The 72,089-nt window shown below is 41.6% G+C and overlaps 1 long non-coding RNA gene across 1 annotated transcript; it reads right to left on the bottom strand.

Moving 5' to 3' along the window:
• Nucleotides 1–15,021: 15,021 nt before the first annotated feature.
• On the bottom strand, nt 15,022–53,379 carry LOC149122114 (uncharacterized). The gene is made up of 4 exons (XR_016221136.1): nt 52,959–53,379; nt 25,571–25,654; nt 21,784–21,870; nt 15,022–15,341 (listed from the first exon to the last, which is right to left on the bottom strand). It is a non-coding gene; the product is annotated as an uncharacterized LOC149122114 (long non-coding RNA).
• Nucleotides 53,380–72,089: the final 18,710 nt, after the last annotated feature.

The raw sequence follows: 72,089 nt of genomic DNA, 5'->3' as shown, positions 1-72,089 counted from the left end.
CACAACAGGAAACTCAACCAACCCCAGAAAACGTCCCCCTCCAGACTGAAAACCCTCATGTCAACATCTTCACCATGATCACAAAGCTAAGACAATAAGCGACCCAAGTTCCTGTGGAGACGCATTTGGCGCAGCGCTGATTTACAGACGCAGATCTGCGGTGAGCTCCGACTCCTCAGCAGAGCCAGGGCCTCGCTTCCACCTCTCACTTAACACTGACTAAGGAGCAGGTCAGCAGGATACTCGCAGTTTTTAAAGGAAACTGCAGGCCAATACTTCATGTTGTGTGCAAGCAATTTAGATATTTTTCTCTTAGATACATTATGCTTCATAATAATATTGATGAGCCTATCTTCTGCTGAGATTAAGGCTCAACAAAGGTACAGAGAAGTTAAACTGACATGCTTAACATGTCTGTAAGTTCTTCAGGGAGGAAAAAAGAGCAGGAAAGACGTCAGAATAAATCAATGACTGGAGTCAACAGATGGTTATGTAATGGACAATAAAGACATTTCCCTCAGCCTAGGGAGTTAAAAACAAATTTGAAATTTAAACTCATTAAGAGTCCATATCAACTTCTAAATCAACCGAAAATCTACTAATTCATTAGACTGTTTTACTTTGGGGAAATCAAGAATGATAGTATCCTATATGCAATATGGGGTCACCTTTCTTTCTCCATTGAAATGGAAGACCACCCATGTGCCCACTCTTAGCTGCAGCCATTGTGGCCCCCTCCATGGACAAGGAAGTATTAGCTGCTATGTCCGAGGGAGGACTCATCTGCACTATGTGAGGGACCCGCTGCACTGCGGGGCCTCTCCTGTGTAAGCGCTGCTGCGCAAGGCTGAGAGCCTACTGCGGCGCTGAGCACTTTTTACCAAATCTAACAATGATTTCTATCTACCGAACAGCACAGTCACTGGATGACTGGTGCTCTGACAGGTAAGGGAAGACTGCATCCAATGGCAGCACACACTTCCTTTGAAATTCCCACTCAAGCACTTGCTGCTGTTCCTCTCTCACAAAGGGACAGCCAAGTCCACCATCTTAAAGACACGCGTCACAAAGGAATCCCTAGAAATTTGAATGAGTCACTTTCTTGGCTTCATTCTTTCCAGTACATTTTTGGCCCCCGGAGCAAAACAAAAATTGGTCATATACGGTGATCTGTCTGAAAACAATTCATGCTGATTAAAGCAGCTGCAGAGGTACACCCTAAATGTGGCATGATGTGAAGGACAGGAAGACACGTTCACTACACTGTCTGACAAGCGGCCTGCAGGATGGTTAAGTTCATGCACATGGTTGCCTGGAGGTCCCACAGCTGCCTTCTGCAGCACAATGGAATAAATAAGCATAGTGCCTTTGAAACACCATTTAATAAAACACAATTCCTATCTTGAATTCTGTTCTCCTTCCCAAATCTACTCTTCAAGAAATTCTCAATTAAATGTACACCAACCAAAATGGGAAACCTAGGAAACCCAGAAGAACTAAACCATTATGAAGTCTAGCTTTCTCAAATGCATAATTTTTAAATTTATAATTATTCTTAAAATATTTTCACTTGTTTTGCTACAGAAAATAAGTTTTAAATCCCTATGTATGGGATATTTACACCCCATCCAAGTTTTGGGCAAATATTTCAAGTCCATTATTCCAGTCTTCAGATATTGGCAGAAAGTCAATAAACATAAACATTATAATAAAGACTTAATTCATGATACATGCTGTGGAACCTTTAAAAAGCTACATGAATCCATAAGCCTATGGAGTTCAACACTGAATCAAATTCCTGCACTAACATATGTTACAATTTCAAGACATAGCTCACTCTCCAAAATTTACCCAGTAGCAATGTGAACACACACAAAGGGGCGGTGGTGAAGAATTCCTGTGTGTGAGAAATTAAAATTCCAGCAGAGAAACATGCTTTATATTCTCGGTTTATGTGATGCTCCAGAAAGAGGCCAATACACTTGGCACACACTAGCCTACCTTTACCATTCTCATGGAGAAGTCGGAGGACAAATACTCCAAGGCTTATCTGCTCTGTGTCATCGCCAGCACAGCTGACACGTGCACAGCATGCACCACACTCAAGAGCGAAGATCCATGTAGTAAAATGAACATGAGCAGCTCTGAATGACAACCAAGAGTCAAACAAATGTGAACTTGCCTCTAGCAGGGACAAAAGCACAGAAAGAAACCTAAGACAGAAGAGTTCTTGGGGCCAGTGTGCCTCACAAGTACTCCTATGAAGTTCACTGTGTGGGTCCATTCCACAAATACCAGGAAAAATACATGATTTCGCCAGTGCTGTGGCTCACTAGGCTAATCCTCCACCTTGCGGCGCCGGCACACCGGGTTCTAGTCCCGGTCAGGGCACCGGATTCTGTCCCGGTTGCCACTCTTCCAGGCCAGCTCTCTGCTGTGGCCAGGGAGTGCAGTGGAGGATGGCCCAGGTACTTGGGCCCTGCACCCCAAGGGAGACCAGGAGAAGTATCTGGCTCCTGCCATCGGATCAGCGCTGTGCGCCTGCTGCAGCACGCCGGCCATGGCGGCCATTGGAAGGTGAACCAACGGCAAAGGAAGATCTTTCTCTCTGTCTCTCTCTCACTGTCCACTCTGCCTGTCAAAAAAAAAAAAAATACATGATTTCCATTACTGATGGACATCCAGTCAAAAAAAAAAAAAAAAAAGAATTTTGGGGCCAGCACTGTAGCATGCTAGGCTAAGCCTCTGCCTGCAGTGCCAGCATCCCATATGGTGCTGGTTCATGTCCCGGCTGCTTGCCTTCCAATCCAGCTCTCTGCTAGAGGCCTGGGAAAGCAGTGGAAGATGTCCCAAGTGGTTGGGCCCCCTGCGCCCACATGGGAAACCTAGAAGAAGTTCCTGACTCCTGGCTTTGGATCAGCTCAGCTCCAGCTGTTGCAGCCATTTGGGGGAGTGAAGCAGCAGATGGAAGACCTCTCTCTCTCTTTCTGCCTACTCTACTTTTCAAATAAATGTTTTTTTAAAGACAATCACAACTGAAAATTATGCAAAGATATGTTTAAAATAAACAAATCATCTAGTTGTTCTTTTTAAGCTAAATGTCCAAGACTTCTAAAGTCCCTGGGCATTTTATGATAAATCAATGAATAAAAGAAGAGGGTACTAAAATCATCACATAATTGATTCAACAGATGCTCCTTGGGGTTCCCAGAAAAAGATCACACCAAAGTGATCACAAACCTTAGGAGGATTAGTGGGAAAATAGGGCAGGACCATATCAAGGAAACCAAAATCTACCAGAGGGAAAAAGTAATCAGGGAGAAGAGTGGCAGCAAATAGCTGATTGAGTGGGTATTTGTTTTCCCTTTTCACCTTCAAAGAGAGTAAGAAATTCTTGTCTCAAGTTAAAAGTCTAAAAATACCAGTGACAGAGACGAGCACTGTGGTGCAGAGGATTAAGCTGCCACTTGATGCCAGCATCCTGTATCAGAGCATCCGCTGGAGCCTGATCCAGCTCCCTGAGAATGTGCCTGGGAAGGCAATGGATGGCAGTTCAAGTGCTTGGGCTTCTGCCTCCGAGCTGGGAGACCCAGATGGACTTTCTGCCTCCTGGCTTTGGTATGGCCCAGACCTGGCTGTTGCAGTCATTTGGGGAGTGAACCAGTGGATGAAGATCTCTCTCTCTCTCTCTTTCTCTCTCTCCCCCCAACCTCTTAGTCTTGCCTTTTAAATAAGTAATCTTTAAAAATAAATATATCAGCAAAATTTTAAAATTGTGGTTTTCCCTAATGTCTATCTCTATCAAGGAAAAAAAAGGTATAAATGTGCTAGCAGCTTAAGGCATAAAAAGGTATGATTTTCCAATGCAGATAGTAAAGAATTGATTATTAACCAAACCACCAGAAAGGCTCACTGTGACCTGCACTGAATGTCCCATCTGCACTCTTCTGAGTGCTCACGTTACTCAGCTGACCACTGCTCATCTGAGAAATAACTGGAAACACAGCAGAGTCAGAAAGACACACTGATCATATAAGTGTAAGAAGCCTTCATTTCAAATATTAAAGAGTGAGAGAAATGACCAAGAATAATAAAGTGTTGAGTATTTTAACAGAGAGGAGTTCAACTGAATAGTCAGGCAAATAAAAGCTTAAACTTTGTCTTAATTACATTAAATAAATCAGTGGCTTTTATTTACTAAATAAATAATGTCACTTTGTACTTTTATCTTTTTAATGGTGTAATTTTCCTATCCCCAAATAAATATTTTGGTTTGTTATTTGAGAACTTGGTTTAGAAAATCAATTCCTGTACCACGAAGCAAAACATCTCTTTTAAGAATAAAAAGTGACTGTAATGCAAGAACCAAGGAAATCACTTGCTGTGCATACGTGGAAGACTATGTGGAAGTGGTTAGCCACTGAGGACTGGAGTGCCGCTACCTGCCGGCAAGCTGGACAAGCTGCTTCTTAAGCTCTTGATATCAAGCAGAACAGATGTGTGTTTTAATGGCTGTTACATTATAATTTCCCCAAACTCCAAGCACTCATCTGTGTTAATTTAAAGGCAAAGATGCTAACAATTCATCATGTCGACATCTACTACTGCTTCAAAGGCCATAAAAAAGAAAAAGAAGTCCTTACACATCTTTAGAATGAATACTAAATATAAAGAGGAAAAGATCTCAAATTCCCAAGACCAATAAGGCTAATAGAAAGGAATATCAAAGATTACTTTAGCAGGGTGAGGTGGAGTTTGCCAAGTAGATGAAGACCTTCTGGGTAGCAGGCCAGCACATGCTAGGCACAGAGGCTAATGATAATAATAGTAATAATAAACAGCTTATTCTAGTCACTTCAAATTGTCAGACTGAATTTGGAGAACCCAGTGTTGGTAGGAAAACAGGGCCAGCTCATTGAGGGATTGATGGCCATTAACTGATGGCTGACACTGGTGAATTTTACATTACCAGAGAAACTGTAACATACAATGTGTTTTAGAATGAACACCCTGGGGTAGTCAGTGAGGAATGTGCCCAGAGAGGATGAGCTTCTGAAGCAGCACAGCCAGGTAGCAGCTACTGCTAACAGCCCAAGAGATAAACTTTAAGGTTCTAAAATTAGGATACTGGGTACAGAAAACAGGAGAGGACTGAAAGGTTTGAAGGTAGGGCAGACAAGATGAAGTACTGTCCTACATTCATTCAAAATGAAACAAATGCCTCTGGAGAAGTTGCCCAGCAGCCCACAAGACCAGAAGGCAAAAGAAAGCCCCCCTAACACACACACACACACACGCACACACACACACTGGAGGGTTTCAGTGAACTCCCTGCAGTCACCAATGAACAGAGCTCTTGGTGCGCTACCCTCGCAGCCTGTGCAGGGGCTGGTGACTGAGACTTCAGATTCCATCCCCAGACTTAAAGAGCCAGGTACCTCTGGCTGGACTCGACAACCTCAAGTCTTACTTTAGTTGAACACACAACTTCAACACACCTGAGAACTCTCAGAGTACATGGTTACGTGTCAAGGTCAAATGGGCAGATGTGCAAAGGCCTGGTAGTCATCTATAATAAGAATCTTAAATGTCTATTTGGGGCTGCTTACAGAGACAACCAGAGCCCATGAACTTCTCACAGGCACGTTCCAGGTTTTATTCATTTTTGTCTTGCCTGGTATCCTGCACATAGTGGGTATTAAATATTTGCTAGATAAATGAATGAATATTTGTTGCATATTTAAGAATTTCTTGTTTAGCCATAAAATTATCAAAGTGATGCTTTCCTATTAGATCAGTGATAAAGTATTAATCATTAAATAGTAACCAGTCTAAAAACAACACTGATGAACAATCTGATAACAGGGCGGAGGCGATTTTATCTGGTAAGTTTGCAGTTAACCTGATTATTCATGTATTTTAAAATTTGGTAAATTATTTATTCAAGAGGCAGAGTCAGAAACAAACAGAAAGAGCTCCTATGAACTGGTTCACTCTCCAAATGCCCACAATGATGGGATGGGAAGGAAGGGGAGGGTTAAGAGTCTGGAATTCAGTCTTCAAAGAAGGAGGTGCCTTTCTCTGAAGGGAGGAGAGAACCTCCACTTTGACTATGACCTTGTCTAAACAAGATAAGAATTGGAGAACTCAGAGGGCTTCCATAGCCTTGGAAACTCATGACTGGAGCATAGGGAGATTACTGATGCCATAGACAGGAGTGTCAATTGGTAAAGTCAACAACAGGAGTCACTGTGCACCTACTCCTCATGTAGGATCTCTGTCCTTAATGTGCTGTGCATTGAGATTTAATGCTATAACGAGTACTCAAACAATATATTTCACTTTGTGTTTCTATGGGGGTGCAAACTATTGAAATCTTTACTTAATGCATACTAAACTGATCCTCTGTAAAAAAAAAAAAAAAAAGAAAAAAAGAAAGAAACTATCAACTCCCAACTTGACTCTCACTGGGATTAAACATGACAATAGGTCTGATCTGATTTCATCATCATTTAAAAAAATCATCTATTATTTTTCACTTTATGTTTCTGTGTGGGAGCAAACTGTTGAAATCCTTACTTAATGTATACTAAGCTGATCTTCTGTATATTAAGATAATTGAAAATGAATCTTGATGTGAATGGAAGGGGAGAGGGAGTGGGAAAGGGGAGGGTTGTGGGTGGGAGGGACGGTATGGGGGGGAAGCCATTGTAATCCATAATTCGTACTTTGGAAATTTATATTCATTAAATAAAAGTTAAAAAAAAAAGAGTCTGAATTCAATCCAGGTCTGCCATATGGATGGTAGGAACCCAACTACTTGAACTACTACCACCACTGTCTTCCCAGGGTCTGTGTTAGCAGGAAATGACCAGAAGCTGGGTCTGGATCTATGTATATCAAGCCTAGGTAGTTTGATATGAGATACAGGCATCATAACCAGTGTTTTAAATGCCAGGCCAAATGCCTACCCTGATTATCTGTGTTTAAAAGGACAGAAGGAAGGACAAATCTATGCAAATCTACACTGGGCTCAGTATACCATCCTTTGGCTGTCGGTAGACCACTCTGCTTCCACTGGCAGGCTCTGACTGCCAAGTCTTATTTTCTTTCTCAGTATGTCTCTCCACCTCTTAAATGGCTGCCAACAAATGTTATAGGGAATAACTCTTTTCCACCATTTTTCACTATCTTCCATCGCAAACTGAATTTTTTGTGTCCACAAGCTGTTCAGAGGAAATGCTCAAATACACCCCACAAATCTCTGAGGAAGATTCTACAGTATATGACTGAGACAGTGTCAAGAAAGACATTTAAGGGCCAGTGCTGTGGAGTAGTAGGTTAAGCTTCCACCTGTGGCGTTGGCATCCCATATGGGTGCTGGTTTGTCCCAGCTGTTCCACTTCTGATCCCGCTCCCTGCTGATGGCCTGGGAAAGTAGCAGAAGGATGCCTAAGTGCTTGGGCTCCTGCACCATGTGGGAGACCCGCAAGAAGCTCCTGGCTCCTGGCTTTGGATGTGGCCACTGGGGAGTGAACCAGCAGATGGAAGACCTCTCTCTCTGTCATTCTCTCTTTCTCTGTAACTCAGCCTCTCAAATTTTTCAGTATAGTATAAGAAATGTGACAACCAAGACTGAGATAATAATTTTCAACTTTCTCCATGGCTTAAGCTAGAGTTTCAAAATTCAACATTTTACACAAACTATACTTCAGGACTTTCACTGTAACATGTTTTAATCCCATAAATTACTAAATATTGGCAATAAAGAATGACATTGCATCTCCACATTCCCCTCATTGTGAGCATATTTAAGGTATGTTGGGTTTCTGCTAACAAAGAATACTGCTAAAAAATAATATTTTTTAAAGAGTAACTTTTTTAATGGGAAAAGAAAATCATTGTAAATATAGTAAGTCATTTTGAAAATGATGTCATTAAAATTAATCCCACTGATCCCAAAAGCCCAAGGAACAGAAGAAAAAATCAGAGAATATGCCCAATATTTAATAATTACCATTTAAATAATTAAATATATAACAATTTATTTAACTCAATACAACTCAGCAAAACTACGTTTCCAGTAAATCCTGGATTAAACATCTGAATTCTACCTTAAAATTAGCTTTAGGGGCCAGCACTCTAAGGCAGCTGGTAAAGCTACCATCTATGACACTAGCATTCCACATGGGCACTGGTTTGAGTCCTGGCTGCTCCACTTCTGATCCAGCTCTCTGTGAATGAACCTGGGAAAGCAACAGAGGATCTGCACTCATGTGGGAGACCCAAAAGAAGCTCCTGTCTCCTGGATTTGGCCTGGCTCAGTCCCAATCATTACAGCCATTTGGAGAGTGAACCATACATGGAAAATTTATGTCTCTTTCTCTGTAACCCTACTTTTCAAATGAATAAGATAAATGTTTTTAAAAACTAGCTTTAGGAGCTAACACTGTGGCATAGCAGGTAAAGCCACTGACTGCAATGTCAGCATCCCATATGGGCACCAGTTTGAGTCCCGGCTACTCCACTTCTGATCCAGCTCTCGGCTATGGCCTGGGAAAGCAGTGGAAGATGGTTCAAGTCTTTGGGCCCTTGCACCTGCATGGAAGACCTGGAAGAAGCTCCTGGCTCCTGGCTCTTGGCTTCAGGTTGGCTCAGCTCCAGCTGTTGTGGCCAACTGGGGAGTGAACCAGTGGAATGGAAGACTTTCACTTTCTCTCTCTCTCTCTTTCTGCCTCTGGCTTTCTGTAACTCCACCTTTCAAATAAATAAATCTTAAAAACAACAACAACAACAACAACTAGCTTTAACACTAACTTCCACTCTCCCTAAACACACATCTGTGTTCCAGCCACTATCAGATAATTACTATTGCCCATCTGTATATTCCTACTTGTTCTTTATTGGTCCTGCTCTTTTACATGGAAAGTCATCGCGTTTCAATCCGCAAATATCTCATCCTGGAAGCTTTTCAGGATGCTTTTGCAGAAGGGGATCTGGGACTAGCTGTCAGAAGTCCTAAATTTAAAATGCTAGCTGAGCTACTAATTACAGAAATTTTAATATGCCATTTACTTTCCCTGGATATTATTGCCTCAAAGCATTTAGCGAGGTGGTTCCTATAGTAACAGATAACAGGGAAAGCTGAAGTCTGAGTTTGTTATGGGTGGCAGGCTGGATAAATTATCTTTATTTCACCCATGATCAAATATTTCACCCACGATTGTTGCTGTGGATTTGTTTCTGGGAGGAGGAGCATGGTGGGGGCAAGAGGTGCGGAGTCACCACACAGACCCTGGGAATTGGGTGAAAGCAGGCCTGAGGCAAGCAGCCTGCAGACTCGTTTATTTCAGATGCTACAGTAGCTTATATAGCCAAGGCAGCCAATCTGGTCAAGGGGTGGTCTATGCCCTAACCAATCACACCCTGTTGCCGGCCAGTTTCCAAAGCCATCCAATCACAGTCTGTTGCCAGGCAGTTTCTGTTGTCAGTGGCCATCTTGTCATGGCCTTCTCATTCCACCACATTTCCCCCTTTTTGTTTATTTTTGAGCAATGGGAGGTATGATTCTTGGCCATACCATTATTGACTCCATTTCCATGTGGACTCCATAAGCAGCTGTGCCTGTCTTAGGTTGTCCCCCAGGGGATCTTACCTGTCATTGACCAGCACTCAAAATAGGAGACCACAGGAGTACTTGCTCAGATGAGGGTAGGAATGAGGAACAATGGTAATCAGGATGGCATGACTGCACACAGGCTGTGGGCCGTTTGAGTGGCTGACCAGAACTAGTGGGTATAAAACAGTAATGGATGTGGCTATGGGCAGTTTCTCAGGGTAGCATGATAGGGCAGGTGCATCCACTAACAAGGCGGACTCTGTCTTGTTCAGCTGGTTCTGGTTGGCTGTCAGTTGCAGGCTTGATGTTTTTGGCTGGTACCCAAATGGGCTGTCCTGCATTCTCTGGAAAGACACAAGCATATTGGAACCAGTCCCATGTCTTAGAACCTTGACCACAAGAGGTTTTTCTTGTAGTGATTTGCAGTGTCTTTTTTTTTTTCCATGTGGGGAGCAGCTCGGACTAGACTAAGTTACTGGAATTAAGACTTATTCTATGCATCTGCTCTCCTCTGTGGGGAGCAGCCCGGACTAGACTAAGTTACTGGAATTAAGACTTATTCTATGCATCTGCTCTCCTCTGTGGGGAGCAGCCCGGACTGGACTAAGTTACTGGAATTAAGACTTATTCTATGCATCTGCTCTCCCACAATATGGCGCTGGGAGAGAAGTAAACAGCTTCCGCACAGCTGCCTCCAGTTCAGCTAATAAACTGTAGGACTTGCTCCTGATTGGAGGAGAGCAGCGTACTCGGCGTGTGGGCAGCCGAGTTAGGATTGGCGGAGGAGGACTATAAAGGAGGAGAGAGACGGCATGCACCGGGAACATCTATGGGGAACATCTAAGGGAACCCGTGCAGCCCCCGAGAGAACCGGCCGGCGGTGTGCCGCTCCCCTGCGGAAGTGGGGAATGCGGCCAGGGGGAACTGCCCTTCCATGGAGGTGGAAGGGATAGTAGCCAACCCGGGAAGAACCAGCAGCAAACCCGGGGAAGGCCGAGCAGACGAAAGAACAGCGCAGGGTCCTGTGTCGTTCCTCCACGAAGAGGGGGAGCGACATAATGGTGCCGTGACTCGGATATGAAGCCTAGGCAGGGTTTAGTGTCGTTCCTCCACGAAGAGGGGGAGCGACATTCCACAGGCAGAGTGGATAGTGAGAGAGAGAGACAGAGAGAAAGGTCTTCCTTTGCTGTTGGTTCACCCTCCAATGGCCGCCATGGCTGGCACGCTGCGGCTGTCGCACTGCACTGATCCGAAAGCAGGAGCCAGGTGCTGGTCTCCCATGGGGTGCAGGGCCCAAGCACTTGGGCCATCCTCCACTGCCTTCCCGGGCCACAGCAGAGAGCTGGCCTGGAAGAGGGGCAACCAGAAAGAATCTGGCGCCCCGACTCGGACTAGAACCCAGTGTGCCAGCACCGCTAGGTGGAGGATTAGCCTATTGAGCCGCAGCACCAGCCTGCAGTGTCTTGATAGGCATCCGAACTGGTGCTTTTCTTCTCCTTTGCTCCTCTGATCAAGTCAGCACACACCTTCTCCAGGGACTTGATGTTGCGGCTGGTCAGGGTGATCCTAATTTGGTGAATGGCCACATCTGGTTCCACAGGCGTCTTCCATGCACGCTGTTTTTCACCATTAGCAGGGTGCTGGAACAGAAGTGGAGCAGTCGGATCTCAAACCAGCACCCATATCAGATGCTGTGCTTCAGGCCAGGGTGTTAACCCACTGCGCCATAGCGCTGGCCCCGAACACTCCTTCTACCAATTTTGTCCTCCTGGACCTATCAGATGTTAGCAGAATGCTAGTTCATGAGCCTGCTGTGTGTTCTTCCTCTGTTCTCACTCTGTCTGCTTCTTCCCTTCTTCTTTTAATTTATGGGTGGTGGGCTGGAGAAATTATCTTTATTTCACCCATGATCAAATATTTCACCCACGATGATTATATTTCATAGGTATTAGGGTTGTTTTAAACCAGTCACTTTTGGCTAGGGAAGAGGTAGACTAATACCCAGTTTCCAGAATAATGAGGCTGAAGGAATCACAGAGGGTTATAAAGACTTCCACGGAGAATGGCAAAATGGAACTTCTCAGCCACATACTTGGCAATACAGCCAAAGGTGCAAACTATTGTGTGGGGAAAAAGAGAAACACAGAAAGCCCAAATCTCCATCTGGGAACAGGAGTGGGGAACATCTGACCCATGGGCCACATAAAGCAAGCAGAATCACTTGGTCTAGCCCTGCCAAGGCAGCTGTAGGCAGAACTTGAAATTCACAAATCTGTAGCAGCCTGAGTTTAAGTTGATCATATTGTATGGCCCACAAACGATGCTATCAATATCCAAATAGGCCTTGGCAGAAAAACGTTTCCCACTCCTGGTACAGAAACAAGAGTCACAATCTTTTACTTTGCAACTATCTCCAAGCAGATCCATTTCCACATCTGATATTACATCATCTCTGTGGGCATCTTTTGCTTTCTACGTATTCAAACACTGCCTTCACCTTCTCATCCAGCTCCTTGTTTCAACTAGACTTCCACACCCTTTGAAGCTTCTGCAAGTTGCAGCACTTCGAATCAATGCATTACCACTTCATTTTAAATGTACTTGTGAATGGAACTCTGGTTTGTCTGCATAGTTCCCTCCCCAGTTCTACTTCAAGAGCCTAAAAATTGGGGATGAGACAGGATCACTGAACTTCTGTTGAATAATTTCTTACATTCCTACCTTGTACCGAGCATACAAATAAATACTTAATAGATAAAAATAAACAAAATAACTCATAGATTTTGAAAGCTAGTAGCTGAGTTTTATAAACTTGTTTGCTGATTGCATAAAACATTATATTTCCCTTTTCATGTATGATGCTAGGATGCATTGCTAAATACAAGTGGGGAAAAAGGCTGGCTTAGTAGGCATTTTCTTAACAAGAAATAGACGTCTATTACCTGGCTCCATATAATAAAATGAGATGACTGACTAGACAATGATTCTCTGGCTTAAGCATATCTCAAACTAAGTTCTGAAGAACTCAGATTAAATGACAGTCAGGTTATTCATTAGTCCTAAATCATTTTTATAGAACATTTTTGAAAAACACCAAGAAAGTATGGAATGCGAGACTCTCTACATTTTAGGAGAAATCATTCCCTATTTCTTTTTTAATATATATATATATTGGTGTATATTTTTATTTTTACTTTGCAATCTTTTGTATATATATATATATATGTGTATATATATATATATATACATACACACACACACACTTATATATATATATATACACACACATTGGATAGGCAGAATTAGACAGTGAGGGAGAGAGACAGAGAAAGGTCTTCCTTTTTCCCTTGGTTCACCCCCCAAGTGGCCGCTATGGCTAGCATGTTGTGAGTGGCGTACTGTGCCAATCTGAAGCCAGGAGCCAGGTGCTCCTCCTGGTCTCCCATGCGGGTGCAGGGCCCAAGGATCTGGGCCATCCTCTGCTGCACTCCTGGGCCACAGCAGAGAGCTGGACTGTAGGAGGGGCAACTGAGACAAAATCTGGCGCCCCAACAGAACCTGGGGTGCCAGCACCGCAGGTGGAGGATTAGCCTAGTGAGCCATGGCACCAGCCAACTATTTCTAAACCACAATCTTTACTGCCTATATCTTCCCATTCATTATTTCCTGATACCGTCAACATTCATTTGACTAAATATTAAAACATACTTTGAAAGTTTCAGCAAAAAAAGAACTTTGCTGACATAATATATTTTTTTAACTTTTATTTAATGAATATAAATTTCCAAAGTACAGTTTATGTATTACAATGGCTTCCCCCCCATAATGTCCCTCCCACCCACAACCCTCCCCTTTCCCACTCCCTCTCCCCTTCCATTCACATCAAGATTCATTTTCAATTCTCTTTATATACAGAAGATCAGTTTAGCATACATTAAGTAAAGATTTCAACAGTTTGCTCCCACACAGAAACATAAAGTGAAAAATACTGTTTGAGTACTAGTTATAGCATTAAATCTCAATGTACAGCACACTAAGGACAAAGATCCTACATGAGGAGTAAGTGCACAGTGAGTCCTGTTGTTGACCTAACAAATTGACACTCTTGTTTATGGCATCAGTAATCACCCTAGGCTCTTGTCATGAGCTGCCAAGGCTATGGAAGCCCCCTGAGTTCACGGACTCTGATCATTTTTAGACAAGGCCATGGTCAAAGTGGAAGTCCTCTCCTCCCTTCAGAGGAAGGTACCTCCTTCTTTGATGACCCATTCTTTCCACTGGGATCTCACTCGTGGAGATCTTTCATTTAGGTTTTTTTTTTTTTTTTTTTTTTGACAGAGTGTCTTGGCTTTCCATGCCTGAAATACTCTCATGGGCTTTTCAGCCAGATTCACATGCCTAAAGGGCTGATTCTGAGGCCAGAGTGCTGTTTAGGACATCTGCCATTCTATGGGTCTGCTGTGTATCTCACTTCCCATGTTGGATCGTTCTCTCCCTTTTTTATTCTATCAGCTAGTATTTGCAGACACTAGTCTTGTACATTGTACATCTGTGATCCCTTTGGTTCTTAGTCCTATCATTATGATCCATTGTGAACAGAAATTGATCACTGGGACTAGTGAGATGGCATTGGTACATGCCACCTTGATGGGATTGAATTGGAATCCCCTGGTATGTTTCTAACTCTACCGTTTGAGATAAGTCAGCTTGAGCATGTCCCGAATTGCACATCTCTTCCCTCTCTTATTCCCACTCTTATATTTAACAGCGATCACTTTTCAGTTAAGTTTCAGCACTTAAGAAGAATTGTGTATTGATTACAGTATTCAACCAAAAGTATTAAGTAGAACAAACAAACAAAAAATACTAAGAGGGATAACATATTAAATTGCTCATCAACAGTCAGGGTGAGGGCTGATCAAGTCACCGTTTCTCATAGTGTTCATTTCACTTTAACAGGTTTCCTTTTTGGTGCTCAGTTAGTTGTCACCTATCAGGGAGAACAAGTGGTATTTGTCCCTTTGGTATTGGCTTATTTCACTCAGCATAATGTTTTCCAAATTCCTAACAGGGATCACTTTTCAGTTAAAATTTAAACACCTAAGAACAATTGTGTGTTAATTACAGAGTTCAACCAATGGTACTAGAACAAAAAAAAAATACTAAAATGGATAAAGTATTACATTGTACATCAGCCGTCAGGACAAGAGCTGATCAAGTCACTGTTTCTCATAGTGTCCATTTCACTTCAACAAGTTTAACATAATATATTTTTAAAATGTGGCATGTTGTTGAGGTGCAACAGCTGCATATGGGACTTCTGTTAATTGTAGGGCTTCTACAAATATTACTCTCATAGATACACGCAATGACAGGAGAGAAGACATTCAAATAAAATGAGCTACAGTGTGAAGAATGGAAGTTATTAAAGGCACATTCACTTGTGCAGGACATACAAGTGAAGCTTTAGAAAGCAGCATATTCACATCTAAGAGACTAGAAAAACAACAACTTGCCTAAGAACAAAACTAAAAGCAATAAGCAGATTCAAAATTATTAGTGATTAAGAGTAAGAGCAAACAAAACATCAATAGCAAATGACAGGAGAGGAGGGTGAGAGCATTTGTTACTCACAGGAATTCTTCTCCAGGGAGTCTGGGTGTATTTGTCAGCGTAAGTGCAAAAAATCTTTAGATTTTTGGTGGCAGTTACACCGAGTTGCCTGAACAAAAACACACATTTTTACATTGGTTTCATTCTGCATACACACACAAAGTCATTAGGGGCTCTCTTAGGGGGTAAAAAAAAAACAAACCAAGAAAAAAGTTACACATTACAAAATGGTTCTTAACTTTTATAGCAAATATCAGTCTTTACTCAGTAGTCTCTCATCTTATTCAGGGACTGGATTTGAGTCAGCCAGTGAGAGCAGAATTTCAAACAGTCCAACTACCCTCGGCAATCTCTTAAATTGTTTAAAAGCATATTATATAAAATTCACACAGTGTGTACTTATGTGCTAAAAATATATACAGTATTATGTGTATATATAAATATATAGTGATACACAGTATATAAAGAATACAAATGCAAATTTTATAGTTTTCTAAATGATTATATTGCTATGTAGTCATTATTGTACACTCTCCTTGAATGCATTTTTGATGGGAATCTACTTGCTACTAAATACCACCAATCCATAAGTCAGACTACCTATTCATATGTGCAATGTTGCCAAGTCTCTTTAATGATGTGTTCTCTTGGCCAGCGCTGCAGCTCAATAGGTTAATCCTCAGCCTGTGGTGCTGGCACACTGGGTTCTAGTCCCAGTCGGGGTGCTGGTTCTGTCCCAGTTGCTCCTCTTCCTGTCCAGCTCTCTGCTGTAGCCCGGGAAGGCCCTGCACCCGCATGGGAGACCAGGATAAGCACCTGGCTCCTCGCTTTGGATCAGCGCAGCACACCGGCTGCAGCGGCCATTGAGGGATGAACCAACGGAAAAGGAAGACCTTTCCCTCTGTCTCTATCTCATTGTCCAGTCTGCCTGTCAAAAAAAATGATGTGTTCTCTTTACTGGACAATAATTTTTTGAAGCATCTCTACCCTTTGACAAGACCACAAGACCGTCTGTCCCTCTCAATTCTCAAATGAATTCTCTATATGTGATGCCTCTCAAAGTATACTCAGTTATACAACACACAGTGTACATACTGTGTAAACTTTGGTGCTTTCAAATCATCATCAAATACAATGAAAAGATGGAAAATGAGAATTCACTGTTATGTAAAGCTGAAATGTAACCAAATTATTTGTTAGGCAACCCCACTGAAGGTAAATATACTTTCTCATAGAAAAACCTAAGCAATCCTTGATTACTACATCAAGTTGAAATTACACATTCCTATTTTTAAAGTATTTACCAATATTAAAAATTTTCGCAATTGTACTCAGATTATTCCAATCTCCTATGGAAAATAAAATCCAATTATAAACAAAAATCTCTACATTACACAGTTTCCATCTTAAGCTGAAACCAAACTCACTACTACAAATGCAAGTCAACTAAGTCTCTTGGAATTCATTGTATTAGGACTTAATTTGTAACATATAGGGGAGGTATGTAAAGAGGAGAAGAAGTATAAAACACGAATCAGAATGCAGGTTCATGACTTATTGCATCCTGATTATGACAATTCCAGAGATAATATCCTTTTTGCTAACATGTGGAGAGTAATATTTGAGTTATACTAGACATTTGAATCTTCCATAATTGGAAAAACCTAGTTTTTAGTAACACTTCAATAGATGTAAACCAACTGCCCAAATCACTCCTTCTCCACCTGCTTTCTGTAATAGCTGACAGATTGTATTCACATGATATTCTTTGAGGAAGTACATTTTTCCTCTTGTTCCAAGGAAATAGATCTTGATTACTCTGAACCAATGTATGCTTAGGAAGGGATAAGGAACTCAAATGTAGCTAATAAAACAGGAGGAAAGTCTGAGGGATTTCTGAGAAATAGTATGTCCATTTTGAACACAAGTATTAAACAGATCTACTAGGGAAAATGGGTTCTGCACCCACCTTTGGGTATTACCCTGTGAGAATATGACACCTACAGCTAAAAAGACTTCCTACAAAGGAAGAGAAAGCCACAAGGATTCTAGAAAAGCCAATCTAGAACTTCAACCATTAACCAAATGACCAATAAGTAACCATGGAAATGGATGGGACCTATACACTTTCTTGTTATTTTAGTTTACAAATGTTCTTGTACCTTAAGTCACTTTTAGTTAGGGATTTAAAACATTCTAAGACATGCATTGATTTATGCTGGGTCATTTGGAACAAGCCATTAAATAAGAGTTAGTAATTATCCCACACCCCTGGGCCAGGCATTAGGCCATGGTTCATTTAACTCCCACAACCCTCTAGCATCAGTATTTTTATTATTTCCATTTACAGGAAAGGCTCAAGAGAGATTATATACCTTCCTTAAGAGAACACAGCTATGTTTCAAAAGCAAGATTCGAACCAAAGTCTAGCATGGGTTTTCAAAGATACTTCTAGCCTATTTAACCTGAGTTTCACTTTCTATGCCTCCATAATTAAAATTATACACTAGTAATTTCACAAAATTATGCTGGTTTCAATGTACAAATACATCTAAATTATTATTTAATTAGTGTTCTGAGGAGAAAATAACAAGAATCCTTAGCATTTTGGAATAAGATTTGAATAGTCAAACCTCTCTACCTTTCAGTTAAATTCTCAGAGCATTGTAATATAATTTTATATCAGCTTGCATCACGTAAACATGAATTCAACACTTTATACTGTCATTTTATTTTTCCAAAAGTTTGCATGCAAACATAGGTTACAGTTGAATGTATACCTTTCCCACCAAGACTACTCAATGGGCCATCAAAGAAGGAGGTACCTTTCTCTGAAGAGAGGAAAGAACTTCCACATTGATTATGGCCTTGTCTAAATAAGGTTGGAGTTTGTGAACTCAAGAGGCTTCCATAGCTTTGGCAGCTCATGACAAGAGCTTCGGGTGATTACAGACATTGTAAATAAGAGTGTCAATTGTTAAATCAGCAACGGGAGTCACTGTACATTTGCTCCCCATGTAGGATCTCTGTCCTTAATGTGTTGTACTAAACAAATTAATGGTAAAATTACTAGTCAAACAGTACTTTATACTTTGTGTACCTGTGTGGGTGCAAACTGTTGAAATGTTTACTTAGTATATACCAAGTTGATCTTGATGAAGAATGGGGTGGGAGAGGGAGAGGGAGTGGGAAATAGGATGGTTGCGGGTGGGAGGGAGGTTATGGGGGGAAAAATTCAAAGGTTGTACTTTTGAAATTTATATTTATTAAATAAAAGTTTAAAAAAAGAATGTATACCTTATAAATGACAAGAAAGCATAGAAGTATAGAACTGGAAGGAGAAAACTTTGAAATCATCAAGAAAACCTTTGCATTCTGGATAAAGCACTAAAGAGGTAACAGAATTTGCCAAAGTCATTAAAAAATTAATATTAGAGATAAGAAATGTAATCTGACTCCTATTAATGGCTTTTCTTGTGCCTTTTCCCCCATTTACAAAATGTAACCTAAAGATGTAAAGAAAGAAATTTTAAATAGAAGGGCAATTTTATTTTTGATCATGTGAAAATGCTATTACATTTCGGCCAATGCCGTGGCTCACTAGGCTAATCCTCCACCTTGTGGCGCCGGCACACCGGGTTCTAGCCCCAGTCGGGGCGCCGGATTCTGTCCCGGTTGCCCCTCTTCCAGGCCAGCTCCCTGCTGTGGCCAGGGAGTGCAGTGGAGGATGGCCCAAGTGCTTGGGCCCTGCACCCCAAGGGAGACCAGGATAAGTACCTGGCTCCTGCCATTGGATCAGCGCAGTGCACCGGCTGCAGTGCTGGCTACGGCAGCCATTGGAGGGTGAACCAACAGCGAAGGTAAACCTTTCTCTCTGTCTCTCTCTCTCTCACTGTCCACTCTGTCAAAAAATAAAAAAAAAATGCTATTACAAATCTCTACTTTCAATAGTTTATAACTTTTAAATTCTTCTGATTTGAACAAGTGATTTTCTAGAGTTTCAGAGGTAAACATTATACCTTTATAATCTTCCTGAATGACTTCCAATGCCCTACTGCAAAAAGGACATGTTTCTCCTTAAAACTCATTTAATCAGACGTCTGCTTCAGCACGTCACTGCTGTTAATGACTAGCAGTAAATCCTCTCCAGCCCTGTAAATCTATGGAGACAAACTGTACCAACATTAGTCTCTAGAATCAAGAACAGGAACTGCCAAGTTTCACAAAGTTTGCTGTGCATGTGAGGCCACAATTCCCCTTCAGTTTATTTAAATGAGCTCATTTTTCTGTTTTCTCTAATTTTTCATGTATCCTCCAAGACAGAGTCTTTCAACCTACTAGTAGTTACTTTAAAGCATGTCACAGGGTCCAGTGTTGTGGTGTAAGGGGTAAAGCTTCTGTGTGCAATGCTGGCATCCCATGTGAATACCAGTTCTTGTCCTGACTGCTCTACTTCCTATCCAGCTCCCTGGGATATGCCTGGAAAGATGGTCCAAGTGCTTGGGCCCATGCACCCACATGGGAGAACTAGATGAAGTTCCTGGCAACTGGCTTGGGTTCAGCATAGAGCAGCACTGGCTGTTGCAGCCATTTAGGGAGTGAACAAGTGGATGGAAGATTCTCTCTCTCTCTCTCTCTCTCTCTCTCTCTCTTTCCCTGCTCCCTTTTCTGTAACTCTGCCATTCAAATAAATTAATAAATCTTTAAAAGAAAAAACTATGTCACAAGGTTTATTACAATTTATCTAACTATAATTTTAAAAAGAATGTCTAAGGGTTCATTTGTAGATGATAAAACATTCAATACTTCTGACTTCCTTCAGTTTATTCCTTATCTGCTACCTTAAACTTTTACAATTTAGTCTAAATATATTCTCAAAAATAGCAACTCAAATTTTTTAAGTAAAAATTATTTTAATTTCAGAACTTAAAAGATTTCTAAATTCCAACATTCAAATGATATATAATTGCATCAGATAAAATAATGAGCAGTAAATTTTCTCCAATCAATGGTTCAGAGGTTTAGCCAACTTAATTTCTCTAAAGACGATTTCATTACACCACTTATTCATTTAAATCTTTGCTACCTATTCTTGAGTTATTTTCCAATTTCTCTCTCAAGTATTTGCAATGCATTAAGTAATTTTTAGACAGATAACTATGTGGCATACTTTTTAAGATGTTAAAGGACTGAAAATGTACTTTTGTTTATAGATAAAACTATCTGGAAATTAATTACGAGGATTATGACCTGTTTTTGAAGTGTACTAGACCTAACAATTTCTTGTGCTCTGTAATACATTTTTTGCAAAAGTTGAAGCTAACTTAATTTCCTAATTTACATATTTACTTTCTCCCTAAAAACTGGATTATTTCTTAGTTTATAGCTTTTTGTTTTGTTTTTGAGATGCAGAGAGACATAGAAAAATGGACACATAGAGGAAGCTTCCATCTACTGGTTCACTCCCCAAATGTGTGCAATGGCTGGGGATGGACTGGACCCACATCTGGGAGCTGGGAACACAATGAGGGTCTTCCACACAGGAGGCAGGACCCTAACTGAGCCATCTCTGCTGCCTCGCATGGTATATACTGACAGGAAACTAAGTCCAGAATTGAATCATGGTGTTCCAGTGTAAGATGCAGGAGTCTTAACTGCTAGGCTAAACACCTGCTCCCTTGTCTTTACCACTGAGACATAAACATTAGGTCTTATTATTCCCCTTTTTAATTCTGTATCGGTAGGACTTCAATCTGAAATATTAGATGTTCTTCACTTGGACTCACACATTTTCTTTGTATTCTTAATCATAATAGCTGAAATAACTACATGGCCTCAGCAGCTCAGAGGGGAGTATCATATATACTTTATGTTCTAAGTGAGATTAACCCCTCATATGGCTGAATTGTTTCATTGTTCCAAGATATTTTTTGATGACTAATAAAGATCTTCTTGATGGTTATGATTTTTCTGATTTACGTTCTTTTTATCCTAGCTTTTTAAATTATTGCAAGCTAAACTAAATTAAATTCAAGACAGTATATATACTGTTTTTACATGGGATTAACATTGAATATTGTTCAAAGATTCAGACAAACTCTAAGGGATCACTCAACATCACCCACAGGGAATAAATATTTGATAGCTATCCCGATGCCTAAGCCTGAATACTCAGTCTCATTTTGCTCACAGAGAAAGGAAATGTCCTGTTCTCAACTTCCCAGGATTTGTTTCTTTAACCTTATCTCTAAAGCAAAGTCGTCTACCCTGTATTAGTAAATGAACATATTTGGTAAATTTATAAATCCCCAAAACAGATGCCACTGAAAATGGAACAACAAAGAATTTTTAACACTGAACACTTAATATTTAGAATGAAGGTTACAGCACATACTTTTGTTAGAATGCATATAATCTACAAATAATGCAATAGTGAAACTATGAGAGCCAAAAATAAAGTCAAACTTGAATTCTGGATCACAGTCTTATGAAAAGGATGTATTTCCCAGTTTGAAAAGTCTCCATTTTATATATTACACTATCATACTTACAAGCTGATGTTCTAATAGTTGGATTTTTTCATCTTTTTTCTTTCTTTCTTCTTTAAGTTGTTTAATTTCATTTAATTAATCTTCATTCTGAAATATTAAAAAAATTTAAGATAAGGCATTTAAAATACCTTATTAAAGAGCACTACATCAATGACAAAGACTAGAAAATGATCTATTTGTTCATTTAAGGGGAAAAATCTTTTATTAAAAAGAATGTCATAGGAGGCTGGTGTTGTGGTATAGTGTTTTAAACCACTCCCTGCGATGCCAGCATCCCACATGGGTGCTGGTTCAAGTTCCGCTGCTTCACTTCCAATCCAGCTCCCCGATGATGTGCCCAGGAAAACAGCAGAGGAAGGACCAAGTCCTTGGGCCCTTGCACCATACAGAAGACCTGGATGGAGTTCCAGGCTTCTGAGTTCAGCCTGGCCCAGTTCCAGCCATTGCAGCCATCTGGAGAGTGAGCCATGTGATGAAGTTCTCTATCTCTGTCTCTCCCTCTCTCTCTCTCTGTAACTCTGCCTTTCAAATAAATAAATCTAAAGAAAGAATAAAACAAAATCATCATTTAATGGTCTAATGGAGTCTGACATGTAAATGATGAACAGCAACAGAAGTAAAGGCTAACATTCACTCAGTAATTATTGGGTGTTAGAAACTATGCACTTGAAAGTATTTAGGCACTTGATCTTAACTGTGTCACTTGAGGTATACACCATTATCTCCTTTTACACATGAGGAAACTGGGATCCTGGTCATAGAATCAATCTGTCACATATAGAACTGTAACTTTAGCTAACATTTCAAAGGATGCCTCTCAGAGAAAATGAAGGGCACAACAGACAGAGGAAATAGTATAATTAAAGACACAGTAGAATTTCATGGCTGGTTCAGCAATCAGCAAAGAGATAAATATGCCTGAAGAGTAATAAACGTGATGAGTTGACCATGAACCACTTTCCTGAACAGCGCTGCCTGAGTCAAAGAGAAAAAAATAGTCTGTCAAGTTCATCAACGAGAAATGCCCAATACTGTGAAATGGAAACCTATGTCAAGCTAAACAGGAATCTGGTCACCTTTACAAGTGTGAAGTATCATTACCCTACAGGCAGCCCATTTTGAGTACTTCTCTTCACTTATCCAGAACTTCTCTTCACTTATTCAGAATAGGAAGTAGTTTAAGCAAGGGATTAGATTTTTTATATATAGATGATACACCACATCTTTCCAGGCAGAGAAACATGCAAGCAAATAATGGCAATGGTGTAGTTACTAAGCAAAGTTATGTCATCTTCTCCAGACACACAGGGAATAACTTCAAAAAATGCAGTCTCTAAACAAAAGATCAGAAACAGACATCCTACAAAGGTGTTAACATGTCATAAAATATTTTAAAATGTTATGGACAGTATAATTGGGAAAGACAGCTTTTATATCACTAAAAAAAAAGACCTGAAAGAGTTTAAGAATTCTAAAAATTCATAAATTAGACAAAAGATGGATTACAGATCATAAAAGACCCATTTTCAAGGATTTATCTAGAATATGTTTAAATTCTGTAGCAAACTTACTAAGAAATCATAAATGTATTTCTTATATAAAACTTTCATCATCTATACAATTAATTTTCTGATTAAAGCCTTGTGAAACCTATGCAAACATGACAAAAGTTTTATATCGCAATTCTACCAGAAGCTAGCTCAAACACCTAAGATCACTGTCAAGATTCCAACAAATAGTTCTCACAAACACATGTAATCTGAAAAATGCTCTATTTGACTTGTTTTAGAAAAACAAAATACTGGAAGCACTTATTTTACAGATATTAAATTGGAGGGGGGTTATCATTGTGATTAAGAAGATTAGAGAAAAAATGTAGCAACTCAATAGACAAAGCAACCAACCTTTCTAGACAAACATATGCCTATATGTATAAAATCACAAAAATATCTGCAATTCTGATTCGGTTACTCCACTTCTAGGAATCTATGCTGAAGAAATGATTCTAAGTGTGAAAAGATCAACAAGATACTACCTGAAAGTTTACAAGTTTACAACTGTCCCATAAGGGAACAAGTGAAACCCAATAGAGCAAACTGATGGAACACTACATAGCCAACATTCCTATAGTTGTGGATTCTACCCACGTTACAGAAATGGACTCAAAATATGAGATCAAAATACAATGTGGTAAGAATATTAATAGACAAAATTTACGCAGCACTTACTACATGCAGGCACTGCTGTAAGACTATACATAAAGATGGGCAGGGGAGGACATGTCAGGAAATGCGTGACTCCAGTGGGGTCTTAAAGGAATGAGCAGAAGGTTCTGAGGACGCAGCAGGAAGGGATTCTGAATGCTCTACAAAAATACAGAGGGGAAGACAAGCAGAGCACATCTGGGGAAATAGAAGCAGTGATGTGGTCACACAAAGGCTGGTGACGAGTGAGGCACAAGTAGGTTTGTGAACCAGGCAAGGGCCACACAGCACAGAGGGCTATAACGATGGGGCACAGACTTAGCCAGGGAGTGGTAGATTTACATTTCAGACAGCACTGACAGCATTTGGAGAACAAATTTGACAACAAAAGCAACAAAACTGGGCTAGGAACGTGTCATCAAAATACTCTATTATTCCAGATGACAGAAGGAATCTAACTGAAAAGAGTGATAACAGAGATGGAAGTGGGGAAATCAAAGTGTGGAGATTTTGACAATTCACGGCATGAGAGAGAAAGGCACAGAGGAGCAGTCAAGACACTCCTATTTACTACTTTAGGGACACGGTGAAAAACTGTGCCACCAAAAGAAATGGCGAGTACAGAAGGACACAGATGTTCAAAGAGGAATATGTGTGAGTTTTAAATACATTGTTGGAGGTAGCTGCAGATAGTGTAGGAATATGTCTAGTGGGCAGATGGATCACCAAGTAAGAAAGAAAGAAAATTTATATGTTATCAGGTATATATGTCACATGTGAAATCATGACAGTAAAAATTACAGAGGAATGAAATAAAGTTATAAACTTAATATTCAAAGGCAGGAGAAATCTACATAAGAAACACAGGGAAAACATGAGCCTAATACAGTTAATCTAATTTTTAGTATTTTCTAGTATCTTTCAACATTGTGATAAATGAGATACGCAGTGAAACTTAATTGCCACTTTAATTTTTCTTGGAAGCTGTATGTAAAAATTGTAAAAAGTGATGATTTTTGGAAAAGGATTCTGAATCAATACTAATTATCCAACGGACAAATTCAAATTAAACAACACAGGGATTTTAACTTAACAAAGTAGCAAAAGTTAAGGGCAAGTCTCAAGAAAGCAAATTTCAGGGCTGGTGCTGTAGTACATCAGGTTAACAGCACTGCCTGTAGTACTGGCATCCCCCTATGGGAGCAGGTTCAAGTCCTGGCTGCTGTACTTCTGATCCAGCTCCCTAATACACCTGGGAAGGCAGTAAAAACAGTGCAAGTACTTGGGCCATTCCCACTCACATGGGAGACCTGGATGAAGCTCCTAGTCCAGTCCTGGCTAAAGAGGCCATTTGGGGAGTGAACCAGGAGATGGAAGTCTTGCTCTCCCCCTCTCTAACTCTGCCTTTTAAATAAATAAATACATCTTTTAAAAAATGCAAATCCCTAAGTTTTTATATGTACACTTGAAATACTCCAGAAAGTAAATCTCTAAATTTTCAACATCCTTATTATTAAACACTTTCATTGTTATAGCTTTATTATTTTAATATTCAAAACATTTGAAATATTTAGCCTGATTACCTTACATATTTGATCACCATCTTCTGGTTCTGGACTGGATGGCAATTATAGTTGAATGTCATGTAATGAACCACTTCCATCATGCTGTCAGAAAGAAGGGAGAAAAACACCCCATTAGTACCCTAACTACAGACACTCAGTTCAACCTGAATTTTCCCAAACTAAATGCTAGCATGGCAAAGAACAAATAGGATATAAGAAGTTATTACTCTCCTTTTCATCTCTGTGCTGGCAGAAGGAAATGTGGAAGAAGGAAAAGGAAGTTGGGAGAAGATGAACCTGTGAGAATAAGTAACAGACACAGTGTAAGTGAATGAGGGAGACACTCACTGAATGTTTTAGACTGGGAAAAGGGATATGGAAAATTTCAAAGAATTTTAAGACTTTCACAGTTAAGAAAAATATAAAGTAAAAAATTGAATCTGCTTTGGTTTAGGTGTTTTTAGTGTAACAGAGTCAGAAACAGTCATATTAAATAATACACCAGGCTGGGCCACAAAATCCCTTGACTAAAATACTAGATACATGAGAACACCCTTTTCAGGATCTGTTTATGTCAAGTCTGAGAACAGACATGGTGCTAGAAATCAGAAGAGCGGCTGATGCAGGGAGAGGGGGAACATGAGGGAACTTACCAGGAAGCTGGAAATGTTCCGTCTACACTGACTGGTGAGCACGTAAACCACATGCATGGACATTTCAGGGTCTACAGTTAAGACTGGTACATCTGGGGCATGCGCTCAGCCTAGCAGTTATGCTATTAGTTAAAATGCCTGCATCCCATATTTGAGTACCTGAGTTTGATAACCAAACTTCTGGGGCAGGCAACAGTAATGTCTCAACTGATTAGTTCCTGCCACCCCCATGAGAGACAGGGACTGAATTACCAACTCTGAGCTTTGGCCCCAGCTTAGGCCATTGTGGACAGTTGGGGAACAACACAGACAAAAACTCTCTCACTTTCTCTCTCTCCCCCTCTCTTTTCCTCTCTGCCTCTCAGATGAGTGCAAAAGACTGGTACACCTGGCACTGGACAGCAGGAACTCCACAGAATCATGGACAACACTTACACTGCTTTGCATTAGTTTTAGGAAGTATATAACAGAACAGGAAAAATGAAAAATCAGTCTTAGAGGCAGAAGAAAAGAAAAAAGGGGCCCAACACAACAGAAAATATCAGGAAGACAGTCAACCACCAGGACTCAGGAAAGTGATTCCATGAACCTGTATGGCGATTCCAGGGGCCACAGCTGAGCAGCACTTACTTGCTGCTAAATAGCACTGCAAAGACTGAAAAATAAATGATGACCAATGACCAGGTCGGAAACCAGCCTCTGGCAGGAACACACTCGAAAGAGATCTGAACAGCACGGCGCAGCAAGGCTTTGGAAGCAGAAGTGCCACTGAAACCACAATCCAAAGGCAGCTGGTTAAACCTAGCGGTCTGAAACTCAGTATTCTCCACAGGTTTTAAACAAGATCTAGAATCTCATAACACTGTTCAAGTGTTTAAGACATGATTCAAACTTACTCAACACCTAGGGAGAAACCTCAATTCACGCACAGCAGACACCAATGGCAAAATGACACAGAAGTTAGTTAATAGGAAAAGATTTTAAGAGAGAGCACCAAAAAATCTCCAAAAAGTAAGGGCAAACACCTGAGGGGGGGGGAGAGTCTTATGAAGGAAAAGCACATTTAAAGAAAAATGAAGGCTGTCATCGCGGCTCAATAGGCTAATCCTCCGCCTGTGGCACTGGCACACTGGATTCTAGTCCCTGTCAGGGCGCCAGATTCTGTCTGGTTGCCCCTCTTCCAGGCCAGCTCTCTGCTGTGGCCAGGGAGTGCAGTGGAGGATGGCCCAAGTGCTTGGGCCCTGCACCCCATGGGAGACCAGGAGAAGCACCTGGCTCCTGCCTTCAGATCAGCGCAGTGCACCAGCCACAGTGCACCGGCTGCGGCAGCCATTGGAGGGTGAACCAATGGCAAAGGAAGACCTTTCTCTGTTGCTCCCCCTCTTCGTGGACCCTGCACTGTTCTTTTGTCTGCTCGGCCCTTCCCGGGTTTGCTGCTGGTTCTTCCCGGGTTGGCTGCCAATCCTTCCACCTCCGTGGAAGGGCGGCTCCCCCTGCCACTTTCCCCACTTCCACAGGGGAGTGGCACACCGCCGGCCGGCTCTCTTGGGGGCTGCTCAGATGTTATCCAGATGTTCCCCTTAGATGTTCCCCATGCATGTTGTCTTTCTCCTCCTTTATAGTCCTCTTCCACCAATCCCAACTCTGCTATCCTCACGCCGAGTACGCTGCTCTCCTCCAATCAGGAGCAGGTCCTGCTATTTATTGGTTGAACTGGAGGCAGCTGCATAGAAGCTGTTTATTCCTCTCCCAGCGCCATATTGTGGGAGAGCAGATGCATAGAATAAGTCTTAATTCCAGTAACTTAGTCTAGTCCAAGTTGCTCCCCACATTTCTCTCTGTCTCTCTCTCTCACTGTCCACTCTGCCTGTCAAAACAAATGAACAAAAAAAAGCAGAATGAAATGGAAATTTTAGAACTGGAAAGATTCAATAACCACAATTCTTAAAAATACGAGATCAATCTAAATACCAATATTTGAGATAACAGGTTTAACTTGGCCACAGATCAACAGAAACCAATCAATCTGAATGATAAACAGAAAAAAGATTGATGAAAAGAAATTAACATAGTCCATTCAAGGATCTGTGGGACAATTAATAGATTTTACTTTCTTGTCATTAAAGTCACAGAAGGAAGGGTGTAGGGCAGAAAAGATATTTGAATAAATAAAACTGAACTTATCCCAAATTTGGTAAAAGATATGAACCTACAGATTTAAGAAACTCGATTTAAAAGAACAGAAAAAGGGCATGCTGGGGCTGGCATTTGGCACAGCAATTAAGACACTGCTCGGAACACAATACCTGCATCCCATAGATGAGTACCTGGGTTCAAGTCCCAGCTTGGCTTCTAATTCCAAGTTGCTGCAAATGCCCACTCCAAGAGGCAGCAGGTGTTGGCTCAAGTACTTGGACCCCTGGCACCCACATGGGAGACCTGGACTGAGTTCCTGACTCCTGGCTCTCTGGTTCTGGCCTGACCCAGTACCAGCGGTTGCAGTCACTTGGGAAATCAAACAGTAGATGGATGATCTCTGTCTCTGTCTCTGCCTGTCCAATAAAAATATATGTCCATATCCATATCGGAGCAAGTAATTTTTTGTTCAGGCTCCACCCTCAATTTCAGGTTTTCACTCTTGCACAACCTAAAAGGCAGCAGGTGATTGGTTCAAGTGGTTGGGTCCTGCCCCCAACATGGGAGAACTGAGCGTGAACTAGTAGATGGGAGAACTCTGTATGTCTGTCTGTCTCTCTTTCTGTCTCTGCTTTTCAAATAAACTTTTAAAAAAAGAAAATAAATGTGCTCTCCAAATATAAGGCAAGTTAACTAAAAATCAGTAACAGAAGGATAATCTCTAACCATTTGAAAAGTAAACAGCTCTAAATTATCCATGGATAAATGTCAAAGTGAGTAAGAAAATATTTTGAACTGCAGGAAAATGAAGACATCATGTTTGAAAATTTGTGGGATGCAACAGTGCTTAGAGGCAAAATTGTGGTACAGATGGCTTCCATTGAAACAAAAATCAAATCAGTAACTGGTGCAAAGTAAAGCTAGAAAAAACAGAAAGAAAACAATGCAGTGGAAATTAATTAAAAATAGAGAAATCAATGAAACTAATAAATATTCCTGTGAAAAACTGCCAAAAGGCAAAAAAAGATGGAAGGTTTATTTTTCTGCGAATTGCTAGAATTATACCATATAATTGGATGCAAAAAGATACAGAATGTTTCAACAACTTCCAGTGTAAAAATAGTTTTCAGTAGTTTCAGTGTCAAAAAAAAAAAAAAGATGGAAAGTACAAATCAAGACATATATCAGGAATGAAAGCAGGAATATTACTACTGACATTTAAGATGGTAAGAGTAAATAAGGTAGTAATACTGTTAATGGCTCCATGTATACAAATTTGACAACTTATATAAAATGGAGAAATTCCTTAATAACCATAAACTCTCTAAACTCTTCAAAAATGAAGTAGATGACCTAAGCAAACCTATTGACTACTAATGAAAATGAATCCATAATTTAAAACTTCCCATGAAACAAATACCTAAGGCTTTAGATATTTTATCAGCAAGTTCTTCCAACATTTAAAGGATCAACATGTATCAGTTTGATACATTCTCTTAAAGAAAATAAAAATCAACCCAATTAAATTAGAAATTAATTAAATCAAATGACTAACATTATCCTGATCTTAACAAATATAGAAAAGACCACAGCTTAACATCCCTCACAAAGATACAAAAGTCCTTAATAAATGTATCTGAGACTCAATTTCATCAATATATAAAAATGAAACATCCTCAACAAATGAGGTTGATCCTAGAAAAGCAAGGCTCGTTCAGTGGTCAAAAAGCAATATAATTTACCACATCAAGAAATAAAACATAATTATCTCAATAGATACTGATAAAGTTCCTAACAAAATTCAACATCTAGTCATGATATAAATATGATTGATAATAAACAGATAATGGCTCAAGTACTCGGGTTCCTGCCTCCCATATGAGAGACTCAGCTTGAGTTTACTTAGCTTGAGTTTCACGCTCCTGGCTTCAGTCTGACCCACTCCTACTGTTGTGAGCACTTGAGGAGTAAACTAGGAGATGGAAGATGGGTACCTCTCTCTCTCTCCCTCTCTCTCTCTCTCCAATAAAGTGAAATTAAACTTAAAATAACAAAGCTAAAAAAAAACTACTCTAGCATCATATTTAATGGTAAAAGACAATATTCTACCTCTAAGACTAGGAACAAGATACTCCTATTCAGTAGTTACTGGAGTTTCTAGTCACCATAACAGCAAGGCAAGTAAAAATAAAAGACAAATAGGAAAAAACAAAGAAAACTGTTTTCACTCAGATGCTAAAATTTTTGGTGCAGATAATCCCAAAGTATAAAACTACTAGAATCAATACAGATATCCATCAACTGATGACTGGATAAAGAAAATGTGATATATGTGTGTGTGTGTGTGTGTACACTATGAAATGGTGCTCAGCCATAAAAAAGAATGAGATCCTGCCTTTCACAACAGAATGGATGCAACTAGAAACCATCATGCTTAGTGAACTAAGCCAGTCTGAAAAAGACAAATATCATGTTTTCTCTGATATGTGGCTGTTAATATAGAATATCAAAAATTTATAGGAATGAAACAAACATCTTGTGATATGATTGTTGCTTTTAGCCCTTGTTTATACTATTGTAGAACTCTGGTCTTCCTATTTTTTACTTGTTGAATATTATGGTTAGTGTGAATTAAGCCTATGACTACAGAGTGGATTGAAAGCATGCATCTGCAAAGATTAAAGAAAAAAATAAAGGAAGGAGGGGACTGATTGAGGGAAAAGTGGAGGGAGGGAAGTATGTTTACCTTCTTAGAACTGTACCTATGTAATACATAACATCTATTCTCTTTATATTAACAAAAAGAATTTTAAACTACTAGAATACATGAGATTAAGAAAGTCAAAGGATATGAGAGCAATATACAAAAATCAACTACTGGGGGTGAGCATTGTGGTGTAGCAGGTAAAGCCTCCGCCTGCTATGCTGGTGTCACACATGGGTGGTGGTTTGAGTCCTGGCTGCTCCACTTCCAATCCGGCTCCCTGCTAATGTGCCTGGGAAAGCAGCGGAAGATGGTCTAAGTCCTTGGGCCCCTGTACCCACATGGGAGACCAGGAAGAAGCTCCCAACTCCTGGCTTCAGACTGGCCTAGCTCCAGCTGTTGTGGCCATTTGGGGAGTGAACTGGTGGAAGCTCTCTACCTTCCCCATTTCCCTCCATCTCTCTGTAAACTCTGCCTTTCAAATAAACAAATGAATTTTAAAAATCAACTATTTTTGTGACAAGGAACTACTGGAAATTAATTTTTAAAAGCTGCCATTTTTAATAATCCAAAGTACAAACAATATATATATATGTATATATATTTATACATACACATGCATATATATGAAAGAAATCAGAAGGAATTAAATGGAGAGCTATCCTCTTCTTCACAACTGTGAGTCTCAATATCAATGGATTCAAAGGCTCACTATTGTTGGAGACAACTCCTAAATTCCACTACAGATTCCAACAGCATTTTCTTTTTGTAGAAACAAAAAATTACTTCTAAAATTTAATATATTTTTATTTTTAACTGACATGTAGTAATCATACATATTTTTGGGGTACAGTGTGACATTGCTATGAGTGCATAAATGTGTATAAAATGATCAGAGTAATTGGCATACCTATTACCTCATTTCTTTGTGTAAGTCCCAGCTCAAATAGGGGAAAAACTATTTCTATCAAAGCACAAGAGTTTTAAGGATTGTGAATATAATCATTAACTGAATTGATTAATAAAACCACCCTCCCAAATAACTTTGACATTGAGCACTGACTGTGCTGTCTATTAAACCTGGACTAAGATAAAAGTGTCCAATCACATCAAAATTACTGAACAGTTTGAGAAATGCTTCTTTAAGCATTAGGGTGAAAAAAAAATCATGAAATGGGAAAGCAAAGATTCTCTTTTTAAAGATTACTGAAGAAATAACTTCATGTATGCAATTTTTATGCTTCACATGACATAAAGGAGCCAACATTTATCCAGTGCCAGGCACTGTGTAAACATTTTGCATAAATATTTTTAATAAATGCACAGAAGCAAAAATCACATGAAAAATTTCACACCAACTGAAAAAAAGTTAAGTTTTCTGATTTTCCAAGTATTCTAGGCATCTTTACTGAGTAAAGCATCTTAGCAATTTCTAGGACTTTTACTCTTTGAATTCTAAATGCAATTAGAATGCTAACACATTCATTAATATTAAAGATGGACAAACCTTCCTCTAGTCTAAGGACAGTAGAGGACTACTGTCAGAAAACCACTTTACACTCTTCTTTTTCAACATAGAATTAAGGCATTCTTTTGTTCTAATGATGTAACTTCCACGCATTAACTTGTCGGAAAACCCTGTAACAAACTCCCTCTTACACAAGTGGTTCTTTTCCATTAGTTTGCAAAAACTGAGATCTTCCTATGAGTTCCAGAGCAGCTGCAATGGACATGGACAGTTGAGATGACTAACAAAGCAGTCTGGCAGTGTGGCCCGATCCCTGCTGACAAGCATCATCAGTGATGTCAACAAAGCTGCCTTGTGTTTCAGAGAGGAGACCACACAACCACTAGAGGCCTCACAGCAAAGGGAGCAGAGCGAGAAGAGAGAGGTCTTCTTTTCCTTTTCTAAAGGTTTTTTTTTTCTTTTTTAAAAAATTTATTTATTTTTAAAGGCAGAGTTACAGAGAGGCAGAGAGAGAGAGAGAGAGAGAGAGAGAGACAGACAGACAGAAAGAGAGAGAGAGTCTTCCATCCACTCACTGGTTCACTCCCCAGTTAGCTGCAATGGCCTGTGCTTAGTCCATCCAAAGCCAGGAGCTAGGAGCTTCTTTCATTGTGATTTTTAAAAAAGATTTATTTTATTTATTTGACAGACAGAGTTACAGAGAGAGGTAGAGACAGAGAGAGAGGTCTTCCATCTGCTGGTTCACTCCCCAGATGGCGGCAATGGCCAGAGCTGCGCCAATCTGAAGCCAGGAACCTCTGAATCTCCCAAGTGGGTGCAGGGGCCCAAGGACTTGATCCATCCTCTACTGCTATCCCAGGCCATAGCAGAGAGCTGGATTGGAAGAGGAGCAGCTGGGACTAGAACTGGCACCCATATGGAATGCTGGTGCTTCAGACCAGGGCTTTAACCTGCTGTGCCACAGTGAAGGCCCCTCATTGTGATTTTGATTTGCATTTCCATCATGGCTAGTGATATTCAGCATTTTTTTCATATATTTGCTAGTCATTGGAACTTCTTCTTCCATCCTTTTTATACAGCTCTAAAAATATATTCTTTCTTTCTCTGCAGGTATTACAGAATTCTGATGTGGAGTTCATTTTCTCTCAGCAGACTAAAGCTGCCTTTCCACCAGCATCAGGCTTCCATTATTTTGCCTGCAAAGCAGGTGTCAGACATATCATTTTTGATATGGATGAATAATCACAACACATCATACCACATACATTCAAGAATGTGAACGAAAATTCAAATTTTGATTATTATTATTTACCTATGGGATTTTAAATCTAGTGAGTCAAGCTACATTTAAGAGGATTTTAAAAATCCAGACTTTTATATCATACAGCCTGATTTTCAATAAGCACTTCAGAGAAGAGGTGATCACAATAGTAGGGCAAAGGAATTTTAGAGCAAAAGCCAAAAATATCCACGTGGCATTCAAACTGATTAGAATGTTGTTAATTAAACCTAAATATTTAGTTTGTACATATGTGAATCTGGACTCATTTTCTTGAGGCTTATTTTCAGTTGGTTGGTTGGTTGGCTGTGTGGTTTCTGTTGTGGTGCTGGGCTTTTTTTTGTTTTTAGATTTTTGTTTTTTGGTCACTTACCAGGAAGTTTTTTTTTCACCCCCACAGGCAGAGTGGATAGTGAGAGAGACAGAGAGAAAGGTCTTCCTTTTGCCGTTGGTTCACCCTCCAATGGCCGCCGCACCACGCTGATCCAAAGGCAGGAGCCAGGTGCTTCTCCTGGTCTCCCATGGGGTGCAGGGCCCAAGCACTTGGGCCATCCTCCACTGACTTCCAGGGCCACAGCAGAGAGCTGGCCTGGAAGAGGGGCAACAAGGAAAGAATCCGGCACCCCAACCGGGACTAGAACCCGGTGTGCCAGCGCTGACAAGGTGGAGGATTAGCCTACTGAGCCGCGGCGCTGGCCACCTACCCATTCCTTATACTTTCCCTTTAGAGGCATAATTATAACCAGCTCCATCTATCTTCGACAAACAGACTTATAATCACTTATTGGTTATTCCTCAGTAAGTCATATGGCCTTAGTAATTGTCACAATTCTAATTCAAACCCCATGAAGTTTTATAGGAGCCACTACTCTAATAATCCCTCACGGCCTTACTTCCTCTCTACTATTCTGCCTAGCTAATTCTAACTAACATTCATAGCCAAACTATATTATTAGCCCGGGGGCTTCAAACCATCCTGCCACTAATAGCAGCATGATGATTACTTGCCAGCCTAACTTAGCCCTACCACCTACCATCAACTTATTAGGAGAGCTTCTCATCATCCTTTTCATGATTTAATCTCAGTATTATTTTAATAGGGACTAATGTTCTAATTACAGCACTCTACTCCCTCTACATTTTATCAACCACTCAAAGAGGCAAATTTACATATCATAGAAACAACCTTTCCCCAACATTCACTTGAGAAAATACTTTGATAATTCTTCACCTAGCCCCACTTGTCCTCTTAGCTATTAATCCAAAAATCATCTTAGGCCCAATATTCTGTAAATATAGTTTAACAAAAACATTAGATTGTGAGTCTAATAATAGGAGACTTCACCTCCTTATCTACCGAGAATGTCTGCAAGAACTGCTAATTCATGCTCCCATGTCTAACCCCATGGCTTTCTCAACTTTTAAAGGATAGAAGTAATCCGTTGGTCTTAGGAACCAAAAAATTGGTGCAACTCCAAATAAAAGTAATTAACTTATTCTCCACCTCTGTAGCTGTATCAATTATTATTTTAGTCCTCCCTATTGTGGCCTCTTTCACTAACATTTTTAATAATACTATCTTTTTTACGTAAAAACTTCGGTATCCTACACATTTATCATTAGCCTTATCCCAACACTAATCTTTATTGAAACAAATCAAGAAATAATAGTATCCAACTGACACTGAATAACAATTCACACCTTAAAATTAACAACCAGCTTTAAATTAGATTACTTCTCTATACTATTCACCCCAATTGCACTATTTGTTACATGGTCTATCATAGAATTTTCCATATGATATATACACTCAGACCCTAAAATCTACCAATTCTTTAAATACCTACTCATATTTCTTATTACTATACTAATTTTAGTCACCGCTAATAATATATTTCAGCTATTTATTGGATGGGAGGGAGTGGGAATCATATCATTTCTCCTCATCGGCTGATGACACGGGCGAACAGATGCCAATACTGCAGCCTTACAAGCAATCTTATACAACCGCATTGGAGATATTGGCTTTATTATAGCCTTAGCCTGATTTGCTATTAACCTCAACACATGAGAACTCCAACAAATATTTATTTTAGACAATAACATTACAATCCTCCCACTAATTATTCACAGCCTCAATGATGAACAAGACATCCAAAAAACAGGAGGCCTGTACAAAACACTACCTTTAACATCTTCCGCTCTTACAATTGGCAGTTTAGCTCTCACAGGTATACCATTCCTAACAGGCTTTTACTCAAAAGATCTAATTATTGAATCAGCAAACACGTCTAATACCAACGCCTGAGCCCTTATCATCACTCTTATTGCCACATCCCTAACAGCTGTCTATAGCACTCGAATTATCTTCTTTGCTCTTCTAGGTCAACCCTGCTACCCAGTCCTTATTATTATTAATGAAGACAACCCCTCACTCATCAACTCCATTAAATGCCTCCCATTAGGAAGTATTTTCAAAGGATTTTTAATTTGCAACCTCATTCAGCCAAATAATATCCCCCAAATAACCATGCCCCTATATATAAAAATAGCCACCTTATTTGTTACCATTCGAGGGTATATGCCATAGAACTTAATCAACTAAGCCTTCACCTAAAAATGAGCACACAATCTACCTCATTCAACTTCTCAAACATACTAGGATTTTTCCCTACAACAATACACCACCTAATACCCTACCTTAATCTTTCAGCGAGCCAACACAGTAGCCACACTACTCTTAGATATGTCATGAACTGAAAAAGCAATCCCCAAAACTATTTTAGGCATTCAAATTTCCACATCAACTTCCTTATCTACACAAAAAGGCCTCATCAAATTCTATTCTTTATCTTTCCTAATCTCTCTGCTCTTAGCCTTATTCATTTTAGCCTTACCCCAGTGAGTAATCTCAATAACAATAAAAATACTAACAAATAAAGATCAACCAGCAACAACATTAATCAGCTCCTATAGCTATACAATGCTGCTACCCCTATAGAATCTTCTCGAATTAAACCCATCTCATCCCCCTCAAAAATGACTCAATCCCCTATATTTTTAAAATCAACCACAACCTCCACCTCATCACTTAACATCATAAACATAATTAATCCTACCTCTAACATCACCCCCAACACTAACATACTCAAAATCATGACATTAGACCCCCAAGTTTCAAGATACTCCTCAGTCGCCATCGCAGTTGTATACCCAAACACCACCAACATTCCTCCCAAATAAATCAAAAATATTATTAAGCCTAAAAATGAACCACCAAAACTTAAAATAGTTCTGCAGCCTACTCCACCACTAACAATTAACCCCAGCCCACCATAAATTGGAGGTGGTTTAGAAGAGAATCCCACAAAACCAACCACAAATATTACACTTAATAAAAATACAACATACGTCATAGTTCCTACATGGACTCAAACCATGTCTAATGACATGAAAAACCACCGTTGTTTTCAGCTATAAGAACCTAATGACCAACATTCGTAAACACATTCCCTATTAAAAATTGTTAACCATTCTTTGATTGACCTTCCCGCCCCATCAAACATCTCTGCCTGATGAAACTTTGGCTCTCTACTAGGCCTGTGCCTTATAATTCAAATTTTCACTGGCCTATTCTTAGCCATACACTACACCTCTGACACAACAACAGCATTCTCATCAGTAACCCATATTTGCCGAGACGTTAACTATGGCTGACTTATCCGATACCTCCACGCTAACGGAGCATCTATATTCTTTATTTGCCTCTACATACACGTAGGCCGCGGAATCTACTATGGATCATACACATACCTAGAGACCTGAAACATTGGCATTATTCTATTATTCTAAGAAATAGCAACAGCATTCATAGACTATGTTCTCCCATGAGGACAAATATCATTCTGAGGGGCAACAGTAATCACTAACCTCCTATCAGCAATCCCATATATCGGAACAACCTTAGTTGAATGAATCTGAGGAGGCTTTTCAGCAGACAAAGCCAAACTCACCTGCTTTTTCGCATTTCATTTGATTCTACCATTTATTATCACAGCCCTAGTCATAATTCACTTACTCTTTTTTCACAAAACCAGCTCTAACAACCCGTTAGGAATCCCCTCCAACTCAGACAAAATCCCCTTTCATCCTTATTACACAATTAAAGATGCCCAAGGATTTCTCATACTAATTTTACTTCTCCTTCTTCTAGCCCTATTCTCCCCTGACTTACTTGGAGATCCAGATAACTATACTCCTGCTAATCCCCTTAACACTCCTCCTCACATTAAGCCTGAGTGGTATTTCTTATTTGCCTATGCCATCCTACGCTCTATGCCAAACAAACTGAGAGGAGTGCTAGCACTAGTCATTTCAATCCTAGTCCTAGCTATTATTCTTCTACTCCACATTTCTAAACAACACAGCATAATATTTCGACCCATCAGCCAGATCCTGTTCTGAGTTCTCATCGCAGACCTCCTCACACTTACATGAATTGGAGGACAACAAGTAGAACACCCATTTATTACTATCAGCCAAGTAGCATCCATTCTTTACTTCTCCGCTATTCTTATCCTCATACCCCTCGCAAGCCTAATCGAAAACAAAATCCTCAAATGAAGGTCCCAGTAGTATAAATATTACTCTGGCCTTGTAAGCCAGGAATGGAGATAGTTCTCCCTGAGACATCAGAGAAGAGGCTCCTGCCCCACCATCAGCACCCAAAGCTGATATTCTACTTAAACTACCCTCTGTCTAGTACTTGAACAAAATTCAAGTGCCTTGTCAGTATCAATAAAACTTTCTTACTTCCTATGTATTTCGTGCATTAGTGCTCCTCCGCATTAGCATGTATTAGTACCATAAGTTCATAAAGTACATAGGACATCCTATGTTTCATCGTACATTAACCTACTTGCCCTATGCATATAAGCTTGTACATACTGCTTAACAGAACATACCACATTCATTCCAACCTGCACATACAATTACTCTCAACACGAATATCCATAACAACTTCAATTGAATTATCAACATAGCACATCCATTCCATTACTGGACATAGACCATCTTAGTCAAATCATTTCTCATCCATATGACTATCCCCTTCCCTTAGGAATCCCATGATCTACCATCCTCCGTGAAACCAACAACCCGCCCACCAAGGATCCCTCTTCTCGCTCCGGGCCCATAAAACTTGGGGGTTTCTAATATGAAACTATAACTGGCATCTGGTTCTAACTTTAGGGCCATTAAACCTAAAATTGCCCACACGCTCCTCTTAAATAAGATAATCTCGATGGAGTAATGACTAATCAGCCCATGCTCACACATAACTGTGATGTCATGCATTTGGTATTTTTAATTTTTTGGGTTATGCTTGGACTCAACATGGCCGCGGTGGGCCCTGACCCGGGACACTTATTGTAGACGAGCACCTAATGAAGACCCTCCATCCTCATAATTATGAGCCGGGTCTATCCTTCCATGCTTGATGGACATAAGAAAATTTCACCACACCCATGTGTACACACGTACATGTACGCTTACGCACGTACACGCACGTACACGTATACATGAGTTGTTCTTACATAATTGAATATACCTGCAATGCTCCCCTTACCATTAAGTAAATTCATTGCCCTAAAACAATAATACAGTTATACATACTTCGATTCCTGCCAAACCCAAAGAACAAGAGTCATCGCATAACACTTAAATTATTTAACCCTGCAAATTACTGAGAGTCTCAACTAAAAATACCTCTAGCCAAAGTCTCGATTAAAGCAATTAAATTTTTAACAAAATTTTTAGGCTTAATGAACTAGATATTTCAATTTTTTTTTTCAATTTAAAACGCACCTTTACAATACTGACATAGCACTCTACATTTTATTTCCCTTTTGATGGGCTAGGCCCGTCAAGACTAAAATTAGAGTCTCAACTAAAAATACCTCTAACCCAGGCCTAAGTGAAAAGTTAATGTAGCTTAACAACAAAGCAAAGCACTGAAAATGCTTAGATGAGCCTTCCCGGCTCCATAAACATAAAGGTTTGGTCCTGGCCTTTTTATTGTTTTGTGGCAAATTTACACATGCAAGACTCCTCATACCAGTGAGAATGCCCTTAGTATCAACCCAGATCAAGAGGAGCAGGCATTAGGCACACCAAGCAGTAGCTCACAGTGCCTTGCTTAACCACACCCCCAAGGGATACAGCAGTGATAAATATTTAGCAATGAACGTAAGTTTGACTAAGTTATGCTACTTTAGGGTTGGTAAATCTCGTGCCAGCCACCGCGGTCATACGATTAACCCAAATTAATAAATATCCGGCGTAAAGCGTGATTAGAATAAACAACAAAATAAAATCAAATAACAACTAAGCTGTAGAAAGTAATAGTTGCAAACAAAAATAAACAACGAAAGTGATTTTATACTCTTCGAACTCACGATAGCTAAGGCCCAAACTGGGATTAGATACCCCACTATGCTTAGCCCTAAACTTTGATAATTTCATAACAAAATTATTCGCCAGAGAACTACAAGCCAAAGCTTAAAACTCAAAGGACTTGGCGGTGCTTTATACCCACCTAGAGGAGCCTGTTCCGTAATCGATAAACCCCGATAAACCCTACCACTCTTTGCCAACTCAGCCTATATACCGCCATCTTCAGCGAACCCTAAAAAGGAGCAAAAGTAAGCTCAATTACCACCGTAAAAACGTTAGGTCAAGGTGTAGCCCATAGAGTGGAGAGCAATGGGCTACATTTTCAACCAAAGGAGGATTTAGTAGTAAATTAAGAATAGAGTGCTTAATTGAACAAGGCCATGAAGCACGCACACACTGCCCATCGCTCTCCTCAAATACTAAACATTTATTATCCATAATTACAAAATAAATAGGTGTAAGAGGAGATAAGTCGTAACAAGGTAAGCATACTGGAAAGTGTGCTTGGACATTTCAGAGCGTAGCTTAACTTAAAGCACTTGGCTTACACCCAAGAGATTTCATTTACTGACCACTCTGAGCCAACACTAGCCCTATATAACTTACACAAAACTAAAATAATCCATTAAACAAACCATTTACCTTACATTTAAAGTATAGGAGATAGAAATTTATATCCAGGCGCTATAGAGAAAGTACCGTAAGGGAAAGATGAAAGATTAGTTAATAGCACAAAAAAGCAGAGATTACTTCTCTTACCTTTTGCATAATGAATTAGCTAGAAAATCCTTAGCAAAAAGAATTTTAGTTAAAAACCCTGAAGCCAGATGAGCTATCTATGGGCAGTTATAAGAATGAACCCGTCCATGTGGCAAAATGGTGGGAAGACTTGTAAATAGAGGTGAAAAGCCAACCGAGCCTGGTGATAGCTGGTTGTCCAGAATAGAATTTTAGTTCAACTTTAAATTTTCCTAAAGGACATAAAACCCTAATGAAAATTTAAATGTTACTCTAAAGAGGGACAGCTCTTTAGATATAGGATACAGCCTTTTATAAAGAGTAAGTTATTTTTCAATCCATAGTTGGCTTAAAAGCAGCCATCAATTAAGAAAGCGTTAAAGCTCAACAACTCAAAAACAACTTAATAAGAATATTTTAAAACGAACTCTTATAAACCCTAACTGGACTAATCTATAAATCTATAGAAGAAATAATGCTAATATAAGTAACAAGAATACTATTCTCCTTGCACAAGCTTATATCAGATCGGATGCCCACTGATAGTTAAAAATTATAAGAGAAAAACTCACAAATTGATGCTCTATTAACTTTCACTGTTAACCCAACACAGGAGTGCTATATAGGAAAGATTAAAAGAAGAAAAAGGAACTCAGCAAACCCTAACCCTGCCTGTTTACCAAAAACATCACCTCTAGCATTACTAGTATTAGAGGCACTGCCTGCCCAGTGACGTACGTTCAACGGCCGCGGTATCCTGACCGTGCAAAGGTAGCATAATCACTTGTTCCTTAATTGGGGACTAGCATGAATGGCAACACGAGGGTTAAACTGTCTCTTTCTTCCAATCAGTGAAATTGACCTCCCCGTGAAGAGGCGGGGATAAAATAATAAGACGAGAAGACCCTATGGAGCTTTAATTATTTAACCCAACACTTCCTTTATTCTACTCTACAAGAGCCTAACCAAGGAAATCCCTGGGTTAAAAATTTTGGTTGGGGTGACCTCGGAGTATAAATCAACCTCCGAATGATTTTAGCCTAGACCCAACAAGTCAAAGCAATTATAATCATAAATTGACCCAAATAATTTGATCAACGGAACAAGTTACCCTAGGGATAACAGCGCAATCCTATTTTAGAGTCCCTATCGACAATAGGGTTTACGACCTAGATGCCGGATCAGGACATCCCAATGGTGTAGCCGCTATTAAAGGTTCGTTTGTTCAACGATTAAAGTCCTACGTGATCTGAGTTCAGACCGGAGAAATCCAGGTCGGTTTCTATCTATTAAGTATTTCTCCCAGTACGAAAGGACAAGAGAAATAGAGCCTACTGCACCACAGAGCTCTAAGTCCAAAAGATGAAATAATCTTAATCTAGTACACTTACCCAACATAGAGCCCTAGACCAGAGCTAGTTAAGGTGGCAGAGCCCGGTAATTGCGTAAAACTTAAAACTTTATAACCAGAGGTTCAACTCCTCTCCTTAACAATATGTTCCTAATTAATACACTCCTTTTAATCCTACCTGTACTTTTAGCCATAGCATTCCTCACCTTAGTCGAACGAAAAATCTTAGGGTACATACAACTACGTAAAGGCCCAAACATTGTAGGTCCATACGGCCTTCTTCAACCAATTCCAGATGCCATTAAACTATTTCTCAAAGAACTCCTAGGACCCCTTACATCTTCATCTCTCCTCTTCATTATTACCCCAACCTTAGCACTGTCCCTAGCTCTCTCAATGTGACTACCCATCTCCATACCATATCCCTTAATCAACCTAAACATAGGAGTACTATTTATCCTAGAAACCTCTAGCCTAGCAGTTTACCCAGTCCTCTGATCATGATGAGCATCCAACTCAAAATATGCATTATTTGGAGCCCTCCAGGCAGTAGCACAAGCTATCTCTTAGGAAGTAATGTTAGCGATTATTCTCCTGTGTATTCTTCTAATAAATGGCTCATTCACACTTTCATCCCTTATTACAACACAGGAGTACATGTGAATTCTTCTCCCAGCATGACCCCTTGCCATAATATGATTTATTTCAACTCTAGCAGAAACAAACTGAGCCCCCTTTGATTTAAGTGAAGGTGAATCCCAACTTGTCTCAGGATTCAAGGTAGAATATGCAGGTGGCCCATTCGCTCTATTCTTTCTAGCAGAATATACTAATATTATCATAATAAATGCTCTCACAACCATCCTATTTTTAGGCTCATTTCACAGCCACACTAACCCAGAAGTGTTCAGTTAACTTTGCTGTAAAACCCCTCCTACTAACAATATCATTCTTAGGAATTCGAGCATCCTACCCTCGATTTCATTACAACAGACTCATATACCTCCTATGAAAAAGCTTCCTACCTCTCACACTAGCTCTATGTATATGACACATCTCCATGCCCATCATACTTTCAAGCATTCCCCCTCACATACAGAAATATGTCTGACAAAAGAGTTACTTTGATAGAGTAAATAATAGAGGTTTAAGCCCTCTTATTTCTAGAACTATAGGCCTTGAACGTACACCTAAGAACTCAAAATTCTTCATGCTACCTGATACACCAAATTCTATAGTAAGGTCAGCTAAATAAGCTATTGGGCCCTTACCCCAAAAATGTTGGTTTATATCCTTCCTGTACTAATTAACCCCCTCATCCTAACTATCATTTTATTCACCCTATTCCTAGGCACGATAATCACAGTATTTAGCTCCCACTGACTAACTATATGAATCGGATTAGAAATAAACATACTAGCAATTATCCCTATTCTAATCAACAAAGCCACCCCACGATCAACAGAAGCCACAACTAAGTATTTCTTAACACAAGCCACGGCATCAATAATCTTAATAATAGCTATTACACTTAATATCCTTGACTCCGGACAATGAACCCTAATTAATCCACAGAATCAACTTACTCCAGTCCTAATTACACTGGCACTAATCATTAAACTAGGAATAGCCCCCTTCCACTTCTGAGTACCAGAGGTCACCCAAGGAGTTCCCCTAAAATCAGGCCTCATTCTTCAAACATGACAAAAACTGGCACCCCTATACCAAATCTCCCCATCAATTAATCCAACTATAATAATATCAGTAGCCATTCTATCAATTATAGTTGGCGGTTGAGGTGGACTAAACCAAACCCAACTACGCAAAATCTTATCGTACTCCTCAATTACCCACATAGGATGAATAGCAGCTATCATCACATTTAACCCAAATACTATAGTCCTAAACCTAATTATCTATATCCTGCTAACAATTCCCATATTCACAATATTTATTTATCACACAAACACAACAACCCTTTCACTATCACAAATATGAAATAAGACCCCACTAATAGTCTCAGCCATCCTAGTTACCTTAATATCACTAGGAGGCTTACCTCCACTAAGAGGTTTTATTCCTAAATGAATTATCATTCAAGAATTAACAAAAAATGGCAATATCATCATACCAACCATAATAGCTATATTGGCTCTTCTAAACTTACACTTCTATTTGCGCCTCATCTACTCTTCCTCACTAACAATGTTCCCAACAACCTAAAAATAAAATGACAATTTGAGTCAATGAAATGCATACTATTCATAGCTCCACTAATTATTCTATTGTCAATACTCCTTCCCCTAACACCACTATTTTCAGTGTTAAACTAAGCCCAGGAGGAGTTTGGGTTACACAGACCAAGAGCCTTCAAAGCTCTAAGGAAGTAAGTTATACTTAACTCCTGCTTAAGGACTGCAAATCAACTTCACATCTTCTGAACGCAAATCAGGTGCCTTAATTAAACCAAGTCCCCCTAGAATGGTGGGATCCAGCCCCATGAAATTTTAGTTAACAGCTAAATACTCTAATCAACTGTCTTCAATCTACTTCTCCCGCCCTAAGTAAAAAAATGGCGGGAGAAGCCCAGGCAGAATTGAAGCTGCTTCTTTGAATTTGCAATTCAACATGAAAATTTCACCTCAGGGCTTTGTAAAAAGGGCTCAACCTCTGTCTTTAGATCTACAGTCTAATGCTCACTCAGCCACTTTATCCCTACTTATGTTCATTAACCGTTGATTATTCTCTACCAATCATAAAGACATCAGAACTCTATACCTTTTAATCGGGGCCTGAACTAGAATAGTAGGGACAGCCCTCAGTCTATTGATTTGAGCAGAATTAGGCCAACCAGGAACCTTACTTGGAGATGACCAAATTCATAATGTAATCATCACCGCACATACCTTTGTAATAATTTTCTTCATAGTAATACCTATCATGATTGGAGGTTTTGGAAACTGACTAGTCCCATTAATAATTGGGGCCCCTGATATAGCTTTTCCCTGTGTAAACAATATAAGCTTTTGACTCCTCCCACCGTCTTTTCTTCTGCTTGCTTCATCAATAGTAGAAACCGGTGCAGGCACAGGCTGAACTGTTTACCCACCATTAGCTGGCAACTCAGCGCATGCAGGAGCCTCAGTTGATCTAACTATGTTCTCTCTTCACTTAGCTGGTGTATCCTCTAATTATGAAGGGGCAAAGAGTAATTTTACAGTCGAGAGGGCTAGCAGTCAGCACCTTCAAAGTTACCAGCACTTTTGGACATGTGCCTCTTGATGGGATGAACTGAGAACGGAGCAGCATGGATGCTGTGCCTTTTCTGTCAACAATGCAGAACCTGAATCCAATCTTGTTGCTACAACAGACAAACCCAAATGGAGGAGCAGTCTGCAGAATAGCAGCTCTATAATATTACACAGTGTCTGTCAAGGTCACCAAAGCCAAGGGAAAACTAAAAGGTCAGCTGCAGACTGAGGCAAGCTAGAGACATGATACCTAAGTGCACTATATGATTCTAAAATGGGGATTTTTGCAAAAAAGGATGCTACCGGAACAAACGGCAAGACCGTTCGTTAACAGTCCCTGGGGGTTATATGCTAGTGATATATCAGTGTGGATTTTCTGATTTTGATGACTTCCCTGTGGTTCTACCACAGAATATCCTTACTGGTAGGAAACGCACACTTAAGTGTTTCAAAGTGGTGCAGGCGACTCACTTCAATATACTCAAGAAAAACATTATTGAAACTGTGCTTGGAATGTCATTGTAAGAATGAGAATGTCTCCAAAAATGTAATAGAAAGATAAGTAAAACAAATTTTCTTCCCTTCACAAAATGTATTCACAAAAAGAGAAGTATCAAATTTATCAATCAAATATTGAAAGCATTCCTGTCAACTTCAAGAGCAAGACAGGAATAATTCAATATTTCACTCAAATTCTCAGCCAGTGCATGAGGCCAAGAAAAATACAATCAATGGAAAGGAAAAACATAACTATCATTACTGCAGATGGTATGCTTATTTACATAAAAATTTCCCCCAAAATCTATGGATAAATTATTAGAGTAATAATTTTATCAAAGCTGCTGGATTCAAATAGAATACACAAGTCTATTTCATGTCTGTACATCAAAACAGTCCACTAGAAAATGGTAGCACTTGTAACAACAACAAAATCTTCAAGTATCAGATATAAATATAACAAAACAATACCAGTCTTTTATGGAAAAAAGTATAAAATCTCACTGAAAAACTTATTTAAAAACAACACCAATACTTACATACCACATTCTTGGATACAAATTCCAAGTACTATAAGATGACAATTCTCCCTGACATTGATCTCTTGGTTTAATGCTATGCCCATCAAAATCCCAAAAGTGTTTGTCACAGGACTCAAGAAAGTAATTCCAGCATTTTAGGGAAAAGCAAAGGACTAAGAATAGTCAGGACACTGCTGAGGAAGACTAAGATAGGACATTATGATGATGTAAAGGTAAACAGCACTTAGACTGTATACTTTGGCACCAAGACAGTGTTCTATATGATGAATACCTGATTTTTTAAAGAGCAGGCAGTGAGTATTAGAGGGCAAGGAAGGGACTCAATACTTTCAACTCCAAACCCACTGATTATCAGATGAAAACAAATGGAAGCAGATCTTTACCTCACAACTTAGGTATGCCAAAATCAGTTCTAAGGTTTCTTGAGACTGAACTGTCAAAACTCAGAAAGACAAAATAATTCTTAGAAAAGACTAGAGAATATTTTTATGACCACAGGGAAAGAAAGAATTTCTCAAAACAAGTATTTCTAAAAGCACAAACTGAAAAAGAAAAAGTCTGATAAGTTCAACTGCATTAGACTTAAGAACCTCTAGTCTTCAAAAGCACACCAGAATGAAAAAGCAGGCTACAGAATCCAGGAAGACACTTATAACATATGTATCCAACAAAGCACTTACATTTAGAATATGCAAAAACCTCTAAATCTCTTACACACAAAGACATGACAAGGTAACAAACATTCCACAAACATACAAAGAGCTTCAGCTTTATTGGTATTTAGAGAAATGCAAATTAAAACCACAATTAAATATTCCTATTTTCTATTCACATGACAAAAATGAAGAAGTTGAGTAATAGTAAGTCTGCACAGATGTGGAAGAGTAGGCAACAACATCTACTACTCAAGGCAAATAAAAGAATTTGGTCTTTCTAAAGTAGAATATTTCCATGCCTCATGACTCAGAAATCCCACTCCTAATTAGACACCACAGAGGAACTTTTGTATATGTATACTATGCCAATGTCCATAGCAACTGTATTTATCAGAGCAAACTGGAAACAACAGAAAAATGGACATCAAAAGTATAATGGACAAATGCCATGTTTGTTTATAGGAGAGAACACCAACAGAAATGAAGAATGATGAGGGAGAGCTACATATTTACATGATGAACTGTAAAGAAAATGGGGAATTAAAGAGGCTGCACAAAAGTACTATATAACTTCACTTAAATGAAGTTCAAAGAGAGGCAAAACTAATATTCATAGTGGTACAATTAAAGATGGCAAAACTCAGAGAAAAAGCAAAGGAGAACTCTAGGTTTCGGTAAAAGGAGGCACTGCAATAAGGAGGAACACACAGGGAGTTATTAATGTCTCATTTCTTAACCTGGCTGGCAAGCACAAAGTCGATTCACACTACTCATTAAGTCAGATTTTGTGTTCCAAAGACACTCCTTATGTACATTGCATAAACTCTTCTTTCCCTGTAGTGACGAGAAGACTGTGGGGATACAGGAGCACGAGTGCACTGGATTTTCTGTGGCTTTCTGTCACCACATGGCAATCATTCAGCAACTCCTAAACTTGCAGGGTTCCTACCCAGGATGCTGCCACTTTCTATATCCCATCCACCCATCACCATCAATATGCATGCATGCACACACAGGGGGAGAACCGGACAATCAGGGAGGGGAAAAATTATTGGTTTAGTCTGACCATTGAAGATGAGAGGGACTGATGAAACAAAATATTTATATAACACATTTGACAGTTCAAAAAACACTAACATATATATATATATATATATATATATATAATATAGTCCTTTTTTTCTCCAAACCAAATATCCTGAAGTAGACAAGGCATGCACAAATTACAGGGATCAAATATTTTGCAAAATAAATAAAATGACAGAAGGAGTTGTCAGAATGTTCTTCCCTTACTCTACTTTACAGTCTTCATTTCCTACTCCAAAGTCAAAAGATACTGGATGTGGTAACAGGATAAAAGCAAACATGGAAAATTTTGAACAGAGATGGAGAAAAATGGATGGGCAGAATCACTTTGGAAAACTGTCTATAATATCTACTAAAGCTCACTATTTGTATACCAATGACTAACCAGCAATCCCATTCAGATAATACATTACAGCAAAAACTCATACACAGGTTCACCAAAAGACATATGCTAGAGTATTATGAATGGGATAGCAGTACCAAAAAATGGAAACTCAAGTCCGAATGCCAATTGACTGTAGAACAGATGAGATAAATTTTGGTATATTCACACAATGGAATGGATACTCCAAAGCTTGAGAATGAATGTGAAAAATGGATGGCATAAATACATGCCAAGTAAAAGAAGTTACATCTGAGTAAATACACCATATGAATTCAGTTCAGTTCAAATTCAAATACAAGCAAATTCATCTATGGTTTCCAAAGTCGGGTGGTCAGCATTAGCAACCAGGGGGCTTCTGCTCTGTTTCTTGCTGGGTGCTGTCCACACAGGTATTTTCACTTTGTGAAAATTTATTGACAGACACATTTCAGAATTACATCCCTTGTAACTGGAAATCATGATGCTTAGTGAAATAAGCCAGTCCCCAAAAGACAAATACCCTGTCTCCTCTGACATGTGGTAATTCAAACAGAATACACACAAAAAAGTATGAGTGAAATAAACACTTTGTGACTTTACAGTTGTCTTTAGTCTTTTTTACACCCCTGTGGAACTGTGGTCTTTCTACTTTTTAGTTGTTGCATATTATGGTTATTGGTGCTTAAGCCTATGATTATAGAGTGTACTGAAATTACGTATTTGCAAAAATTAAAGGAAAAAAGGAAGGAGGGGCATTAAGGGAGGGAAAAGAGGAAGGGAGGGAAGTATAGTTATCTTCTTAGAATTGTACCTATGAAATATATGAAATCTGTTCTCTTTGTATTAATAATTTTTTTTTTAAAAAAAGGAAGCTGAATCAGAAGGGGAGTAGGACTCAAGCCCAAACACTCCAAGATGGAATGCAGGTGTCCGAAGCCTCTGCTTAACCCCTGCAGTACAACGCAGTGACCTCTCAATCCTTTAACAAATTACTTTTCTGTATTAAAAAAAGATTTATACTCCTTTCTATATGTACATTATGCTTCAATAAAAAGTTTGTGAAACGGGGAAGGAAATTAAAATAAGGAGATAAGATACCACTAACACCTGGTTTGTTCATTATGTTCCCACATTGTTCAGATCAGGATTAAAATTTTTACTGCAATTCTCTAAATTGAACAATATGCAAAGATACTAAGATAAATTAATTCAAAAGCTCTGGTTGTAAAATGTACTCTGCCTTGACATGTAACTGGGTGACCCTGAGAAAAAATTATATCAGTCTTAGTTTTCTGACCACTAAATTGGGATTACCAGAGAGTAAACTGGGTCTATTTTGATTTTTGAAATTGCACCTATTCATTATCAACTTTCATCATTAATATATGGAGATTCAACATAATCACAATTATCTCAATTAAAAAAACTTGAAAGTTTATCAACAGGTGAACGGATAAAGGTACTCAGATGTAGAATGGAATGTTGCCCAGCAATAAAAAGGATCTCAGCTGTCCTTCCTATCTCACAGCAGTGATGTGATATGTGGAATTTAGTATCCAAAAGTACCACACTGTAAAAGTGTAACAAAGGCAAAATAAAAATTTGTCATTTTTAAAATTTTTTGTGCAGGGAGTACTTTGCTCAAGTGACTTCCTAAATACCAGACTACCTAATAAAGATCTGTAGACTGGATTTGGTGAAAGGATCAAGTGGTGGTTAAGAGTTTGGAAGCTACTCTTACACCCTCCTAGCCCTGCTCTCCCTACATCTTCTAGAACACGACTGTATACAACAGGTCTGAGTCATACCCATGGGGATGAAAAAAAAAATTCTGGCTTTATCACCAATTTGCTTCCTGAGACTCATCTTCTTCAACTATGACATGAAGATAATACCAGCTGTTTTTCAAAGATTGGAGATGAACCTAGAAAAATGTCCCAAATGTAATACCTAACCTCTATAAAAAATTAATATATACAACTCTGTGAAACACATAATGCACGTAAATGAATACTAAAATTCAACTACTTTCGAAAGCAACTGGACTTAACAATTTAGCCTAAAACATGGATATCTGCAATATCCCCGAAATTATAAGATTAAGTCATTCTTTCTGCTATTCATTTTCCAAAGAAATTCCTTCAAGCAGTATTTTCAAAATACCAATGTGGCCAAGGCACCATCCAGCTTAGGGCTGTCAACAGAATAATGTCCAAGCCCCTGCTGTGGCACAAGGCCCTTTTCAATTTGTCCTAAGCCTATCTATCACTCCTACCTCTTCTCTAGCACCTTCCACAGTAACATAGCCAATGATTAAGTGGTCTTTGAATAGGATATATGCCACAAATAATCTTTTATTTTCAGCAACAGTAAATGTGTACTGTAAAAAGTTAGAAATTATAGAATGTAGATTAATTTTAAAACAAACAAAAAGATATCATCACCCATACATCACACATAGGACATAGCATATCTTTCTGAGATAGATATGTATAGATATGTGATCATAAGGCACATACTGTCTTATAACCTGTTATCTTCACTTGACAATTTCCAATTTTCCATTTCAGCAAATTTCATCTAATTAAAAATTCCCCTTCTGACCCAAAATGTCCTTTATAGCTGACCTGTCCAAGCCAATATTTAATTCAGAATCTCACGATCTATCTAGTCCTTTACATTTCTTAACATTTTAAAAAAATTATTTATTTGGGAGGCAAGGAGGACAGAGCAAGGGTGAGAGGGAGAGACAGAAATGTCTACCAACAGATGAGAGACCAAAGCATGAAGCCAAGAACTCAATCCAGGTCTTGCACACAGGTGGCAGAAATCTAACTACCTGAGCCATAACTAGTAACTTCCAGAGGCTGCATGAGCAGGATTCAGGATCTGGAGCCAGGAGACAAACTAGACACTCCCAGTGGAATACTGATGTCCTAAACAGCATCTTAACCACTAGTCTTCACCCATACCCCTTCCTTATACTCACTCACATTTCAAGATGGTTATCTCACCTACCCCCATCATCTTTTCACCACTTACAATATTTATTTAACAATGACAACAAAGAATCATTACACATTTGAAGAGATTCCAAAATAAAGATAAACCAAAGAACAAAAAACTAAATGATTCTTTAATAAGAAAGATAGTGTTGGGCATTGAGTAGCTTAAATCACAACTTGGGGTGCTCATATCCCATACCAGAACGCCTGGGATTAAGTCTCACCTTGATTCTGATCCAACCTCCTGTTAATGTGCCTGGGAAGCAGTAAATGATGGCTCAAGTACTTGGGCTCCTGCCACCCACATGGGAGACCCAGATAGAGCTCCCAGCTCCTGCCTGGCTCAGCCTTAGTTGTTGTAGGCATTTGAGGGAGTAAATCAGCAGATGGAAGGTTTCTCCCTCTCTCTGTGTCGCTCTATCTTTCAAATAAATAAATAAAAAGATTCTTAAAAAGTAATACTTGAATATTAATTAGGAATGGTACATAATGAAGAGTTCACTTTAAGATTTATTTATTGGAAAAGAAGAGAGATGGGGCTGGCACTGTGGTGCAATGGGTTACAGCACCGGCCTGCAGAGCCTGCATCCCATATAACCACTGGTTCCTGTCCCAGATGCCCCACTTCCAATTAAGCTACTTATTGATGCGCTTGGGAAAGCAATGGAGGACGGACCAAGTCTTTAGGCCCTGCACCCACATGAGAGACCTGGAAGAGGCTCCTAGCTCCTGCTTCAGCCTGACCATTGTGGCCATTTGGGGAGTGAAACAGTAGATGGAGAATCGCTATCTCTCCCTCTCTCTCTCCTTCTTTCAAATAAATTTTTAAAAATAAATGAAAGAAAGAAAGGGAGGAAGAAAGAAGAAAGGTAGAGTGAGAGAGATGGATCTTCCATCCACTGGTTCACTCCCCAAATGCTCACAACAGAGACTGAAGCCAGAATCCAGGAACTCCATCTGGGTCTCCCATGTGAGAGGCAGGAACTTAAATCCTTGGATCATTATCTGCTGTTTCCTACACACATTAGCAGGGAGCTGGACTAGAAGCAGAGTAGCCAGTACTCAAAACAGGTACTCTGGTATGGGATGTGGGTTTCCCAAGCTGTGGGGAGAAACTCGGACTAGACTAAGTTACTCGAATTAAGACTTATTCTATGCATCTGCTCTCCCACAATATGGTGCTGAGAAGGGAGTAAACAGTTTCTACACAGCTGCCTCTCACCAATTTGATTGACGGAGCTGCAGGAGCTGATCTTGCTCCTGATTGGAGGAGAGCAGCGTACTCGGCGTGTGGGTAGCAGAGTTGGGGTTGGTGGAAGAGGACTATAAAGGAGGAGAGAGACTACATGCACCAGGAACACCTGAGGAACATCTGAGCAGCCCCCGAGAGAGCTGGCCGGCGGTGTGCCCTCCCCCGCGGAAGTGGGGAAAGTGGCAGGGGGAACCGCCCTTCCACGGAGGTGGAAGGGATGGCAGCCAACCCGGGAAGAACCAGCAGCAAACCCGGGGAGGGCTGAGCAGACAAAAGAACAATGCAGAGTCTTGTGTCGTTCCTCCACGAAGAGGGGGAGCGACACCAAGCAGTGGCTTAATTCACTGCACTGCAACACCTGCCCCAATGAAGAGTTCTTGAATACTTAATCTAATATTGCCAAAGAAAATGATAAATTGTCGCTCCCCGTCTTCATGGAGGAGCGACACTAGACCCTGCCTGGGCTTCCTATCCGAGTCACAGCACCATTATGTCGCTCCCCGTCTTCATGGAGGAACGACACAGGACCCTGCGCTGTTCTTTTGTCTGCTCAGCCCTCCCCGGGTTTGCTGCTGGTTCTTCCCGGGTTGGCTACCGACCCTTCCACCTCCGTGGAAGGGCAGTTCCCCCTAGCCACTTTCCCCACTTCCGCAGGGGAGCGGCACACCGCCGGCCAGCTCTCTCGGGGGCTGCACAGGTGTTCCTTCAGATAGATGTTCCCCTTAGATGTTCCTGGTGCATGTTGTCTCTCTCCTCCTTTATAGTCCTCTTCTACCAATCCCAACTCTGCTACCCACATGCCGAGTACGCTGCTCTCCTCCAATCAGGAGCAGGTCCTACAGTTTATTGGTTGAACTGGAGGCAGCTGTGTAGAAGCTGTATCTCCCTTCTCAGCGCCATATTGTGGGAGAGCAGATGCATAGAATAAGTCTTAATTCCAGTAACTTAGTCTAGTCTGGGTTGCTCCCCACAATAAATATAATTTAAAAATAAATAGTTAAATAATTAAAAATGAAGCTGGGAGGCAGGCACTGTGGTCCACCAGGTTAAGCCACCACTTGGAGTGCCCACATTGCATACCAGTGTACCTGTTTTGTGTACTGGCTTCTCTGCTTCTAGTCCAGCTTCCTGTGAATGCATAATCTGGGAGGTACCAAATGATGGTTAAAGTACTTAGATCCCTACTACTGATATGGGAGACCTGGGAGGAATTCCTGGCTGCTAGTTTCAGCCTGGCCCAGTTGTGGCTGTTGTGGGGATTTTGGGAGTGAATCAGTGAATAGAAGATGTCACTCCCTCACCCCCTTTCTCCCTCTCTCTGGGGAGTGAACCAGTGAATACAGGATGTCTCTCTCTCTCTCTCACTGTGGCTTTCAAATAAATATTTTAAAAAATACAAAGCTGGAATATAAAGTGTAAGAAATGTATAAGAAATTGTAATCAAATCCAAAGAGAAAAATGTGAAAGAAAATGTAACAGGTTATGAGATTCAGTTTACGGGCAGGCTCTGTGGCGTAGTGGGTAAAGCTACCACTTGCAGTGCCAGCATGCCATTTGGGCACCAGTTTGACTCCCGGCTGCTACTCTTCCAATCCAGCCCTCTGCTATGGCCTGGGAAAGCAGTAGAAGATGGCCCGAGACCTTGGGCCCCTGCACCCTTGTAGGAGACTGAGAAGAGGCTCCTGGTTCCCAGCTTTGGATAGGCACAGCTCCTGAAGTTACAGCCATCTGAGGAGTGACCCAGCAGATGGAAAACCTCTCTCTCTCTCTCTCTCTCTCTCTCTCTCTCTCTCTGCCTCTGCCTCTCCTTCTCTCTGTGTGTAACTTTGACTTTCAAGTAAATAAATCTTTTTAAGAAAGATTCAGTTCAGAAGTTCTAGTTTTGACTACAAAAATTCTAGAAAGAATATAAAAATGAGGGAAAAAATAATAATAACAGAAATAGCTTAAGAAAGTTTCACACTACTTGATTCTTCAAAAAGCTCACTAACTGACCAAACATCAAGTGGAAAACAAATAACTCCAACAAATCTCAAATCTCAGGACATCACTGTAAAACTGCAGAATGCCAAAAAATAAAAGATTAAAAACATCCCAGATGGAGAAAAGCAGGCAAAACACAATGTAAATTAGAACACAATGTCGTGGGCTTCCCAATGGCTAAAAAGAATCTTAGGAAAGCAATACCTTCAAATTTCTAAGAAAGATTTTTCACTTCTACCCCAGCTAAACTATTAATCATATGTAACATGAGAGTAGAATACAGAGATTTACTATAATACAATAACTAAGAAAGTACACCATCCACCCAGTTTCTCTTGGGAAGTTAAAAATACACTTCAGGAAAACTGAGGATATGCTTCAGGGAATAAATAAGTAAGAAACAAAATATGCTTCCCAGGAAATAATGGGTCCAATTCCAATTACAGCAAAAGGAAGTCCCTGTGTGGTGGACAGTAACCTACTACCAGTAACCTACTCAGATTACAGAAAGTTGACTGAGGCCTGGGTGTGTGTGTGTGGGTGGGTGTGTTAGTGTGTGAGTGAGAGACTACCTTTCAGTAAGCCCTTGAGATGGCATAATAATTTTTTTTAAAAACTATGTATATGTGCCACATAATTTTTTTAATTTAGTAAAATTAAAAAGGAAAACAATTAAAATGAATGAATGAAATATTGGATTCATTCTTCATTCAGCTTTTAACTTCTGTTAGTATTTGGGAAACTTTAAAGATTCTCTAGAAACAATCCCACAGTTTCCTTCTCTTTCTTTCTTTCTTTTGACAGGCAGAGTTAGTGAGAAAGAGACAGAGAGAAAGGTCTTACTTCCATTGGTTCACCCCCCAAATGGCTGCCATGGCTGGTGCTGCGCAGATCTGAAGCCAGGAGCCAGGTGCTTCCTCCTGGTCTCCCATGTGGGTGCAGGGCCCAAGCCCTTGGGCCATCCTCCACTGCCTTCCTAGGCCATAGCAGAGAGCTGCACTGGAAGAGGAGCAACTGGGACAGAACTGGCACCCCAACCTGGACTAGAACCCAGGGTGCCGGCGCCACAAGTGGAGGATTAGCCAAGTGAGCTGTGGCGCCAGCCAGTTTCCTTCACTTTCTTTTTCCCACAGCTTAAACCAAAACTAGGGTCAGTGTGTACTACCTAAATTTTTGGAGTTCATAATGACAGTGAAAAAAAAAATCAATAGAATTACAACTTCATGTAAAGTACCTCAAAAAGCATTTTTTCATTTTTTATTTAATAATTAATCATTGGTTCCCGATTTACCCATTTCCTCCTCAATTATGCAATTTCTTTCATTTTGACAGGTGCTCTGATCTCATAGATGATATTTAATCATGCTTCTCATGACTCAGGGCCATGACACCCAGATACAAAAGATGCTACTGACATAGCTAGCACAATGAGTGGCGCACAATAGATATTCAACACATTTTAACTATTCCTCACCCTTTCTTACCCCATTCCTTTGATGCTGGCTCCTAATCAGAAAACCTTTTCCCCAAACCTACCAGCAGAGAAACACTAGAGACCAAATCCTGACTCCAAGTTTGTAGTTATATTAATTGTAGCCTTGTACACCCCCCATATTTCATTCATCAGAGGAGTCCAAGTATCCCAGATCTGAGAAGGTGACTCAACCTTCTTGTTCCCATCTTAGCCCAGAAAAGTAGTCCAATATCCACAAGAATGGAGAGAAGTGGTGTGGAAAACCCATATCCAAGTAATACGAACCAATTTATATGACTTGGCCAAAATACTTACACTTACCATAGTTATTAATGCAAAACCCATTTTTTATACTTCATCTAGACTTTACCATAGAGATAGTATGAGATTTGGTTTTGGCAGCCACCTGCATGAAACTAAAACATACAACCTGAGGAAGGTGACTCAGAAAGAAAACTGACCAGCAGAGAGAAGTCAGGTTGTCTGTCATAATCATAATTTGAAGCTAAATGTGGCTAGCACACAAATTACAAATACAGATATACAACCAAAAAGAGTAGCCACAATTTAAAACTAATACTTTATTACTTGGTTTTCTTCCATGCATCTGACCTTACCTTTAAGCATTAAACACTTCAATAAAAAAGGTGCTCATCACTCTGAAGCTAGGTTCTACTATGAGCTCACTGTGTGACTTCAGGTAAGTCACATTGCCATTGTCAAGCTAGATTTTTCTTGAAAGAGAGAGAGAGAGGGAGGGAGGGAGGGAGGGATGGAGAAGACTGCGGAAAATTCAACTTAAAGGCCTCAAAGAATAATTATACATTATCATTATGTAAATTGAAATTGCTCTTTGTTTCCCACCTAGTTGAAATGATAGCACTCACTGATTACTGAATGCCATCTATGTCTCATGTATTACGTTGCTCAATTTACAACTACTAGTTCTAAGTTTCCTCAACAACCTGATAATATTGGCACTATAAAAATAAGGCAACAGAGGCAGACTGGCTTCCTGAGTATCATGCATCTCATACATGCTAGGTACTGTGTAGTGAGACCAACACATATAAATTCCCATGTTTTTTCCTCCAACAAGTTTGCATTAAGTACTATTTACAAGCATTGTTTTCATAGAAAGACCATTTTTTTTTAAACAAAGACAAGTCAATCCACTTTGCAATCAAAATGTCAGCACTCAAAATGCTGGCTCTGCACTCACCTGATGCAGCAGAGGTTTCAGTTTGAGTAACTGAGTTTTCACAGCGGTGCAATCCTGGACCATGTGCCACAGGGTCATCTCATCCAGTGTCACTGTATTTTCTGGTTCTTCTGAGCCTGGAAAAAGGGGGTCCCTCCATAGCTTTCAAAATGACCCAAAGGAGATTCTCTATAGGGAGAGCCTCTGCAAGGGCAGAAGGTGGAGGAAAAATATATGGTTTCAGAACATACGAATAATAAACTGATTAAATTATTGCAACCATCATCGTAACTCATTTAGCATTACCCAAAAGTCACTCAGCCAGTGACTGTTTGCACTGGGCGGTGCAATTACCATACACAGCCATCAAAGAATAATCCCCTTCATCCACTCCCTCCGCCTCAACCCCTCTCTCTGTGCACTTTTACCTACAGACTGAATTAACTTTCCTCTTTGGGAACCAGAATGCAAACAAAATACTCTGGGAAGGGCAAAAATGTGGAACAACTATGCTTCTTTCTCTTTCTAGCAGTGACCACCTGCTCTCTCGTTTTTGACTCGGCGTCTCAGCAGCACACCTTGGCAGCCCCTAACCATGCATACGCTTACACTCCCATTTCTTGGGTCCTAGTATGCAACAAATCTCATTCCAAGATGGAGAGAGAGCCAAGGGCCAAGATTACTGGGAGCTACTGGCAGAGACCAGCAAGGAGGAGCTGAGACAGCCAAAGGCTCTACATCTTAAGGGAAAGGGATTTATGAATATTCCATTTGGAGTGACAGAGAGGATAGAGATCGCACCTCTAAACAGTAGAGTAGTAAGGTGAGAATGCTAAGAGAGGAGATAGGAAGTTTACAGTTAGGCAGATAGGCAGGGTATGAGCCCTGTGTGGAGGTTGTCTCTCAGCAACAATGCTGGGTACGCACAAGAGCTCAGTTCTCAGAAAGGTACAGGATGCTGCTTGCAATGGTGTAGGCAGAAGTGTAAAGAAAAAGTCTTACCATCTAGCTTACTTGCCTAAGACTTCTTGTTTAGTGAGATGTGGGGGGGGGGGAGGGAAGAAGGGAGGAAAGAAGGAATCAGAAAGAAAGAAGGCTGGTGCTCACTAGGCTAATCCTCTACCTGTGGCGCCATTACCCCAGGTTCTAGTCCTGGTTGGGGCACTGGATTCTGTCCCAGTTGCTCCTCTTCCAGTCCAGCTCTCTGCTGTGGCCTGGGAGTGCAGTGGAGGATGGCCCAAGTCTTTGGGCCCTGCACCCACATGGGAGACCAGGAGGAAGCACCTGGCTCCTGGCTTCGGATCGGCGCAGCGCCGATTTGGGGAGTGAACCAATAGAAGGAAGACCTTTCTCACTGTCTGTCTCTCTCTCATTGTCTAACGCTACCTGTCAAAAAAAAAAAAAAAAAAAGGTTCATAGAGAGAACGAGAAGCATAGAGAGGGAGAGAGGTCTTCCATCTGCTGATTCACTCCCCAATTGGCCACAACGGCCAGAGCTGCGCCCATCTGAAGCCAGGAGCCAGTAGCTTCTCCCAGGTTTCCCACACAGATGCAGGGGTTTAAGGACTTGGGCCATCTTCCACTGCTTTCCCAGGCCATAGCAGAGAGATGGATCAGAAGTGGAGGTGCTGGGACTTGAACCTGCTCCCATATGGGATGCCAGCACTGCAGGTGGTGGCTTTACCAACTACACCACAGTGCCATCCTCCCAAAAAATTGTTTTATGAAACAGGATATGGTGTATCCTGGGGAATATTTTGTCTACACTTGATAATAAATTGTATTCCACTGTTTTGTGTTCTATGAAAGTCAGTAAGATCTGGAAGGTTGATGGTGTTTCCTGATTTTCTACAGTCTTGCTGATTTTGTCTACTAATTCTGTTATTGAGAAAGTTGTATTGGAATGTTTATAATCATGAATTTTTTGTTTCTCATTTAAATCCCTCCAATTTTTTCGTCATATATTCGTACTTGTTTTTATGTGTACAAACATTTAGGATTATAATATTTTCTTGGAGCACTGACTCTTTCATTGTGTTTTATGTCTCCTTATATACGGTAATTTTTTTGTTTTGGTGTTTTCTTTGACTATTATTGATATAACTGCTACAGCTTTTATTTGAATAGTGTTTTCATGATACAGTTCTCCATCCTTTTGAACTTAATCTACCTATAACATTATATTTGAAGTTAGTTTCTTATAGGCACGTGTGTGTGTGTGTGTGTGTGTGTCTACAAAATTCACTCTGTCATTTGATTGGTATATTTAAGCCATTTACATTTAGTGCTTTGGTTGGATTTAGGTCTTTCATTTTTTGTTTTATATTTCCTCACTCTGTTTTATGTTCTTCTGTTTTTTTTTTCTTTTTGTGGGTTTGAATTTTCTTACTGTTCCATTTGCATTTAGGCCTTTTGTTGTTTTGTTTTATATTTTTTTATCTTTTATTTAATGAATATAAATTTCCAAAGTACGACTCATGTGTTACAATGGCTTCCCCCCCATACCGTCCCTCCCACCCACAACCCTCCCCTTTCCCACTCCCTCTCCCCTTCCATTCACATCAAGATTCATTTTCGATTATCTTAATATACAGAAGATCAGCTTAGTATACCTTAAGTAAGTATTTCAACAGTTTGCTCCCACACAGAAACATAAAGTGAAAAATAATAGATGATTTTTTTTAAATGATGATGAAATCAGATCAGACCTATTGTCATGTTTAATCCCAGTGAGAGTCAAGTTGGGAATTGATAATTTCTTTCTTTCTTTTTTTTTTTTTTTTTTTTTACAGAAGATCGGTTTAGTGTACATTAAGTAAAGATTTCAGTCGTTTGCACCCCCATAGAAACACAAAGTGAAATATACTGTTTGAGTACTCGTTATAGCATTAAGCCTCAGTGTACAGCACGTTAAGGACAGAGATCCTACATGAGGAGTAAGTGCACAGTGACTCCTGTTGTTGACTTTACCAATTGACACTCCTGTTTATGGCATCAGTAATCTCCCTATGCACCAGTCATGAGTTTCCAAGGCTATGGAAGCCCCTTGAGTTCTCCGACTCTTATCTTGTTTAGACACGACTGAAATGTGATCCCTGTTAAACATAAGAGTGGGAATAAGAGAGGGAAGAGATGTATAATTTGGGGCATGCTCGGGCTGACTTGCCCCAATTGGTAGAGTTGGAAACATACCAGGGGATTCCAATTCAATCCCATCAAGGTGGCATGTGCCAATGCCATCTCACTACTCCAAGTGATCAATTTCAGTTCACAATTGATCATAATGAAAGGACTAAGAGTCAAAGGGAGTACATAAACAAGTCTAGTATCTGCTAACACCAACCGATAGAATAAATAAAGGGGAGAGTGATCCAACAAGGGAAGTGAGATACTCAGCAGACTCATAGAATGGCGGATGTCCTAAATAGCACTCTGGCCTCAGAATCAGCCCTAAAGGCACTCGGATCTGGCTGAAAAGCCCATGAGAGTATTTCAGGCATGGAAAGCCAAGACACTCTGGCAAAAAGATCTCTGTGAGTGAGATCCCAGTGGAAAGAACAGGTCTTCAAAGAGGGAGGTGCCTTTCTCTGAAGGGAGGAGAGAACCTCCACTTTGACTATGACCGTGTTTTGTTTTATATTCTTCACTCTATTTTATGTTCTGTTTCTACTTTCCTTGTTTTGACTTGGAATTCTTTTAGGGTTTCATTTGGATGTATCTGTTGTGATTTTTACTATAATTCTTTGATGCTTTATGGTGGTTGCTTTGGTGGTCACAGTATGCATACTTAGCTCTTCACAATGTACTAAAAATCAGTAATTTACCATTTCAAGTGGAATATAAACATCGTGCCACCATTTAGTTCCCTTTACTCAGATTAAAAACTCTCTGAGACTATGTAATTTTCACCTTCAGCTACCCACTAATGAGGAGAGCATTCTATTATGTATAGATTTGATTGCTTTCAGGATTTTTTTTCTTGGTCTCTAGTTTTCAGAAGTTTGATTGTGATGTGGTCTGATTATGAGTTTCTTTAGCTTTTTTCCTGTTTGGGGTCCCCTGTGCTGAAACAGGGAGACCCACGTCAGGAGCCTGGTCCAAAGGCTGAGCACCAGGGAGCCTAGCGCAGCTCTGTGGGGGCAGGCAGCCTGGCTGGGGCTGAGAAAGCAGGCTGGGGAGGGGCGGGTGGCCTGGCTGGACTGGCAGGAATGGGACAGGCAGGGGTCCCTAGGATCAGGCTCGTCCAAGTCCAAGGTGACAGCTGAGCGGGCAAAACCAAGCCAACTGGGGCCCGAGGGGGGCTTTGCACCGTGGGCAGAGACCACGGCAGGGCTGAGTCCTGTGCACAGGCCCCGGAGCCTCCCCCTCCTCCCCTGGGAGCTATGGGAGCTGTGGGTGCTGAGGGCGGGGCGGGGTGGGGGGCTGCAGCTGCAGGCCCCAGGGTGTCCTGGGGGACAACGACCAGGACGTGGGCCGTGGTTTGGGAGTGGAAATTAGAGGGGCCCCCGTCCAGGCCACCCTCTGCGTGCATGGGGACCCCACCCATGCCTTAGGGACCCCAGGCCTGCCTGGGAGTGCGAAGCGGCACTCACCTGTTCCCGGTGAGCGGCATCCTGACATGGGATGTTGTGGAGGAGATGATGTAGGACATGCGCAGGACAGGGCTGGGGGAAGCAGCGAGCTGAGGGGCAGTACCCCCTGGCGCCCACGCCTTCCTCCTCCTCCTCCCTGCCTCGTCCTCCTCAGTGCCCCTGCGTCCTGGGCCGCGGACTCTGGCAGGCTGGAAGGCTGTGCACAGCCAGAGCTGCCTCCCTCTCCCCTGCGCGGAGGCCGGGGCCTGCCTGCAGGGGCGGCTGTTTCCCTGCGTCCCCGGGCGGGTCTGCTCCGCGGTGCCTGGCAGCACCTGGACTTTGGGTGAATTACTGGAGGATTCTGAGGCCTATGAGATGGGACCCATGGAGGACAGAGCGCCCCGAATGCATCCTCCCCTGTCCCCAAGGCAACGATGCCCCCAAAACACCTACAGCAGCACACAGCACACACGCCTTGTACAGACCACACACACACGTATACACACACACACCTACTACAGACCACACAAACATGTATACACACACCTACTACATACCACACACACATGTATACACACACACCTACTACAGACCACAAAACATGTTTACATACACACACGCTTTCTACATACCACACACACGTATACACACACACACCTACTGCATACCACACACACAAGTATACACACACACACCTACTGCAGACCACACACACACATATACACACACACACCTTCAAAACCACACACACTCATTCCACATACACACACATACCCCCCACACCTACTAAATACCACACAGACGCGTATACACACACACCTTGCACACCACACACACACATACCCCACACACACCTACTAAAGACCACACACACACGTATACATGCACACCCTGAACACCACACACACTCATTCCACATACCACACATACACGTACCCCACACACACCTACTACAGACCACACACACATGTATACACACACACCCTCCACAACACACACACTCATTCCATATACCACACATACACACTCATTACACATACCAACATACACATACCACATACACATCACATACCACACACACACCGTACACACACACACACCATACTCACACATTCCACATATCACACATAGACATACCCCATACACACCTACTACAGACTACACACAGCCTGCACACCACACACACTCATTCCACATACCACTCATGCACATACTCCACACACACCTACTACAGACTACACACACACACATATACACACACACCCTCCACACCACACACATTCATTCCACATACCACATATACACATACCCCACACACACCTACTACAGAGCACACACACACATATACAAACACACCCTCCACACCACACACACTCATTCCCCATATCACACATACACATACCCCACACACACCTACTACAGACCACACACATCTACACACACATACACACACCATATACACTCATTACACATACCAACATACACATACCACATACACATCACGTACCACACACACACTGCACAAACACACATACCATACTCACACATTCCACATACCACACACACCACGTACAACACACACATACCATACACACACACTGCATACTGCACATACTCATCCCACATATATCCACACACACATATTAAACACATGCCACATACACATGTACTACACACATATATATACCACACACATTCCCCATACACCACACACCCACTCCACACATACTACACACACCACACATCCCACACATACATGTACTATGTACAGATTGCATGTACCACACACATGCTGCACATACCATGTGGTGGAATGAGAAGGTCATGCCAAGATGGCTGCTGGGAAGCGAGCATCAGTTACTCAGGAATGGCTTCCAAAACCACATGGCAATGGGGCCAGCTTGGCAACAGCCTGTGATTGGTTAGGGCATAAACCACCCCTTGACTGGATTGGCTGCCTTGGCTATATAAGCTGCTGTACCAACTGAAGTAAACGAGTCTGCGGGCTGCTCCCCTCTCACCTGCTTTCACCCGACTCCTGAGGTCTGTGTGGTGACTCCGCGCCTCTTGCCCCCACCACGCTCCTCCTCTCAGAATGAATCCACAACAACATCACCACACATATATACCACACACACAACACACATACACCACAGACATAAAACACCACACACAGATTACAGACACACATGAACCACACACAGCATAGAGACAACATACAGACCACAGACACACACATGTCACGCATGCCACATACCATATACAAAGATCACACATACACACAGAGAGTACATAGATACAAACCGCACACACTGCAGACCACACACATCACACGGAACACAGACACACACCAAAAAGAGACACCATATACACACACCCCACAACAAACCTCAGACACACAGAACACATATACATAGGCCACACACACACATCACACACACCATACAGACACATAGCAACGCACGCTTCACACAAACCAAAACACACACTCCACAGGGTCAACTTTGTGTTATGGGTATTTTACCTCTATATATAGAAAAAAAAAAAAACCGTATGCTCCTAAAACCACAAGCCCCTCCCCCGAATCTCCATGTATGGGTTGGGGAGCCAAGCAAGCAGTAGCTGGAAACCCATGCTGGGCTTTTGCTGAGGATCTCAGACAAGTTGCTTAACTGCTTGGAGCCCTCTCCCGGGCAACAGAGTACAGAGCATGACGGAGCCAGAGAAACCTGCCCTCCGCAGAGTGGGCAGCGAGTCTGCTCCTCTAGCAGTGGCCACCCCTACCTGGAGCTCAGCCACGGAGGCCTGCTCCTGGGGTCAGATCAGCAGCCGGGGCAGCTTCCCCGCAGGAGTGCCTGGGAGCCAGCTCGGCTCTGCTAGCGCCTCCTGGGACCGGGACTGGGAGGGCACTCACTTTTCCAGGTTGAAGTAGAGGTCAAAGTACTGACTGCATGCTTGCCCCCTTTTGTACCATTGGCGGGCAAGGTTCCCATCTTTGGGCTCCTGGAGGCTTCTGGAGCCAAGGCCAAGTGCATGAAGAGCTGTCCAGCCAGGGTCACAGCGTTGGAGGCTCCCCACACCAAACGGTGTTAGGGGCAGTACCAGTAACAGCAGGAAGAAGAGTGGGGAGCCAGGCACCTGGGAACCATGGCTCCCCATTTTCTTGGCTCTCCCTAGGACCCCCTTGGGTTGCTATGGCCATCTCAGCCACCTCCACCTGCTCCCCAGGGACCTGGCCCCCCCTGCCTGGCACCAATGTGCTCTGCATCCTCCTTGTGGCACCTGCTCAGAGCACAGCAACAGGGGTAGCCGCTGGCTCCTGGGCCACCTGCTGCCAGCTGCCCGCACGGCCCTTGCCTCACCCAGCAGGCAGAACTCCCAGGGGTTATGACTGATGGGGGGTTGACATGGTGACTTTGTGCCCTGCGGCTCTGCTCAGGGCCCTGCACGTGGCAATGGCAAGTGGGAGCTGTAGGGTCTTTGGAGGGGGTGGGAGACCAGGTGCCCAGTGTCCCCACTCCAGCCCCTCCTGGGTGGCCCTCAGAACACTGAGAGGGAGCCAGGCTTTCGCCGACCATGAGAGGGCAGCTGGCTGGTAGCTGGGAGGGGGAGTGGCTGGCAGGAGAGTGGGTGGGGTCCCTGAGTTTTTTTTAACAGGAGTGAGATACTCAAGATTCTTTCCTAGTAAATCTAAAATAGACGTCTCAGAATGCACAGCACTACATGACATGGCTCGGCCAGCATCGGGCGTGGGCACTGGGAGTTTGGTGCTTGGCTTTCTGTGCTGTGCAGTGTCTGAAACCACGGCCTGTCTGCCATCAGAGGCGTTCACCACTGAGGGGGTCCAGCCTCCTTCCCAGCAGCACCAAGGGCTCTCGGCTCTGCCTTCTTCAGGACGCTTGGCCGGTCAGGTTTTTCTATCTGTGCCTATTAAATGTACATTTTAAAAATGTATTTTATTTGGAAGGGGGAGGAAGGAAAGGAGGGGAGGAGGGAGAGCATGTGATATCTCCTGGTTCACTCCCAAAATGGCCGCACAGGCTGGGCGGGGCCAGGTGGAAGCCAGGAACCAGGAGCTCCATCAGGGTCTCCCAGGATGGTGACAATGGCCAAGCCCTGGGGCACCTGGGGCTGTTCTCCCAGGTGCCTTTGTAGGGAGGGGGCCAGGAGTGGAGCATCAGGGACTCCAAGTACTTTGTCCTTGGGCTTCCCCATCTTCACAGGCGGCCGCCCCTTGGAAGTTCTTAATTTTAATGCAGCTGAACAGTGCTCATCTCCCAGCAGGGGCCGCAGGGACAGGACACCTGCAGGTCCTGGGAATCTGCCACGCAGCCCTGTGGCCTTGTGCTGTGCTGCACATGTGGGAGCCTGCACTGCAGAGAGGGGCACAGGCTTTGGGGGCCACTGTGCATACAAGCAAGGTGGGGGCAAACTCTGGGGGGCTGCTGTCCCAGGTGGGCACCACCACCTTCACATGGACTCTGCTCACCCCTGACCTGGTGCCATGCCCAGCCCAGAAGGGGCCCCAGGACATGAGGCCCCCCTGTGGAGGCCCCAATATCCAGGGCCCTGCCAGCTGGCTGCCAGGAAGCCTCCTTCACCCGAGTCAGAGGTGCGGGCCCAGAACACCCCAGTGGGGAGTGGGGCTGCAGGCGTCCCCTGACCCAGGGCTGGCATCTGAGTGGATGCTGGGAACCAGGCACGCACCCACCCTCACCACTTCGGGGGCTCCAGCGGGACTAACAGGAGCTGCCAACAGGCTGCGCAAGGCAGGAGCCCTCAGCCCATGTCCTTCAGAAATCTTACACCTTTATTTTAAAATTTTTAATGATTCTAAGATTAATATCTCAAGGGTCCTGGCAACTATTTAGCCACAGCGGCCCCCATGGGCATCCTGGTTCTCAGCATCCCCTCTGGAGGGCCAGGGAGCCTAGAGCCACCTTGGAGACCTGGACCAGCCTCTGAGGCCGGAATAGAGCTGCCTCAGTGAAGAACCCACACCTCCCAGCCTTAGGGGAAGAGCAGCGCTTCCTCTGCCTGGTGCCAGGTCTCTCTGCCGAGAGACGCCCCTGCTTTCTGCTGGCCTGGGTGCCCTGCACATGAAGTCCCCAGTGTCACAGCCCTCTGTAAAGCTATATGCGCTGGCTGGTGCCATGGCTCACTAGGCTAATCCTCCACCTGTGGTGCTGGCACCCCAGGTTCTAGTCCCAGTTGGGGTGCCAGATTCTGTCCCAGTTGCCCCTCTTCCAGTCCAGCTCTCTGCTATGGCCTGGGAAGGCAGTGGAGGATGGCCCAAGTGCTTGGGCCCTGCACCCACATGGGAGACCAGGAGAAGCACCTGGCTCCTGGCTTCAGATCGGCACAGCGCTGGCTGTAGCGGCCATTTGGGGGGTGAACCAATGGAAGGAAGACCTCTCTCTCTCTCTCTCTCTCTCTGTCTTACTCTACCTGTCAAAAAAATTAATGAAAACACCTAAAGGTGCTTTGTGTTATTTTACATTTGGAAACTGCTCTGCATATTCCGAAGAGCTAAGGTAGCTGCTTCCTCAGGCCCAAGAAAGGATCAATGGTATTTGCTACCAGGGATTCGCTAAAAGGGCCACAAACAATGGCAACAGCCAAAAAGAAATGATTCAGCTAATGGCCATCTATCCCAGCAAGGTTAGCTGGAAAAAGCTAGGTTTTGAGGCTGGAGCAGGGATGGTAGGAGAGGAGACACAGAGAGTGATGAGAAAACAGGCACAGGCACAAAGCAGAGTCTGCTGAGACATCAAGAAATTGTACAAGCACTGATCACCGGCCAGTGAGCAGCGTTCTGTTTAAGGGACAACTCCAGCCAGATGTACGTGTGGTGAGGGCCCACAGACTCCAGGACCTTGGACTATGAGTTAGATTACACTCTGTGGGGGCAGGTGTTTGGCCGCTGCTTGGGGCATATGTGTTCCATATTAGAGTGACTTGATCGTGTCCCAGCTCTGCCCCTCATTCCAGCTTCCTGCTAATGCACATCCCTGGAGGTAGCAGGTCACAGTTCAAGCACCTGTGTCCCTGCCATATGTGTGGGAGACTCGGATTGAATTCCTGGCTCCTGGCTTTAGCCTTGCTGGGTCTGCCCTGGCCTCAGCTGCCACAGGCATTTGGAGAGGGGACAGCAAATGGGAGATCTCATTGTCTGTCTCCCCTCCACCCCCCCCATCTCCCTTGGCTTTCCTTAAACAAACTTTAAAATTAAATTTAAGAAAAATTATGTGGATATGAAGACATTGGAGATGAAAGCAAAACTAAATGCTCTAGTCATCCTCTGGTGTAGATTTTATGGTTTGAAAGTAAGGAAAGTTTTAAATGAAGATTTCTTTGCCCTAGAATTATCTGAAAATGGAACGCACTCCAAGACTGGGTCTCAGGCCGGGATTCCACAGGAATAGCTATGCTGCCCTCCTCAAAATATCCCAGGAGGAGGAAAGGTTAGGTGCTGTGGTGGGAGGAAGGGTCATGGCTGAAAAAACTACAGCAGTTTCCAATGTTTTTGGACCCTAGACCAAAAAGAAATCTAACCCAAGGAGAAAACTCCTGACAATGGCTTCTACCGAGCAGCTTTATGCAAACAGAGCGCTAGCTCACTAAGATGGTATGTGCTCAGCTTGATGAAAACAGACTGCCAGTTAATTAATCTGGTACCTACTCAGCCTGCTGGACAGGCTCCTGCTCACAAGATGCGTTCACATCACGGCGTCCTTACCTCCTCTTCCTTCTCTTCCTCGCTGTCCACAATACTGCCGCGATCGCTGCCCACAGAACCTTCTGTCCAGAAGAGAGGTCGGGATTAATGGCACGGTCACCAGAGATGTCCTCTGCTTCACGGAAAAATGCAAGCCACCGCGCAAGGGCATCCGAGATTCTGACAAAGCCGTCTATACTCATCTGCTGCAATCGAAAGTGTCACGACATCTACATGGTCTCAATGTTATTTCCCTACCAGATGCTTCCTTACCAAGAAAATAAACTGGTCTGTGTCTTCCAAAGCATCATAAAAAACCAAGATGGCCTAGGAATCGGACAGATGAAGGATGACTGACAGACTTGCTACTACATGCTGGGAGTAGGCCTGGACTGGGGTCTGGACCAGCAGAAACAGAGACTACAAAGGACATTACCGGCAAAATCTGAATACGAATAAAGATGATGTAGCAGTATGACGGCCAGAAAAATGTCCTGTTTTTGACAACTACCCTAGGTTAGGTAAGAGAATATCTTTGTTTTTAGAAAACACAGAAATGGGGCCAGCACTGTGGCTCAGCAAGTTAAGCCATTGCTTGTGAAGCCAGCACCCCACACTGGAGTGCTGGTTCAGGTCTGGATACTCTGCTTCCAATACAGCTCCCTGCTAACGTGTCTCAAAGGGCACAGGAAGATGGCCCAAGTACTTTCACTCCTGCCACCCATGTGGGAGACCCAGATGGAGTTCCTGGATCCTGGCTTCAGTCTGGCCCAGACCTAGCTGCTATGGCCATTTGGGAGGAGTGAACCAGCAGACAGAAAATCTCTGCCACTCTGATTTTCAAATAAATAAAACAAATTAAATAAACTAACACTTAAGAGTAATGGGGCATGATGTGTCTCAATCAGGACCTGAGAGACATTTATGTTCACATGGGGAGAATGATAAAATAAAGGTAGCATGTCAACAACTTAGAATCCCAGGTGATGGAGGAAGCTCCTGGCTCCAGATCGGCCCAGCCCCAGCTGTTGAGGCCATTTGGGGAGTGAACCAGCAAATGGAAGACCTCTCTCTCTGTCTCTCCCTCTGTATGTAACTCTGCCTCTCAAATTAAAAAAAAAAAACATAAAAAAAGAATTCTGGTTGAATGGTAAATGGGAATTCTTTACACATTTCTTACAACTTGGTGCAATATTGGAGATGACTGAAAGGCAACAAGTCAAGCAAGATAGGGCAGCTGAGAGCACCCAAGGCACCCATGGCAGAACAGCACCTTCGCTGGACAGCTCCCCCACATCTTCCTGCTCCATGAACAGCCTTGAGCCAATCAGGTAAGGCAGAGGTCGATCCAGGTACAGGTTCTGTCAACAGGAATGGGAAAATAAACCACTGCATATGGACATACAAAAATAAAACAGATTTTCTCTTGCCTTTTTAATTCCATCAGATTACTCCAAACAAGTGACAGAAACAAACATTACTGGGGCCGATGCTGTGGCACAGTGGGTTAACACCATGGTCTGAAGCACCAGCATCCCATATAGGCACCAGTTCAAGACCTGGCTGCTCCACTTCCGATCCAGCTCTCTGCTATGGCCTGGGAAAGCAGTAGAAGATGGCCCAAGTCCTTGGGCCCCTGCACCAGCGTGGGAACCTAGAGGAGGCTCCTGGCTCCTGGCTTCAGACCGGAATAGCTCTGGCCATTGTAGCCACCTGGAGAGCAAACCAGAGGATGGAAGACACCTCCCTCTCTCTCTCTCTCTCTCCCCCTCCCTCCCTCCCTCTCTCTGCCCGGCTTCTGCCTCTCTCTAACTCTTTCAAGTAAATAAAGAAAATAAAAAAAGAAAAAACAGAAAAGAAATCAAACCAAGGCATTCCAAAATGGAATGCAGACATCAAAGTGGTGTTAACACTACACCCACATGCTTCCTCTCCATCAGACATTTTAAAAAAGGCTAATTCTCTATGATCTATTCCAGAAGATAGTGGAAGGAATACTAATTCGATGATGCTAAAAATACTCTAATATCAAAACAAAGTAAAAACATATACCAAAAAACTCCAGACCAGTATCTCTCACGAACATGCATAGCAAGTCCTCACTAAAATATTCACAAATTGAAGCCAATAACATTTATAAAGAATCATACACCAAGGCTGGCACCACCGCTTGCAGTGCTGCCATCCCTTATGGGTGCCGGTTTGAGTCCCATTTGAATTGCTGCTCCGATTCTGATCCAGCTCTCTGCTATGGCCTGGGAAAGCAGTAGAAGATGGTCCAAATGCTGGGCCCCTGCACCCACATAGGAAATCCAGAAGAGGCACCTGGCTCCTGGTTTTGGATTGGCTCAGCTCCAGCTGTGGCAGGCAACTGGGGAGTGAACCAGTGGATGGAAGACCTCGCTCTCTATCTCTCTGCCTCTCCTTCTCTCTCTCTGTAATTCTGACTTTCAAACAAATAAGTAAACCTTTAAAAAAAAAGAATCATACACCACAACCAGCAGAGCTTATTCCAGGTATGCAAGGCTACATCAACGTGTCAAGTACCAGTCAGTGAAGTACACCACATCAACAAGCTAAAGAACACCATCATCACGTGGTGGGCTGAGACAACATCAGACAACATCCAACATTCTCTCATGACACAACCCTGAGCTAACTAGGAACAGCGTGGAACTTTCTCAATCTGATAGGGAATGTCTACAAAATGTAAATTTTACATTACACTTTCTAAAATCAGAACAAGGCAAGAATGTCATCTCTCACCACTGATTCAGCACCACCTGCTGGACACTCTACCTAATGCAATCTGAGAAGAACAGAAAATGAAAGCTGTATGAACTGGGGAAGAGAAACACAATGATCTTCGTTCACAGGTGAAATGATAGCATACACTATAAATCTGTAAGAATCAGAAAAGGAAGGAAGGAAGGGAGGGGAAAGGCAAAGAAACTCTTGGAATTAATATGCTATTCTAAGAAGGTGGCAGGGTACCAGGCTAGGAGGAAAAAGACAATTGTAGGGCCAGCTCTGTGGCGTACCAGGTAAAGTTGTGCCTGTAGTGCCATCTTCTCATAAAAGAACTGGTTCGAGTCCCAGCTGCTCCACTTCTAATCAAGCTCTCTGCTATGGCCTGAAAAGCAATAGAAGATGG

This window comes from Oryctolagus cuniculus, chromosome 15, assembly GCF_051225735.1.
Source record: "Oryctolagus cuniculus isolate XC-2025 breed Fujian yellow rabbit chromosome 15, ASM5122573v1, whole genome shotgun sequence".
Classification (NCBI taxonomy): domain Eukaryota; kingdom Metazoa; phylum Chordata; class Mammalia; order Lagomorpha; family Leporidae; genus Oryctolagus; species Oryctolagus cuniculus.
This window is presented reverse-complemented; position numbering and strand designations above follow the sequence as displayed.